The sequence below is a fragment of the Setaria italica genome, chromosome II, assembly GCF_000263155.2.
Source record: "Setaria italica strain Yugu1 chromosome II, Setaria_italica_v2.0, whole genome shotgun sequence".
Taxonomy (NCBI): domain Eukaryota; kingdom Viridiplantae; phylum Streptophyta; class Magnoliopsida; order Poales; family Poaceae; genus Setaria; species Setaria italica.
In genome coordinates this window covers 19,582,287-19,654,375 of record NC_028451.1, presented here as the reverse complement: position 1 = coordinate 19,654,375, position 72,089 = coordinate 19,582,287, and positions in this window count along the sequence as shown.

Here is a 72,089-nt window from a genome sequence, read left to right as displayed (position 1 = left end):
ATATTCTAGAACTTTCTTATGTCTACAAATGTGTTTCCATTCTAACAAAGCATATTCAGTCAAAACATTAGAGGAAATATAAATTTTTTGTTTCTCAGACAGGTCATGCTCATCAAATTCATTATCTACTTTTATCTCCCAATCAATATAAGCTTTAGGATCAACTTACCATCATATAACGACAAGTGTTGAATGATATCTTGAATATGAGGGTCTAGTTTCAACAGCTCAAAAATCTCCGTATCACCTGCCATGATTAGTAGAAAATAAGAAACACAAAAATAATATGTATCCTACTGTCAACTACTAGGATGTTTCGGTTGTAATTCTCTAAAACTCAACTTGTTTAAAACAAGCCCTTACAAGTTCTTACCAAGCCAAACAGGAGGTGACGGCAACCAACAAGTCTGCAACCGTGGAGTGAAGTGTATCGATGCCGCAGCAACAAAAGCCTATCAAGCTGTAGTCGAATATGTGGAGCTGTAGGTGGGCTTAAGCAAGGAAATATACTAGCACCACGTTAATTACAAAAAAAAGTTGAGTAATCGTTCAACTGCGGTACTGTGCTAGTCCTAGGCTAAACCATGCTAGAGACGTGAGCCTAGGCACAAAGGTAGTCACTGAAAAAGAGCAACTAGCACAGCACAAAGAAAAACAACTGATTCACAGATTCAGACCCTTCTTTCTTCTCCTTCTCTTGTCTTTTTTTTTCTTTTTTTCTTCTTTCTTCTTTTTTTCCTTATTTTTGCAGGAGCCTAACTCTTTTGTGTAGTACTATGAAAACCCAAACAATAAGGCTACCACACACATCCCCTTTGAATTTAGATTTAACAACTCTTGTTAGTACAACAGATACGAAAATCTCTAGGAAGATTGCAGAGCGCTCGGAACGAATTTTGATACAAGGTCAGATCCGTTGGAAAGAAGACAACTTCAGCTTTCTAGATTGTATTTAATCTCCCAAATCGAACATCATATGGATCCGTGGTGACAGAAATGCAGCAACGATGTATATGGTGATGGTGGATGTCGTGGTGACCAAAACGTGATAGAACTCAAAACTCTAAAGGAAAAGACACTAAGACCAGCAACTTGACACAAACTAATGCAATCGAAAACTCAACAAACCCTAACTAAGCAGTGCTAGCAAAGGCTCAAAGGGTTTATAGGATTACGGGTCAACTATTCTACTAATCTTTTTGGCCTTTTTTGGACTATGGGAAAGTAAAACAGCGAAGGATTGGAAGTCTATCACTGATAAACCTTGCTCTGATTACCAACTGATATGAACCCGCTAAGGTTCATTCCCGATCTTTTGATGAGAGGCATGGGATAACTCGATTGGTCGATGGAGACGACGTTCACGGCCCGACTACAGCCTTCCAAGCTGTGCCTTAGCAACCGATACACCACCTCCAATGGCTGCCGCGATCTTGTGGAGCGCGTCACCCAGTCACTAGGGCACTCATCCTGCAAGCAATCAAAAAACAAGTAACAACAAGTAGAACAAGCAACTCAATTGCAAATATGGATATGAAAACTAATCTGAACTCATAAAGTTGGGGTTCTGAATCAAGTAGAACGGATGGTCTAGTCGACACACGCGTCTACAAGAAAGTAGCAATGGCTAAACTTTCAACAAAATAAAATCCAATCTTTTTGTGGTGGCTCTAATCCTTATTAATACCTAGGAGGATGACTGGGGGGGTGTTGGGGTCGTGCTCCAACCCTAGGACATGTCCCTAATGGACCCAACTTGATACACGGCCCATTGGGCCAAAATAAGGCGACGTAGCACCTCAGGACAGAAAACCTCTTGGTCGCATTTCCGTAATTGCGGCCGTCTCAAAATAGATATGGATTTGAGTCTAGATCCATATGAAAATAGACATAAGGATTCCAAGAAGTGCTTGAGCGCCTAAAACGGAGTCCGGATGAGGTCGTGGCGGCCGTTGCAAGTTGGCACAGAGCTGCAGTCCGAATCCAGTTCCAAAACGTGTTGGATTGGCACTCTTTCTTTCGTTGGGCTAAAAGTGACATGGTGGCCTGGTGGAGGATGTTGGGAATACTTGGATTTGGCCCCCAATCTACTTCTTTGGTCCTCCATGCCTTCCATGTGTGTTTAACACTATTTTTGATCTATGTATGTATTTCTGAAATTGACAACGAACATACATCATGGTGCAACATCAATTCATCAAATGTATCAAATACAATCATGGTAAAGAATTATTTCACTTGTGAATCAAAAATTACTAATGTGGTTATATCCGAGCAGGTTATGTCCTCATCAATATCAACCAACAGAGTAGGTTTTGGATCTCATAGCTGAGCAAACCGACCAGGTTGATCAAACTGAGGATTGGAGAAAAGAAATAGTTGATATTTAATGAATCCGTCTCAAAAAGTTACCAAGAAGTTAAGTTACAAGGCTATTAAGTATATATTACTTGGTGAATCCTTGTATTATCGGATGATTGATGGAGTCTTACTAAAATGCTTAAGTCTAGAAGAGGCCAAATCCACGGTGGATAAAGTGCATGGAGGAATTTGTGGTTCTCATCAATTGGCTCATAAAATGCAATGGGTAATACTGGGAACTAGATATTATTGGTTGACAATGCTGGAGGATTATTTCAAATATTACAAAAGTTGCCCAGAATGTCAACAGTTCAAAAATATTCAGAGAGCACCATCATCGGCTATGAATCCAATCATCAAGCCTTGGCCATTTAGAGGATGGGAATTGATCTCATCAGCCAGATTTATCCATCATCTAGTAAAGGTCACAAGTTTATAATTGTGGCAACGGTCAACTTTAGAAAGTGGGTTGAAGCGATTCCTTTAAAGAATGCCAGTTCAAGTAACGTCATTGATTTCATTAAAGAACATATCATCGATAGGGCATTCCTTAAACCATTACAACTGATCAAGGGTCAATGTTTATGTCCGAAGAGGTTGAGGAATTTTCTGATGGTCAGGCAGAAGCACCCAGGAAGTGGCACACAACATTGAATGATGCATTATGGGCTTATCGGATAGCTTATCATAGGGCCATTAAAGTTTCGCCTTATTAGTTGGTTTATAGGCATGGAGCGGTATCACCTTGGGAAATCAAGACTGGATCAAGAAGGGTTGACAGTCAAGATCAGCTTTTAGCCGATGAATATTATGGTCTAATGAAATATGAGTTGGAAGATTTGGTTCATCGTCGGTTGATTGTGTTGGAACAAATTGAAGCTCATAAAGCTTAGTGGTACCCAAGAATTTCAAGAAGGTAATTAGTCTAGAAGACCATATTGACGATAGGGACAAAGGATAATAACTTCTGAAAATGGTCACCTAATTGGGAAGGACCCTATCAAGTCAATTGTTGTATTCCTAGAAATGCATACATTTTGGAAACTCTTGAAGCAGAAGTATTCGCAAAAGCCTTAAACAGAATATATTTAAAGATGTACTATCCTTGCATCTAGGTTGGTACATAATGTTGTTGCCAAATATTAAAAGCATGATAGATGTTTAATAGTTATGTGAAAGCCGACGTGGAGGAGGGAACAAATCAATTTTACAAAGCCTTCTGGAGGACTTCAATCGCACGCAGGCGAATCTGATCCACGTTGACTATTAGTTTCATGTCTTCTTCATCTTATCCTGAGATTTTGATGATGTTCTAGTGTTGGTGATGAGCTTCATTAACAAGGGTTGCCAACTCCTTCTTCTTCTCTTGGATGGCAAAGGGATGGTTGTCGATCCGATGCTTGGTTGTTGTAATCTCCTGATCGATTCGGTTTAGCTCCTGCAACAGCCGAAATCATTTAGTTTCCAGCTCTTTTAGACTTTGCTCTGCAGTAGAGGAAGAGGCAACTAATTTATCAAACTACTGTTTTGCTTCTTTTGCCTTTAGCCGGCTAGCTTCCAATTGAGTTTTTGCCTATTGATTAACTTGTCTGTCGGCTATGCGCTTTTTGGCTGATTGAACTTGAACGTAGTTTGCTTTGATGAAGGCTGCGGGTGTCAACACTGACGCCAGCTCTAGAGTTAGATGGTTTCTGATTTGTCTGAACAGTTTCTGTATTGGCTCTGCATCCTTCATGAGAGTCATTGTGCCTTGGTTAAGCAGTTGCAGCATAGCCGACAGTTGGTCTATAATATCTAAAGGAATTGGCTGAGCCTTGAGATTTGAGCTTATTTCTTCATTGTCCACATATTTGTTAATGCTGAAGGAGAATAAGAGTGATATTGATGGCCTATCCATCTAAAATATTGATCAATATAAGCAGATATTCATTGCAAAGGGTATCATTGTTAATCAAAGAATTGGTACCTGAACATGAGTCTGTTACTACAAATGGGCATCGGCTTTGGTGTTTCTTCGTCGGCTACGGATACTGAAGGGTTGAAAGGATTCTTTGGTGATAATGAAGCTGACAAAATAGCTTCTAGCTGGTTAAGTGGTTCTTCATGAATCAGTTCTTCCTACAAGAAAATTATTAGTTGACATATGGTGAAATTATGGATGTTGTCAGTTCAAAGTTTTATCTGAATTGATGGTAATGATTGCTATTGGTTCAAATTGTGCTGCTCTTGAAAATTTTCATTTTCTGAGTGGGGAGTTGATGCTGAATCTAGTAGTGTTTGTGGCAGAAGGAAGATTAGCAAAACGGTGTGTTGTAGGAAGTAAAGAAAGCAAAAGGAGGAGCATTGGATCCCAAGGTTGGAGTAGGAGTTGGTGGACCATAATCAATCGGTCGACTAAAGTTACTCATAGTCGGACTTTCACTATCAATTATTTCCTAGATAACACAAAGAGGCAGACAAAATAAGAGGAAGCAAGAGTAAAAATTGAAGATGGTTAGGAATGAAGGTTGTTACCTCGTTGTTTGAATCATATTCTAGAAAGATTTTCTTGGAATAATATGAAGCCAATTTTTTGGCAAGATGACTCCGCCATTCTCTCCACCACGAGACAAAGAGCTTCGATGCAAACCCCGAGAGACATTGCCATTCCAAGAGGGCTGGAAAGGGTATTGAGGCAATCAAGTTCTCTAGTATTTCAAACTAGGATCCCTAGCTCTCACTTTGTTCATAAAAAATAGGCCAATTGGGACTTGGTCGAAACCTAGCTGTCGAGCAAAGACTGATGGGTTATAGAACTCATAAGAAGGCTTTAAAAATTTTCCTTGGCCAAAGCCGACAGGCAGTACACAAGGAGAGATGCTTGCTAATGAGATTGCAGTGCTGCGATGGTCGATGCCCACTTGGTCCAAGTCTAAGTCAGTTGGGAATTCAAAGTTCTTGTTCTTCCCTGCATATGCAAACCATCAAAAAGATGGTTGAAGAAATCCAGTGTAGAAAATCATGAATAGATCAGATACTAATGATGTTGTCAATGAAGCTTTACGATAAGCCGATGCTGCTTCACCAAAAGAGGTGCATCTTCAAAGTGTGATTCTATCACCTTCAGCATAGTTGGGCGGGAAGGAGTTTGCTGTCAAAATTCTTCCAAATCTCGATGCAGTATAGAGATTAAGCCAAAGCTGGATAAACCACCATGGGCCATTGATGGGGCCGATGGGTGAACCTATTCTTAGTTTAGCTGATACTTGATGCATCAGAGAATATATAACGCCTAGAAGATATTGTCCAAGAGGTATTTCGCTACTGATGGATAAATTTTTAGCAAAACATTGTGAATCTGATGAAGGGATTGAGGTTGATCCACATAACACAAAATTCTCCAGCCACATATTTAGAAAAGCTGCATGCTCTTTGTCACTGACAATTCCTGAAGCTTTGCTGAAGGTAGTAATGTATCGGCTCTAGTTCATCATACCTTTTGTATCCCATTTGTGTTTTTTGATAGCCTTGAGTAGAAAAGGGGAAGTAGAGGAAGTGATATCAAGGCCTGTCAGCATGTAAATGTCTGGCAGACTAGGAGCCATTGGGCCATCCCCAAACATGAAGGCATTAAGAGCATCAGACCAAAAGTGTGAGGTAGTGGCAAGCATAGGTTCATCCTTTTCCATGTTAGATAAAGAAACCTCAATGCAATGGTCGATGCACAATTCATCCCATTCCACTCTCTTAGCAGCTGACATCCTATAATACCATGTCCTCCAACCTTGAGAACTGCAACACCATGAGCAAAAGGCATTTTCCCAAACAGATAAATCCATAGAGGAGGTCTTGTAAGGAATTCTTTTGGTTTCATCATTGATAAAATCAGTGCGAACCTCATCACCCATGGGGCCAAGGAAGAATGCATTATTCATGTCGCTAGATGGAATCAAAACATGGTCTCTAAGAACCTACGGATCAGGGTGAAAAAGGGGATAAATAAGAAATATGGCGGAAAATAGATCAAATCTAAAAAGCTCTTAAGCAAGGCAACAACATGAAAACACTTCAAGATAGAAGTGGAGGTCGGCATTGATTGACTTCGAAGGTTTGGTGTCTATGCGGAATCGATGAAGAAGACACCCAGTTTCAATTCATGGCGGTGGGAAACATGGTTTGCTTGAGGTAGAAGGAGAAGGGACGTAGCGGTTTTATAAAAGTATTGTTGATCAGGTGAATTTCAAAAATCGAGGGCGGGACCAGCACGAAGACTAGGAAAAGAATCATGATTGTGGCAATGACTCTTTTGGTTTGACAAGAATCAACCGCTGTGGATAAGATGCTCACAGCCGATGAAGGAGAGAGAAAAGGATTGTTGATGAAGCCACAACTAACCGCAGTTGAGCAGGACTGCAGAAGCCGATGGAAGGCCAGGCGGGCCCAGTCCGACGCAAAATCGACTCCACCAAATAAGGGAAAGCGTGGAGATTTATCTTTAGTAGTTTTTAGGAATAGTTGTAATAGTTATGTCGTAATCGACTTGATTTTAGTTTGCTCCAGGGTATAAATATAAGCCCACGATCCTTGAAATGAATAATAAATCAATCAATCAATAAAACCTTTCGGCGCCAAGCCGCCAAAAACCTAGGAGTAGGAGTAGAGTAGATTTGACGAGTTCCTTCTAGCATGCAAGGCTGCATCGGCTTCGATCTTAGACAAGCTTGGAAGTACCGTGACCCAGTCATTATTACCTCTATCATAACTTTCTAAGTTAAGTCTTATATTCTGATATTGTGTGGCTAGTTATTGAGTTATCTTAGATTGCATGTAGAACTTTCTAGGCTTTATCAATATTCTGCTTGTCTTCGATGCTCACAGTTATCGAGTTTGCTTAGATCTATCTAGGTTCTCTTTATTAGCTCCTTGGTTGTTCCGAAGCACTCACAGTTATTGAGAGGCTTAGATCTTGTTAGGTAGTCCTCATCATCTCCCTTGCCCTATTTAAAAATTCATAGTTATCAGATCGTATCGGCTAGTAGACTCTGCATGCTTTTATTGCTTTATATATGCTATATCCGATAGATCTTTACCCCTACCCCTCGTATTGCTAACCATCAGGCCCCTGATGTCAGCACACTGTTGAGAGCTGATGCTTCGGTCGGGTCTTATCCTTATCTCATGGAAGCATGATGACGTTATTGAGCCGATAGGGGCACGTATGAGGCCTTGCTACAGCGAGGTTTCGTTAGTTTAATTAGCTTGTGAGCGGTAGACAAGAAGTCCTTGTTTGCTGTGTTCTAATCTTTTAGGTTAATAGATTGATGTCAATGCCCTCTCATTCATGTTACCTTGTCTAAGTTCAATTACACTTATCAAGACATTGTCTAGATCTATTAATCTATTTGATGTGCGCATGGTTAACAAGGGCTCCCTTCATGGCTATTGTGTTACAATACTTTATCTTAGTCCATCGGCTGACATAGCTGATGGCACATGCCATTAATATTTTATTTATTTACACCACATGTTGGTGTTTTAGACTGGCAACCCGCCTAGGGTACCCCTAGGTGGCCTTTTGTGCGGTGGGTGTCATCGAGAATCAAGGAGTCGATGGTGATGCAAGGAACATGATTTAGACAGGTTCAGGCTGCTAGATCGCATAATACCCTACGTCCTATGTGTTGATTGTATTAAACTTAGATGAGTTGTTTGGAGGGGGTCCCTGCCCGCCCTTATATGATCGGGAGAGCAGGGTTTACAGGGTAGAAACCTAGTCGGGCTCGGTTACACAGTCCTACTCGGTCTAGGCATAGTAGTTTCCATACGTATGCCAACTAGTCTTCAGGAGTCCGAGTAGGCCACGCTTCCCTGCCACGTAGCCCCCGAGCCTTGATCAAGTCGAGTACGCCCCTGATTGGGCCGTAATGGCCTACTCGTGGGCCTGGGTTGTATGCCCGACAAGCCCCCGAGTACTTTGTAGTCGAGTAGAACAGTTTCGAGTACTCAGAAGTCGTTACCCGAGTAAATCCTGGTGCTTGCTAAGTGGGTGTTGATGTCTTTGAGTACTTGAGTACTGTCACGTGGCTGGAAGGTACTCTTCATCTGTCTTTGCTTCGAGTTACTTTTGCCTTGGAGATATTATATGGCAGTGCGATGACAATCTCACTCCATATGGAGTAGCCCCCGAGCCTTAGGTTGAATCAAAGAATCAGGCTAAGGGTCAATCCTGTGTTTTGGTTTTTAGCTTTAGTTTTCTCCACAAAAAAAGAAAACTTTGTCCAGCGGGTACGGTATCCGCAGCCCCCGAGCACTTAGGCGATTATTCGTAGTCGATGAAGTGGTCAAACCTCTTGGTCAGAGTATCCGTTGGGTATTATGGTGATAAATCCGATTTATATCTGACCGTTGCTTAATTGACGCTTGGAATCCGGAGGTGATGGAGATATAACAGGGCGGGCCTGGTGGTGGTTAGCGGTACGTTCTTTTTTAGAAGATCTACTTTGTGCACCTCTTTACTGTTCATCTTTGAGTCGCCGCCCTTTCCTGTGCCGCCACCGTCATTTTTGCTATCTCCTTGCCCTTGAGTGAGATCAGCTGCCGATCCTTCTCTTCTCCACTTTTCCTGAGAATGACTGAAGCGCATCAAGAAGATGGGGAAGAAACCAGAGCAGACCCAAGGACATGTTACGGCCACCAGTAAGGTGAGATCCAAATCCAAAAAGGGGAAAGAGCTTGTGCTACCAGCGCTGAAGTGTGGCCCGACAAACCAGATTGCGTTGTCGCCGCCTCGGATCACCTGGCAGCACTCTGTGATGAAGGAACCAGGGGTTCAGGCTTTGGTTGATGCTAAGCTTATTCAGTCAAAGCTTGAACTCGAGTGGAGGCCTGCTTTTGGCAATCCATGGCAGTTTGAGGAGCACCTGAAGGAGACTATCATGCTTGCACACTTCGTCGAGAGAGGACTGGCAGTGCCCACTTCCGACTTCTTCAAAGATATTCTCGGGTACTACAATCTTCAGTTAGTTCACTTGAACCCCAATGGCGTGCTCCATATGGCTATCTTCGTACATTTGTGTGAAGTATACCTAGGTGTGCCTCCTACTCTTGAGCTTTTTAGAAAGTTGTTTCATTGTAAGCTGCAGCCTAGTGCGACTAGAACAGAGGTTTTCGGAGGGCCTGGGTTTCAACTAAGGAACTCAAGTCCTTATATCGAGTATGACTTGCCTGATTCTCATGGCGACCGGAAAAAAATATGGTTTTATGTTGGGAATAATGATCCTGTTCTACTAGTGGTCACTGTTCACGCTACCAAGCACGTGGATAATTGGGTGAGCGAGCCTGAGGATACTCCTGAAATTGCTAACCTGCTATCTGAAATTGATGAGTTGAAGTCATTGGGCTTGACTGGCATCAATGTGGCCACCAATTTTCTCAAGCGGAGGGTTCAGCCTTTGCAGTAGCGGGCTCACTCAGGCTCGAAGTACTTGGGTTTTGATGACCCGTTGCGGATGTCTCCTGATGATATATTTAATGATGATGTGGAGGCATTGTTGGGGAAGTTTTTTAGGAACTATCAGGGGGTATCGGTGATTCCGGGAGTTCTCCATCAATTTGACAGTTGGTATGGGCCAACAGAGGTATGTTATTTTGCTTGACTTGTATATTTTGCGATGTGGCAATACTTTTGAGTAACAATTTTGTTTGCAGTCCGGGTTCTTTTTGGCTTCTTGCCACAGTCTGGGGGGGAGATAGTCATGGCTGACACTGATGATGGACCTTTCCCTCCTGCTAAGAAACGGCGAGTAGTTTGAAAGAAAGCTGCTGTGCAGCCTATTTCATCGTCGAGTTTGACCCTTGAGGGGTCGTAGAGTACCAAGGTACGTAGTCATTGTATTTGGTAATTTTTGGAACATTTTCTTGGAATGCTGATGATTTTAGTCGATTGGGAAGGCCGACGACTTGACTACGGGCGGCGACGAGGCTACTTCCCATGAGGATGCTGTTGTTAGTGTCGCGGCTGTTGAAGAGTTGCCGGTGGGGATGCCGCTTGTAAACTCGGGAGCAGCCTCTGAGCCTGCAGCCCCGGCGTCGTTAGTTACCGAGTTGGCAGTCCCCGAATAGGCTATCATGGGTGCATCTTCTGAGGTGACCGACGTCGTGAAGACACCGGTGGTTGCTGTTGGTGCTTTGTTATCTGATGTTATTGCCAGTGGTGAGTTTTCTGATTATTTGGTAGTCTGAAGTTTCGCAGTCTCATCCTTGACTTTTTCAGGTCTTGAGAATATCGTGCCTTCGACTGATCCTATGGCTCCGAGTACTCAACCGGTAGTCATTGAGAATATCGTGCCTTCGACTGATCCTGTGGCATACTGGGTATGTAGTTCGGAGTACGGGTGCTTTTTTGAAGTCGATGTTTTTTTAAGGGCTATTTTGGGTGGAGGTTTGGAGCCTCAGATTGCTAAGAATGCCGAGGGTCCAGTGCTCGAGCTGCCATTGGAGTCAGAGTTTCGAAGAGCTATCCAAAGCTTTCAGGTGTGTGATCTTATCGTGCTTTGACTGACTGTATTTTGACAAATCTTGACATCTTGCTTTTGAGTTGCTTGCAGAACCTGTATGATAGAGCTCAAAGGAATGCTCGGGCCCTCCAGGAGCGAAATGACACTGTGCAACGAGTGGTGCAGCTGGAGCAAGAATGTAGCCGTCTTATAGAGTCCTTGAGAGTTCATGAGGAGGCTGCAAAGTCTTTTGTGGTAGAGTGGAGGGACCATGAAGTCCTGCACAAGCGATTGGAGAATCGCTATAAATCCTTGAACAAGAAGTATCAAGGTGAGTACTCATGATCCTTGAGTATATTTGACTATAGTCGTGGGTTCTGATCTGTGGTACTTTGGCGCAGAGCTCAAGAGAAAAGAGGCTGTTGTGAGTAGCCAGTTCCTTGACTGGAGGAATGCTCATGACCGGGTAGCTGATGAGGCTGACCGTCTCTAGGCATCGCTGGCTGAGGCTCAGGCTGCATGTGAGCATCAGAGGGATAGAAAAAATCAAAACAGAGTTATGCTTGCTATGGCCATGGTGGTCTATAGAGACCATGGTAGGACCATAGGAAGGCTTCGCAGCGAGCTCCAAGAATTGACTAGTGCTGCGCAGGACGTAGTTAATGCCATCGCTCCGCTTGAAGATGATGCTGGGCCTCGTTCACTAGTCGAGCGGCTGAAGACTGCTCCGGGTAAGGTTGCTAGCTTCTACAAGGTTGTTTGCAAACAAGTCCTTGCAGTGGTCAAGTCATATTACCCGAGGGCAGATTTGACGGTGGTTGGTGACGGTGTTGCTCGAAACTGCACAGCGGATGCTTATGTGCAGTATCTTGAGGAGGCTGAGCCGATCGCTTCGAAGATGTCTGAATTTGTATCTTTGGAAGAGCCTTAGTCTTGTGTAGCTTTCGAGTTGTGACTTGCCGAGTACTTTGTTGGAGTACTCGAGACAATTTCTGAATTTTATTTGAAGTCTGATGAATGATCTTGTCTTGCCTAATCTTTGTAGTCTGGGGGAGTAAGTCTGAGTTTAGCTGAGTAGTCGTATTGTCTGCCGCGGACGTCAATTATTGTTGTTGCTGTTGAAAGTACTCTGTCCTTTTCTTCACTTTAAGAGGGGTGCACGGATGAACTGTTCACTTTTGTTTTTTGCGGTTGAATGCCTTCACGTGAGTGGGGTCAGAAAGCGTCGAGCTGACTCTTGTCAGTGCTTTAAGGCTTGTCATCACGAGCGGATAGTAACTTCCGAGTAGGTAGCGGTTGTGGCGCTTGGCTATAAATAGACCACGGGGTGGGTCGACTAAGGCCATGCTTCTCCGGAGTAGCAATGGATTGCTTCAGATTGCTGTTATTTGATTGTAGAAAACTTTCAAAGAGTGCCCCGGTGCTAGAAGATTCCTCGTAGATTAGAGCCACCTTCCCTCCACATGCTCTTGTGCTCGTAGGGATAGCCGCGATGCTAGAAGAATCCTCGTACGAGGGTTTGTCGTGTGCCTCAGCTTGCAGCTCGTGATCCAGCAAAGTTCGTGCTGGAACTCGCGACTAATGGGTGATGAGTGCCGCAGTCTTTATCCGGCTCTCTTATCAGAGGTGGAGGTGTGGCATGCAGTGTGGGACGGCGCGCCGAAGCTTGCAAGGTAGCAGTCTTGGTTCTTTTTCTACTTTATGCTGCTCCGAGGATTCATCATTGCTGCTGTCGAGGGAGCGGCGGTGAAGGAGTTCCTGGTGTAGTTTGGGAGGAGGACCAGGATATGACTACGCAGCTTCCTTGCGTGTAGGCCCTACCTTTTGATACTGTTTACACCTTGGTGTTCTAGTAGTTGCCCTGCCTTGTGATACTGTTTACCCTATGTGCGGACTATTAGTAGGCAGTTGCTTGTAGTCTTTGTTGTGCTGTTATATTGTATTTTGAGTACCCTAACTTTGTTCTGAGTAATTGCATGTAACTTCAGAAATTGTCCCATTCAAAGCAATCTTGATTTTATTTGATGATTGCGTCGGTCTTGCTTGAGTAAAAAATGACTAAATGATGCAGTCCTGGTTTTTGCGAAAAAACTGCTTGCTTCTGAAGTTGAGAACTCGTACTAGAGTTTCAGTGCCTGTGGGTACTTCTGCGGGTTGTTGATGAATCAGAGACTTGATGAAATCAAGTCGTGGGTTGAGAGTAGAGTGTGGGGGCTCGCAGAGTCAGAGAGCTCGAGTAGCTGTGAATAGCCCATAGTGACTCGTAGGGATTTTGACGAAATCAAGTCGGAGAGCGGAGCACTGGAGCTCATCGGGCTGGAGGCCCCGAGTGGCTGAGAATAGGGGTTTATATGAAAAACATGGGGCGAAGGCCCGAGTACATGCTCTGTGGTCCACTACAGGTAGTAGCGACAAAGATGTTCTATATTCCAAGAATTTGGTATTTGTTCGCCTGAGAGTTCTTGTAGTCTGTATGATCCGGGTCTTGTGACCTTGGATACGATGTAGGGACCTTCCCATGGCGAGTTGAGCTTGTGCAACCCTGATGTGTCCTGGATTCGTTTGAGGACCATGTCACCTAAGTTGAAGGATCGCTCTTTAATATTGCGGTCGTGGTAGCGTCTTAACCCGTCGAGGTATCTGGCTGATTGAATTAGGGCTGCGCATCTTGCTTCTTCCAGATTATCTAGATCTAGGTGTCTTGTTTCTTCTGCTATTCCTTCATCATATTGTTCGATTGCAGGAGACTACCACATGACACCTGCGGGGAGGATAGCCTTTAACCCATATACAAGGAAATAGGGGGAGATCCCGGTAGACTTGCATGGTTGGGTTCGTAGTCTCCACAGAACATTAGGTAGTTCTTTGAGCCATTTGCCTCCTCTTGTGTTGCCGATGTTGTGTAGCCTTTTCTTGAGTGCTTCGAGTATCATGCCGTTGGCACGCTCGACTTGTCCATTGGCCCTTGGGTGAGCAACCGAGACGTATCGTACATCAATTCCACTATTCTCGCAATATTCCCAGAAATCATGGTTGTTGAAGTTGGATCCAAGGTCGGTGATTATCCTATTCGAGAAATTGTAGCGATGTACAATTTCGTCAAGGAAGTCGAGGACTCGGTCTGCCTTGGGGCAAGTGACGGGTTTGACTTCAATCCATTTGGTGAATTTGGTTATGGCTATGAGTACTCGATTGAAACCTCTTGGCGCAGTTGGTAGTGGTCCTATCAATATCTAGCCCCCAGCAAGCGAAAGGCCATGTTGGAGGGATCGTAATGAGTTTGTAGGTAGGGACGTGGTGTTTCTTAGTGAAGAATTGGCAGCCTTGGCATTTGCGGACCAATTGTTTTGCATCGGCCAATGCCATGGGCTAGTAGAAGTGTGCTCTGAAAGCTTTGCCTACGATTGTTTGTGGAGAGGTGTGATTACCACAGATTCCTTTGTGTATTTCTTCTAAGATCTTGGCCCTCTTCTTGGGTAACACATTTCATGAGTACCCCTGATGATGCGCTTTTTCTGTAGAGCTTGTCCCCGACTAGAACGTAGTTTTTTCCTCGTCGCGAAATTTGCTCAGCTTGATTTTTGTCAGATGGTAACTCATGATCTTTGATGTAGTTGACGAAAGATGATCTTGAGTCAACTTTTATCATCATGATCTCCCGATTGGTTTTAGTAGGTTTGATGACTGATGGTGTGATTTGTTCTTGTATGGATGGTTTATGGAGCTCATGTACAAAATTTCTGCTGGAACTTCTGCATGAGTTGAGCCCATTTTTGATAATACGTCAATAGCTACGTTGTTGTCGCGGACAACATGGTGAAATTCCAGGCCTGAGAACTTGTTTTCTAACTTGCGGATTTCTTTGCAGTAAGCGTCCATGTTTTCCTTGTTTCGATCCCACTCGTCATTGACTTGGTTAATGACGACTAACGAGTCGCCGTATACTAGTAGTCGTTTGTTTCCAAGGGAGATCGTGAGACGAAGACTGTGTAGCAGTGCTTTGTACTTAGCTTCATTGTTTGAGACTTCCCAAAAGATTTGAAGGACATATTTGAGTTGTTCTCCTTCTAGGGAAATCAATAATACTCCTGCGCCGGCTCCTTCGAGCTTGACGGAACCGTCGAAGTACATAACCCAGTGCTCTGGCCTCTCGACTGGTGTTTGTACTTGATTTTCCATCCATTCAACCATGAAGTCGACCAAAGCTTGAGATTTGATAGCTGTTCTTGGTCTAAAGTCTAAGCTAGAGCTCCGAGCTCTACTGCCCATTTGGAAATTCTACCCGTTGCATCCCTATTGTGAAGGATTTCACCAAGCGAAAAGTCGGTGATGACTGATATGCTGTGTTCTTGGAAGTAATGCGCAGCTTCCGTGAAGTGAGCAGATGTGCGTAGAGCAGCTTTTGTATTGGTGGGTATCGAGTTTTGGAGTTCGGGAGTATTTCACTGACGAAGTAAACAGGTCTCTGGACTTTATAAATGTGGCCTGGTTCAGACCGTTCGACTACTACTACGGTGCTGATGATATGAGTGGTAGCTGCTATGTATAGTAGCAAGTCTTCATTTAGGGATGGAGTGATGAGGATTGGTGGTTTTGACAGAAAGTCCTTGAGTTGTGTCAAGGCTTTGTCTGCCTCTTCTATATTTGTCCTGACATTTGAGAAGCTTGAAGAAGGGTAGTCCTCGTTCTCCAAGTCTTGAGATGAATCGATTGAGGGCTGCCATGCAGCCTGTGAGTTCCTACACATCCTTGATGCCAGTTGGTACTTGCATATTTGTGATGGCAGGTATTTTCTCCGAGTTGGCCTCAATGCCACGGTGGCTAATGATGAACCCGAGTAGTTTGCTGGAAGGTACACCAAAAACGCATTTGGTGGTGTTAAGTTTCCAGCGGAAAGCTCCTAGGCTTGAGAAAGTTTCCTCCAAATCGATGATTAGATCTTCCTGGTTTCTTGTTTTGACGACAACATCGTCCATGTAAGCTTCTATGTTGCGGTGTAATTGCTTCTCGAAGCACATCTGTATAGCACGCTGATAAGTTGCGCCCGCATTTTTTAACCCAAATGACATTGTTTTGTAGTAGAATGCCCCAAACAGAGTGATGAAGGCTGTTTTGGATTGATCTTCTTCTTTGATGCAAATTTGGTGGTAACTTGAGTAGCAGTCGAGAAAGCATAGTAAATCGCACCCGGCAGTAGAATCGACTACCTCGTCGATCCAGGGTAGTCCAAAGGGTCCTTTGGGCAATGTTTGTTGAGATCCGTGTAGTCGATGCACATTCTCCATTCATTATTTTTCTTGTGAACGAGTAAAGAGTTGGCTAACCAATCAGGGTGAAAAACTTCTTTGATGAACCCTGCTGCGAGTAGTTTTGCTAGCTCTTTTTTGATTACTTCTCTTCTATCTTGAGCGAACCTTCGTAGGCGTTGTCGTTTTGGGGTAGTTTTGGGATCAACATTTAGTGAATGCTCAATCAATTTCTTGGGCACACCAGGCATGTCATCTGGCTTCCAGGCGAAGATATCGTGGTTAGCCCAAAGAAAACTGATGAGCGTGGTTTCCTATTTGGGATCTAGCTCTGTTCCAATCAGAGCTGTCTTAGAAGGGTCGCCGATCTGGAGATCAACTGTTTTGAAATCTCTCTCACTTGCCCCGATTTGTTTTCTGGGATTTCGAGTTCTGTCGGATGAAGTTTCTTTGAAGCTAAGAAAACTTGTTGCATAGGGCTAGGTGTTTGAGAAGTTGCTGCGATCTCCACGGCTTCGTTGTCGCATTCGTAAGATCGCCTTAGGTCTCCTCGTAGCGTTAATTCTCCCTTGGGTCCTGGCATCTTGCGTACCAAGTAGACGTAATGTGGTATAGCCATAAACTTAGCTAGAGCTTGTCTCCCGAGTATGGCATGGTAAGATGTTTCAAAGTTGGCGACTTCAAATACGATGTACTCAATTCCACAATCTTCCTTAGTGCCAAAAGTTACTGGTAGGATGACTTGGCCTAATGGTATGGCTACATTTCCTGGTACAATCCTATAAAATCGTGAGTCCGTTGGAGTGAGCATGTCCGTGATGTCAAGACACATTTTATTAGTATTTTGGCGAAGATGACGTTGAGTCCACTTCCACCATCGATGAGTACTTTGGTCAATCTTGAGCCTACGACAACAGGGTTGAGTACTAGGGGGAATCGGCCTAGTTCTGAGAAACTTGTCCATTGATCCCTTCTGCTAAAGGTTATGGGTACCTCAGACTATTTTAGTGGTGTTGGATCTACTGGCTCGATGGCCATAATTTCTCTGAGTGCCAGCTTGCTGGAACGTTTGGATGCGGTACCCGGAATTCCACAAAAAATGACGTTGACTGTTTTGGAGGCGGTCTGGAAGTCTCATTCGCCTTCTTCATCCTTATCGATTTTTTTTTGCCCTTATCCTTTTTCTGATTATATTCTTCGGGAGGTGGCGGTGTGGGTAAATCTTGCATACTCGGCGTATGCTGTAGCAATCTATCGCTGAATGTTTGCTATTCGGGTGCCATGGGCATTGATTCTTGAGTAGTTCGGTGAAGGTGGGTCCTTCTTCACATTTGCGGGATCCTTTCTTTCCTGAGTTGGTCATAGAAGCAACAGTGTTGTCGAGTTTGCGTTTGCAGTTTGAGTTACTCGAGTAGTTATTTCGAGTATCGGTATTTCAGTTCCTGTCTTGTTCATGACTATTATTGTCATGCCCGCGGTTGCGATGGGAGCCGAATCACTCACGCTCTTTATCTTCTTCGTTTGCCCATTGTTGTACCATGACTTTTAGATCCTTGATGGTGATCGGTCGTCATCTGCCAAAGTCTTGGTATGTTTGACGATGGTAGAGGCCATTTTGAAAGCACTCGATGATGTCTGTTTCTGAAATGTCGACTATAGTAGCATTCTTCTCGAAGAATTGATGTAGGTAGTCGCGTAGTGTCTTGCCTTCTTTTTGTTTGACTTGACTTAGGTCGATCTTGTTGCCTGGTCGGGTCATGGAGCCCGTGTAGTTATTTGTAAAAGCTTTTGTCAAATCTTCCCAATAATTAATTGTTCTAAGTTTGAGTGACTCAAGCCATGTTAGAGGCGCGGGTTCAATGCATATGGGAAAATGGATGACCTTTGTGTCGTAGTTGCTTCCGGCTGCCTGAATTGCCAGCGAGTAACACCGGAGCCATTGGATTGGGTCCTCCTTGCCATCATACTTAGTGATTCTTGTTGGTTTGAATTTTTTAGGTAACCTTGTCCTCATTACCCGCGTGGTGAAAGCAAGAAAATGGTTATAATTGTCGACTTCGCGCTCGCGTTCGCGACGACTATTGATTATTTCCTGTAGATCACTGAAATTTGATACTTCATGACTTTTTCTGCCATGGCGAGGGCTTTTTGCAGAGTTGGTGCAGCTGGCATCTCCGGCATCTTTATGTCGTATTGGGGCTCGCGTTTGCTCTGTCCGTGGCTGTGTTGCCTTGGTTGGTTGACTACTTCGTTGTTGTTTCTTTGAGCTCCGCGATTGCCATTGTTGGCTGCGGTGCCCCTGCTGCCCTCTCGATGGGCCGAGTTGTGAGGAACAGATGGGATTGGTGATTCTTTATTGAGTAGTTTGTAAGCTTGTTCTGCGAGTTGTGCGATTAGTCCATTGCCTCGCTACGCGAGTTGAGCTGTTAATTCATTATCTCTATTATGAGGCATGAGAGTTGATATGAGATTGATTCAGGCGATTGCTGCGAGTGGAGTGTTGTGTTCTTGGGCTTGTACTACGTCGAAAATGCTCTTTCAAGGTTCATGATAGGGATGTCTGTGGCTAGTAGTTGTCGACGTTCAGCCCGAGTAATATTTCGTGCCCTTCTTTGGTTTCTTTGCTCGGAAGTTTCATCTTGCGGGGCGTTAGCCAATGACTCGTCCTCTGAAACATTATCGGGCTGTGCTATCCGTCGAGGGGTTCTCTGTTGGCTAGTACCCGCATTATTGTTTTGAGTGATGATGAAAATTTCTCTGTCTGGGTAGTAGCTTCCAGAGCTTGATGTTGCAATTTTTGTAGTGGTTTCCTCACGGTTTGAAGTGAGTGGGATGCCTTCTTGATATGAGAGGTTTTCGATGTGAGCGACAACGCATGACTCATAGTCATGAGCAAGGAAAGATGGCTTCATCCCTGGCCAGTAAACGAATCTGCTGTGTGGGGTTGAAGTAACTACCTGACCTTGAGCTAGACCTGATAATGGAATTTCTTGGACATAGCCCGAGTTGAGGTCGCAGTCCTTAACTTTCCCGTGTTCGAGTTGGGTTCGAGCAAGGAGACCTTGGTAGACTTCGGCTGTGTTGCGGAGTCTGTATGGGAATTGTCTTCGAGTTGAAATCGACTTGCAAGGTGACTGGGGCTTTAGCTTGTGTCGACTAGTCCGAGTTGAAGTCAAGTCCGAACCGTAGTCGAACTCGATGTTGACTTTGAAAAGTTGGTTTTTCTAGGCGAAATCTTCCGTCTCTTGCTGAAGAAAGCTTTCGTCGAGAGGTCCCTTCCCCAGGATACTGATGATGTGGTTCTGAAACGATACAGTGCCATTGGTGATCCAAAGCCAGGATCCAAAAACAAAGGCTGCGCCTGCCTCAAAGGTGAAAGCAGGCTTGATAATGACAGATGCCATCGAACTCGCGCGGAGAAACTCAGCGACTTCCCCTACCTGGCGTGCCAGCTGTTGGTGTTTTAGATCGGCAACCCTCCTAGGGGGTACCCTAGGTGTCTTTTGTGCAGTGGGTGTCGTCGAGAATCAAGGAGTCGATGGTGACGCAAGGAACACGATTTAGAGAGGTTCGGGCCGCTAGATCGCGTAATACCCTATGTCTTGTGTGTTGATTGTATTGAACTTAGATGAGTTGTTTGGAGGGGGTCCCTGCCCACCCTTATATGATCGGGGAAGCAGGATTTACAGGGTAGAAACCTAGTCGGGTTCGGTTACAGAGTCCTACTCGGTCTAGGAAGAGTAGTTTCCTTATGTATACCAACTAGTCTTTAGGAGTCCGAGTGGGCCACACTTGCCTGCCGCGTAGCCCCCGAGCCTTGATCAAGTCGAGTAAGCCCCTGAGTGGGCCGTACAGGGCCTACTCGTGGGCCTAAAATGTATGCCTGACACCACATGCTTACATTAAGTATTTATCTATCATTGTGTTTATTCCAAGAATGCCTACCCATGAGTTCAAAAGGTTACACCGTTGATCGGCTCAGGAATTTAATGTTTACCTTGTCAATTTTTAGGTCAAATTGACTGGCACGCCTTGCACCACTCATGAGCAGATTTGGAACCTGCACTAGAGTTAAGCAGATCTCCTAGGTCCTCCATGTTGTTCAACACAGAAGCCAGAGGTCCAGATTTTGCATGAACAGATGGCGAGATCAAAATTCTTCAATTTGGTTAATGACCAGTCGGACAAGGATGAGCCGCGGATCATGGTTGTCATCAACAGCCACCTGCCCAGCAATGATTCTCTCGTTCCAATCTTGGAAAAGGGCATGGAGATGGAATCCACAGTGGATTTGGAACCTACAATGGAAGACCAGGCTCAGACAGAGACTTCTGTTGAGTCGACTGATAGCTCCGAGAGCAGCTTGCCCCCTGGTTTTGTCTACGCCGTTATAGCACCGGCCCCACCGGTCTCCGATGATGAATGGATCATCGAGGGAGAGATAGAGCAGGCTAAAGCCCAACGCATTTAGAAGAATACCAATTGTGCGACAAGGCGGTAGCATGTCCTAATGCTGATGAGAACGTCACCAACGATGGAGATCTTGCTAAGTCTCACTGAGATAGGAGAAGGAAGTCACGTGGAGGCAAACAACACACTCTCCGCCCATGCAATCTTGAGCAGGAGTTCACCATGGACTACGACAGTCACAAGGTCTACACAACTCCAAAGGAGAACCTTGTCACCGTCAACGAGGAGCTCACCACTCTCCTTCCCAACACCCCGGGATTGGCTCAAGTGCGAGCGATGGTCTAGACCACAGCAACCCTGATCAACCGCACGGACCCATCTCCGCCGGTCCAGTGGAAGAGGGCTCCAACGCCCCAATCATGGCGCTCCGATGCACGGCATGATGAAGACCTCCAAAATTGGATCAACTAAAGATGCAACGCGAGGCACATAATCTACCGTCGTGTCTCCCACCAAGAGGATGAGGAGATCCCGCACAGGGAGGAGTACGATCGAGAGGATGGACCTCCCTGTCGGGGCGGGCGTCATGGCAAGTGATCCTCCGATGGTGTTTTTTGCAATGAACATATCCAATCTACTCTATTAGACCCTAGATCATGTTTGGGATTGTTTTGGAGCATTTTGCTATTGCATGAAAAATGATGCGAAACGGGGGCGTTTCGGTACCCAAATGCCCTATTTCACGGTAGAGAACTTCCAACAGAGCTTTTCACAATGAATGCATCCAATCTACTCCATTAGACCCTAGACCATGTTTGGAAGTGTTTTGGAGCATTTCACTACTACACGAAAAAAACGATGCAAAACGGATGAGTTTCGCTACCACGATGTATTGTTTCTAGGTAGTGAACATTCGATGGAATTTCTCGCAATGAACGCATCCAATCTACTCCATTAGACCCTAGACCATGTTTGGAAGTGTTTTGGAGCATTTTGCTACTGCATGAAAGATGATGCAAAACGGGTGAGTTTCGCTACCCAGATCTATTGTTTCCAGGTAGCAAACTTCCGATGGAGTTTTTTGTGACAAACGCATCCAATCTACTCCATTAGACCTAGACCTTTTTTGGGAGTCCTTTGGAGCATTTTTCTACTGCAAGAAAAATGATGTGAAACAGAGACGTTTTGGTACCCGAATGCAATGTTTCCAAGTAGCAAACTTCCAACGTAGTTTTTTGCGACGAACGCAACCAATCTACTCAATTAGACTTGAGACCATGTTTGGTAGTGTTTTAGAGCATTACTCTTCTGCACAAAAAATGATGCCAAATGGGGGCGATTCAGTACCCGAATGCACTATTTCAGGGTAGCGAACTTCCGACGGAGTTTTTTGCAACGAACGCATCCAATCTAGTCCATTAGACCCTAGACCATGTTTGGGAGTGTTTTGGAGCATTTCTCTACGGCATGAAAAATGATGCAAAATGGGTGAGTTTCGCTACTCGAATTCACTGTTTCTAGGCAGTGAACTTCCGATGGATTTTTTGGCTACGAACGCATTCAATCTACTCCATTAAACCCTAGACCATGTTTGGGCTCCGTTTTTGGTGCCTGCTGCTCCTGGACTCCGAGGTAGATAAGAACTTTGATTTGATTTGTGCGTCCACCTTTGCAACTCCAACCGGATGAGCTTTTGGCCTCATTCTCCACTTGGACAGCCTTGTTGGTCTCCTCCATCCACATGCCATTCTCCAACCATGGTCATAGGCATAGGTGCCACGTCCTCACAGTCCAAGCATCTCTCCAAATATTGCTTTGTCTTGTGTGTATATAGCAGTCATGTCCTCATCATCGCTACTGCACAAAAAACGATGCGAAATGGGGGTGCTTTTGTACCCGAATGCACTGTTTCAGGGCAGCAAACTTCCAATGGATTTTTTCACAACGAATGCATCCAATCTACTCCATTAGACCCTAGACCATGTTTGGGAGTGTTCTCGAGTGATATGAACCCGCTAGGGTTTATTCCCGATCTTACGATGAGAGGCATGGGATAACTCGATTAGTGGATGGAGATGACATTCATGGCCTGACTATACTCTTCTAAGGATGCTGTGCCTTAGCAACCGATACACCACCTCCAATGGCTGCCACGATCTTGTGGAGTGCGTCACCCGACCGCTAGGCCACTCGTCCTGCAAGCGATCAAAGAACTAGCAAGAACAAGTATAACAAGTACTAAATTAGTAGATGTAGATGAAGGTTTCAAGCTCAATCTCAAATTAGGTGGGGTTCCGAAGACAAGAAGACGGGCGGCTGATCCAGCACATGCGCTTACAAGCAAGTAGCGAGAGCTAAACTTAATCTAAACAAAACCCAATCTATTTGTGGTAGCTCTAATCCTTATTAATACCTAGGAGGACGACTAGGGGCGGGGTCCTAGTGTCGTGCTCCAACCCTAGGACACGTACCTATTGGACCCGACTTGACACAAGGCCCATCGGACCAAAATAAGGCAACGCAGCACCTTTGAAGAATAACCTCTTGGTAGTAATTTTATCATTGCGGCTGCATCAGGAAAGATATGGGTATGAGTATGGATCCATATGAAAATAGATTTCATAATAATTCCATAGAGTACGTGAACGCCAAAAACAGAGTCTGTATGAAATCGTGGCAGCCGTCACAAATTGGCGTAGTGCTGAAGTCCAAATCCAGCCCCAAAACATGTTGGATTTGATTTGTTTCTTTCCTTGGGCCAAAAGTGACATGGTGGCCTGGTGGAGGATGTTGGGAATATTTGGACTTGGCCCCCAATCAACTTTTTTTTTCCTCCATGCCTTCCATGTGTGTTTAACACTCTTTTTGATCTACGTATGTATTTCTAAAAATGACAATGGACACACATCATGGTGCAGCATCAATTCATCAAATGTATCAAATACAATCTTGATAAAGAATTGTTTCACCTTTGAATCAAAATTTGCCAATGTGGTTGTATCTGAGCAGGTGATGTCCTCATCATTCTCCCCTTTTTGGCTGCAAGTCATCCTCGACTTGCTCCAATGGCATTCAAAGGTGCTTGCTTTGATGTTGAAACACAGAAGAACGGCTATGCTGCACGGCCACAAACAGCAATGCTCCCCTTCATCGAGCTTACCCTGTTGCATAAGGGAAAAACTAGGAAAACTATGGAAGATATTATTAGTGTTAGTGCAGCCCCCTATTTGATCATTATATTGTGGCCCAAAAGGATATTTCAGAATAGAGCAAATATAAACTTTATGCACCAAACATTCTCCTTTGCTGTCATATTTGCCAATTGCATGAAATGAACAATGATTAAAACTTGGCAAATCAGAATTAAATGTAAGTTTCTCTTTTAAACAATTTAGATTACACAGAATATCAAATTAAATATAACCCAAACTATTTAAAGAGGACATATATTTAAGTTCATCTTGTGCACAAGTAATAGGATGAGCAAGTTTTTCTTCAGCACATTTGGATGATTCCAAACAAAAAGTATCACACTTATTTGCTACTTGTGGCGTAGGAGTAAAAGAATCAACACAACACAAGTTCTCTTTATCACAACGAAAAAGCTAGTAATTCATCTTGTGACAAAGGAAAATCAGCAGTGGGTTCCACTATTTGTTGCTCTTCATTAGCATGCAGAGTGGACAAATTTTGCAGATTATGGGTCACATCATTCTTGCAAGTATTCACAGATAAAAGAATCTCCTTTTGAGCATTGAGAGCAAGACAAAACAATTAGCCAAATATATATATATATATATATATATATATATAATTTGCTAATTAACAAGGTTCGAATTTCAGAATTGAGCCTTCTCATGAACCTACTCATAACATACTCATAACATCTTCCATGCATTCATACATGATACAAATTTGAAAATCATGGAAGTATTCTTTTACATTCTTACTATCTTGCTTCAAGTTGTCTAATTTTGCAAGCAAATAATCAGCATAATATGCAGGAATAAATGCATCTCTAAAAAGAAATTTGAAGTCTTCCCAAGATTCTGGAACTTTGTTGTGCCTACGTTTCCATTCTAGCAAAGCATATTCAGTTAAAAAATTTGAGACAATATAAATCTTTTGTTTCTCGAACAAGTCATGCTCATCAAATTCATTATCTACATTTAGTTCCCAATCAATGTAAGGTTTAGGATAAAACTTACCATCATATAACGGCAAGTGTTGAATGGTATCCTGAATATGAGGGTCTAGTTTCAACAGCTCAATAATCTCCATATCACCTGCCATGATTAGTAGAAAACAAGAAATACAAAAATAATATGTATCCTCCTGTCAACTACTAGGATGTTTCGGTTGTAATTCTCTAAAACTCAACTTGTTTAAAACAAGCCCTTACAAGTTCTTACCAAGCCAAACAGGAGGTGATGGAAACAGACAAGTCTGGAAACTGTGGAGCGAAGTGTATCGGTGCCGCAGCAACAAAAACCTGTCAAGCTGTAGTCGAATATGTGGAGCTGTAGGTAGGCTTAAGCAATTTCTTACTAGCACCACATTAGTCAGAAAAGCAAGCTGAGTAATCGTTCAACAGCGGTACTGTACTGGTCCTAGGCTAGACCATGCTAGAGACGTAAGCCTGGACACAAAAAAAGTCACAAAGCACCACCAAAAGAAAAGAGGAACAAAAGGAATAGCCCCTGTTTTTTTTCTTTGTTTCGGTTTTTCCCCTATTTTTTCTTTATTTTTTTACACAATTGCAGCAGCAACAACTAGCTTGAAATTCATGACAAATTGAACCAAATTGGCACCTTGATAATATGAAACCAACAAATAGCAGTGGCAACGGTGGAAGCAACCAAAACGTGACAAGAACTCGAAACTCTAAAAGACTAGACACTAAGACCAGCAACTCGACACAACCGATGCAACCAAAGACTCAACAAGCCCTAACTAAGCAGCACTAGTAAAAGGCTCAAAGGGTCTTTACGATTATGTAAAAAAAATCTACTAATTTTTTGGCTTTTTTTTAATTGTAGGCTCTCACCGATCAACCTTGCTCTGATTACCAACTAATAGTAACCCCTAGTGTTTATTCCCGATCTCTCAATAAGAGGCGTGGGATAACTCGATTGGTGGATGGAGATGATATTCACAGCCCGACTACAGCCTTTTAAGATTGCTGCGCCTTAGAAACTAATACACCACCTCCAATGGCTGCCACGATCTTGTGGAGCGCGTCACCCGGCCACTAGGGCACTCATCTTGCAAGCAATTGAAGAACTAGCAAGAACAAGTATAACAAGTACTAAATTACTAGATGTAGATGAAGGATTCAAACTCAATCTCAAATAAGGTGGGGTTCCAAAGACAAGAAGATGGGTGCCTGATCCAGCACGCGCGCTTATAAGCAAGTAGCGAGAGCTAAACTTGATCTAAATAAAATCCAATCTTTTTGTAGCTGCTCTAATCCTTATTAATACCTAGGAGGACAGCCAGGAGGGTCCTGGTATCGTGCTTCAACCCTAGGACACATCCTTATTGGACCTAACTTGATACAAGGCCCATCAGGTCAAAATAAGGCGACGCAACACCTTTGATAGAATAACTTCTTAGTAGTAATTTGATTATTACGGCCGCCTTAGGAAAGATATGGATATGAGTCTGCATCCATATGAAAATAGATTTCATAAGGATTCCAAGGATTATCTAAATGTCAAAAACGGAGTCTGGATGAGGTCGTGGCGTCCATCGCAAGTTGGTGTAGTCCTGCAGTCCGAATCCAGCCCCAAAACGTGTTGGATTTGATCTATTTATTTCCTTAGGCCAAAAGCGATGTGGCCGGTGGAGGACATTTGGAATACTTGGACTTGGCCTCCAATCAACTTCTTTTATCCTCCATACCTTCCATGTGTGTTCAACACTCTTTTTGATCCACGTAAGTATTTCTAAAAGTGATAATGAACACACATCATGGTGCAGCGTCAATTCATCAAATGTATCAAATACAATCTTGATAAAGAATTGTTTCACCTTTAAATCAAAATTTACCAATGTGGTTGTATCTGAGCAGGTGATGTCCTCATCATTCTCCCCTTCTTAGCTGCAAGTCGTCCTCGACTTGCTCCAATGGTATTTTCCTCCAGCACAAAAAACGATGCAAAATGGGAGCGTTTCGGTACCCGAATGCATTGTTTCAGGGTAGAGAACTTTCAATGGAGTTTTTCACAACAAATGCATCCAATCTACTCCATTAGAAATGAGACCATGCTTGGGAGTATTTTGGAGCATTTCGCTACTACACGAAAAACGATGCAAAATGGGGACGTTTTGGTACCCGAATGCACTATTCTGAGCACCGAACTTCTGACGGAGTTTTTCACAATGAACACATCCAATCTACTCCATTAGACCCTAGATCATGTTTGGGAGTGTTCTGTAGCATTTCGCTGCTGCATGAAAAGCGATGACAAAAGAGTGGATTTTGCTACTCGAATGCACTGTTTCCAGGTAGCGAACTTTCGATGGAGTTTTTCACTACTAACGCATCCAGTCTACTCCATTAGACCCTATACCATATTCAGGAGTATTTTGGATCATTTCGCTACTGTATGAAAAACGATGCGAAATGGGAGCGTTTCGATACCCGAATGCACTGTTTCAGGGTAGTGAACTTTCGATGAAGTTTTTCGCAACAAAAGCATCCCATCTACTCCATTATACCCTAGACCATGTTTGGGAGTGCTATGGAGCATTTCACGGTTGCACAATAAACGATGCAAAATGGGTGAGTTTCGCTACCCGGATGTATTGTTTGCTGGTAGCGAACTTCCGATGAAGTTTTTCAAACCGAACGCATTCAATCTAGTCTATTAGACCCTAGATCATGTTTGGGAGTGTTTCGGAGCATTTTAGTACTACACGAAAAATGATGGTGTTTTGGTACCCGAATGCACTGTTTCCGGGTAGCGAACTTCCTATGGAGTTGTTCGCAACGAACGCATCTAATCTTCTCCAATAGACCCTAGACCATGTTTGGGAGTGTTTCGGCGCATTTCGCTAGTGCATGAAAAATGATGCGAAACGGGGCCGTTTTGGTACCCGAATGTACTATTTCACAGTAGAGAAGTTCTGATAGAATTTTTTGCAGCGAACGTATACAATCTAGTCCAATTGACCCTAGACCAGGTTTGGGAGAGTTCTCCAGCATTTCGCTACTGCGCAAAAAATGATGCAAAATGGGTAAAATTCACTACTTGAATACCCTGTTTCCAAGTAGTGATGTTCCGACGGGTTTTCTCACTACGAACGCATCCCATCTACTCTATTAGAACCTAGACAATATTTTAGAGTGTTTTTTGGAGCATTTCTTTACTGCATGAAAAATGATGTGAAATGGGGGCGTCTCAGTACCCAAATGCACTGTTTCGGGGCAACGAACTTCCGCTGGAGTTTTTCGCAATGAACGTATCCAATCCGCTTGTTTGGGAGTGTTCTGAAGCATTTCGCTACTGCATGAAAATTGTGCAAAATGGGTGAGTTTCGCTACACAAATGCACTGTTTTTAGGTAGCGAACTTCCGACGGAGTTTTTCACTATGAATGCATCCAATCTACTTTGTTAGACCCTACATCATGTTTGGGACTGTTTTGGAGCATTTCGCTACTACACGAAAAATGACGCAAACCGGGTGAGTTTTGGTACCCAGATGTATTGTTTCCAGGTAGCGAACTTTTGACAGAGTTTTTCGCGTTGAATGCATCCTATCTACTTGTTGGCACTGAAAATCGGCCGGCAGCCCTCAGCGTCGAACACACAACCCGGGAGAATCTGCTTAACTCCTGTTCGAGTTATCGCCCTGGTGCGGTTCGTGCGGCGTTCTAGTCAATCTAACCTGCTGATTGACAAGGAAGGAAAAGTATTAAATTCCAAGGGCCTCAATCGGCTAACGTTCTGATCTGTCTTGAAAAGCGTATCAGTGAATCGGCCGATTTACTGTAGAGATGACTGGCTACAAAACAGCCGATATCCACATAGCGATTGTGAATAATACTACTAGAGCAAGCTAAACAATACTACAAAGGCAACACTTGGGATAGATCTAATTGGCTATGTAATAATAAAGGTTAAAAAGTAGTAAAAGCTGACAGTTCGTGTCTCAAGCTGGATAACTGGTGATAAAAACTAAAATATCAGGTAAACCTATGATCCTAGTAGATATCGATAACTAGTGAAAAAATCTAAACATTTCGACAGCGATGCACCCGAAGTTAAAGCTTCGATATTACTCGATAAGTGGAACTTATAGAATCGTCCGAAGATCGTATCGATGCAGCCCTACCAACCCATACGAACTCGTGAAAGAAAAAGGTTTTGGCGAGGTTGCCAACTTGAAAGTAAGGTACGAGGAAAAAGTAGATTTGTTGTATTCATTGATGTGTTCTCTTTTTTACAAAACTCTAGAGGTGGCTATTTATAGCCTGTTACAAATCATTTCCTAACCGACTAGGATCTATCTCTAATTTTAAACGATAATAAATATTTACAAACACAACTCGTACTCGAGTTGGTTATTATCTTCCCACGGGCCTATCCCCTTTTTCTCAACAAACCCCCATTTTGGCCCATCTTAGGCCCAAATTGGCAAAGCCGCTTTGACTCCCAATCGGCCAGCCTCCTCTTCCGCCAGTCAGCCGAAACACTGTAGTTTCAATCGGCCGATTCCTAGCTATAGCTTCTAATCCGCCGCATCGGCCCCCTTTCTCCTTCTTTGACACCGATTCCAAGCACGTGTCAAAATCCGGTGTCAACACATGCCCCCCCAGTTTCGGAGTAAAACACAACTTTTTGCTTCGAAATTCCCCTCAATTTTAACTCTTTTTCCGAGGGAGCCACGGCTAAACTCATTTTTGATCCGCAGTCTTTCTCTGATGATTACAATTTTTTTGAACTAGGCGCCTAAAGCAACCGCCCCTCCGAAATTTGTTTAGACGGCACGGTAAAAATCCTGCCTTTACCATTCTCTTGAACCATCCTTAAATATTTTTGCATCCTCCGCAGCCTCTTCTCCACAAGCTTAGAAACCCTTCTTTTCCTGGCGAATCATCTTTCGTTACATTCTGGTGCCCTTTCATCTTCCATCCGCATTCCCCCAGTGACCCTTCTTTCATCTTCCAACCAACCTGCTCCATTTTCTCCAATGGCAGCTCCATCAGCAACCATGAGCTTCATCCTAGAGGTAAATATCTAAAGCTTTTGCCCATTTACTTTTCACCGTTCATGCGACCTTTAGATCTATTCTTAGTTCTCCCTTTGCATTCCTTTTAGGAACTCAGGCAGCGAATTACCATCCCCATTTCTGACGCACCCAGTCTCATCGGCCTTGGCCCCATAGGGAATCCAGATCCCACCGATTTGATCAACCTAGAAACCCACAAGATCCCTTTCAAGCAGTCACCCATGGATTTAAGCTAGTGGACAGGCACATTAAGATCCTGGCCGAATGAAACCCTTGGTTGGAAGGAGTGGTTTCAAAGAATGTCCAACTCTAAGAGAGTTCTCTGGGACGAGCTAAAAATCGGCCAATGTATAAACTTGTCTCTGTGTCAAATGGAGAAGAATGAACCCCTGGTCATGGCAGCCTCTTACTTCTGGTCTGACACTCTCAATGCGTTCCTCTTTGGACATGGGCCCATGACCCTCACTCAAGCTGATGTCCTGATGCTGACCGGCCTTGACATCTCCTCCCCTGATTCGCCCTTTGATTTCCTCATCAAACGAACCCATCGCCTGGAAACAAAGGGAATCGGCAGGTGGAAAGGCTACATTGATAAGAACATGAAGACTGGGCCCATCGGTGATAGAGAATACATGGCTTTCCTAATGATGTGGCTAGAGAAGGACTTCTTCTGTGGCAAAGCATTTGGCCCTTCTTCCAACACACAAGCTTTGGCCGAGGCCCTAACAAGAGGTTCTACTATCCCCTTAGGAAAACACTTGCTAGGATCAGCTTACCATATGATGCATCAAATTGCCGTCAAGCTATCATCCGTTGAACCAATTGGGAACCCTGGTGATCCCTGGTGGTTCATCACCCTCTGGCTCAACTTATACATGAGCAAGGTTTCCCAGGAACGAGTTGAGACCAAGACATTCCCCAACATTGAGTTAGAGGGAAACCCAACAGTACGATGACGTTGCACTTCTTTTGGTGAGGCGGCATCAGTCTTTCCTAGCAGCAAGTTCACCCCCACGAAGATAGCCAAGTATTTCAGATGCTTCTATATTGGCTTTAGTGAAGAAACCACAAGCTGGTACCCATAACAGAGAACTGAGCCACTCTTTGAAAACCCCGACTGCTTCAATTCAACCACCAATGCTTTTGACAATGAGCTCATGGACATCCTGATCAAGCCTGGGATCCTACTAGCAAACTTCTTTTTAGTGAAACACTCCCCAACCTATGAATTTTACAACCCATCGGTGGCAGCGCAGCAATTCGGCCTTGGACAGTTGCCGATTGAGATTTATTTTGCTAGCCGCGTGAAGTTTCAGGACGAGCTCACCAAAGGGCTTGAATATAACTGGCTGTGCAGCTTGACACCAGACTCCAGTACCATCAACCTAGCCGACTGGGTGGTGGCCCCCTTTGCTGTTCAACAATTCAAGCTATGGTGCGGTGAATGGAAGCAACATCTCTTCTGCTCATCTCCCGCAACGTATTCTAACGATCTGGACCCCGCCAATATTGATCCGAATGCAGAGGTACCAACCCTTTTGGCCGATTTGATATTGTACCCTTTGTGCTACTATCACTGATTTCTCTCTTCTTTTGCAGTCTGAAAGTCAACTTCCTCCAATGCACAGACGAAGCGGCAGGCCGATAGAGAATCGCCACCCGTATACTTCATTTCCAATCATCGGCTTCCACGCCACGTTGATTGAAGACACCTTCACCGGCCGATTGAGGCAGAAACTAAAAAATATCATCTTCGAAGAAAACAAGCCGGTAGGTGCGCGCCCGCATAGAACCAGCCGATTAATCGGCGGTACTTCCAGCCGAGTCTTCAACTAGACCAACTCTGCTGATCATCCAAAAAGTTGACGCCCAAGCTGCTGTGGAAGTCGGATCGGTAGCTGCATCCTTACTGGTAGAAGCTGTTCAGGTAACCCTATATGCTTCATATTTCTCCTAGTGTGTCTATCAATATTAATTCCCACCTTTTTGTTAGGCTGCGCAAATCCTTCCAGAGCAAACTCCGCAGCAATCGGCCACACTCCAGGCAGAGACCGAACCACCAGTAATCCCTTCAGCTAAGGTAGTGGATATACATCTTTTTCAAGCCTTTCAATCCTTAGTCAACACTGACCAATTTTTGGTGCAGGCCACTCTAGGTACATCAATTGTACCTTTCCAACAGTCATCGGCCGGACGACTCGTAGAGGTAGAGTAATTGGTACCCATCATCAGATCTAACTATTGCTTCATACTTACAGAGATTTCTCGCTTATTATTTTCCAGGAAGCTGGTCCAAGCACGGCACCGATCGTTGTCGAATCTTCCTCTTCTGATGAGCCAACCGTGCAGATTTCTAAGAGAAGGGTAGCAATCCTGCCAACACAAATGGAAGAAATCCGCTTTAAACAAGTAAGGGTCTTCAGCATCCAATTCAATCGACTTCCCACTGTTGTTGGCTAACCTGTTTCCCCTTTTTATCATTTTTACAGGAACAAGATACACCCAATAACAACCTCTTTTCATTTGCGGTTGCCGTTTCTGATGACGAAGAGGTAGCCTCTCGACAGGTGGCTCTAGGCTCAATCCCTAAGGAACTACGTACAAAGCTCCAAAGCATCCGAACACTCCTCCAAGATGACATCGGCCGACTGGTGGAAGACGCCTCGCTAATTCGGCAGATCTTTAATGAGATAAAAGGGCGAGTTCTGGAGGACGCAGAAGAAGCCCTTGCACCTGCGGCATACATCAAATCGATGCAAATTCCAGTGTTTAGGGCCCTGCGGCATATGGCCGATCATGCCAAGTTAGCAAAGGCATGTGAAGAAGAGGAGTCCTACAAACACCGAGCCCAAGAGGTTCATCACCGAATCGGTGTACTTGAAAATTCTCGTCCAGATATCGTTGGCACCATAGATCGCCTCAAACGGCATAGGGTAGAACTTGCCAAGGAGATGGAGCAAGTAACGAAGGCCATCACTGCTGAAGAGAATAAACTCCATGATCTTCCGACCGTCGTTGCCGAACTGAAGCAGAAGAGGCAAACCCTCACCCACGAGGGCATCCGTCATCACCGCAACATGCCAGAGGTCCTTGAATCGGCTGATGACGACCAACGGGTTCTAGACTCAGTGGACCAGATCCGCCAGCTGGCGATTACGGCCATCAATACCCTTCTTGAGTGAATGTATCAAACGTTGAATTTTCTTTTGAACATTTTTGTACAAACATTCAATGCCCTCTTTACCGTTGTTGTGTGAATGCGAATCTGAACATTTCCTTTTCACAACTTTTGGACTAATAGTCGTTTGCTTTGAATGGATGCCTTTGCTAACCATCGCCCCTTACCTTTTTCCCTCCTATAAATATGAGGTCTCTACGTTTCTCCCAGGGGCACTCACATCTCATCCAACCTTCTATACTCTGCTCGACCATTTTCCGATCCCCAGCCAGGCGCAAAGATGTCTTCTTCCTCCTCTGTCAATCAGGTATGGGATCCTTCTTACGCTCCTCGACCAACTCTTCTTGACGAATGAATTCCTTTGGTTTTTCCAGCTGACTCGGCTCAGCCCTGATCTGGAGCGAGCTATCGAAATTATGCACTCTGAGAAACCACTGACATGGGCAGATAGAGATTTGATCGCAGCCCACCGTGAGGAACTCAAAGACCATCTTCCAACCCACGTCAACAAAATCGTGGATCACATCGAAGCCAACAGCTCCAGAAAACCACCTCTGCCGCCAACCGAGAGGAGTCATCAACTACCCCGCCAGGTGGCTCTTGAAGATGCCATGGAAGATCTGGAGGAAAAGAGCACCCATCTCTTAATAGAACTAGGCTGAGTCCAAAGAGAGATCAATAAAAACAAAGCCCAGCTAAAACGTGGTTAATCATATTGTAACTCGATAAATGTATGGGTACTTTTTTGGTCTAAGGGTGACTTGTACCATGTTGGCCATGTACCCCATCGCTGTACCGAATAATAAATCGGCCTATTTGGTCAGAAGTTTCATCCTCAAGGCGATATCTCCTTGCATCGGCTATATAAACACGAGTCAATAGGAATCGGCCATAACGACTCGATATGCTATATCATCGGCTACGCGTCTACCCATATGCTGGGATAGTATGTCTTCAAATATCTTCAATTTAAGGCTCTTGTAAATTCCTCTCCTTCGACGGTTTCTAATATGTATGCATTTTCCGTAGCACACCGACTGATTTTATACGGCCCTTCCCAAGAAGGCGACCACTTGCCATATTTGGGATCTTTAGACCCTATCGGCAGTACCAGTTTCCACACCAAATCTCCTTGGGAGAACTGCTTGACCTTGACCTTCTTGTCATACCACCTGGCAACTCTTTTCTTATTCTCCTCAATATTGATCAAGGCCCTTAATCGCTGACCCACCAAATCATCGAGCTCCCCTTTCATGAGGGAATAATCATCAGCCGTCAACTAATCTTGAAGCGACGTGCATCTAGACCCTGTCCTCAGTTCCCAAGGTAACACTGCCTCATGTCCGTATACCAATTGATAATGAGATATCTTAGTAGTGTCATGGCAGGCCATCCTGTAGACCCACAAAGATTCATTCAAAGACGCGTGCCATCTCTTGGGCTGCTCCTCTATTTTCCTTTTGGTCAGCTTGATTATCCCCTTATTGGAAGATTCGGCTTGACCATTAGCTTGAGCATAATACAGAGAAGAATTTAACAACTTAATTCCCATGTCGGCGGTGAACTCCTCAAATTCTCCCAAAGTAAACATCGTCTCCTTATCAGTTGTAATGGTCTGAGGAATACCAAACCTATAGATAATGTGTTCCCTTACAAAATCGATCATGACGGCCGATGTCAATGTTTTCAAGGGGACTGCCTCCACCCATTTGGTAAAGTAGTCAATGGCTACTAATATGAACTTATGTCCCATGCTTGATGGAGGATAAATCTGTCCGATGAGGTCGATTCTCCATCCTCTAAATAGCCACGGCTTAATTATAGGGTTCATAGCCGAAACAAGTGCATGTTGCACATTGCTGAATTTCTGACAATCTTGACACCCCTTATAGTACTTAAAGCAATCCTCGAGTATTGTCGGCCAGTAATAGCTGATTGATGAGCCCCACATACGCCCTTGTGAATTTCTCCCATCAGAACCTTTGCTTCTTCTATTCCAAGGCATTTGAGTAGTACTCCATCAATCGTCCAATAAAACAAATCATGTTCAAGTAACAAATATTTTGTGCCCTGAAAACATATTCGCCAATCCACTTTCTTGGACGGGTTTTTTAAGTATTTGGCGATCTCCTTTCTCCAATCGTCGGCTGCAAGCCCCAAAGTCATGGCACCTTGAATCGGCCGATACCCGGAAGCATGTTGGGCAAGCCTATTGGCTTCCTCGTTGTAACTTCTGGGAATATGCTCAATAATCGCAGACTTGAACTCCTTCAATAATTGGAGGCAATCTTCATAGTAAATCCTCAAGATATCATCCTTGCATTCAGACCTCCCGGTTAATTGATCCACAATGAGCAAGGAATCCCCAAAAATTTCCACTGCAGCGGCCTTGATTTCCCTCAATAATTGGACACCCTTTAGGACAGCCCGATACTCCACCTGGTTATTAGTCGCGGATGCCTCAATCGGTAGAGAGAAATCATAACATGCCCCCCGAGGTGATATGAGGATGATGCCGATTCCCGATCCAGCCCCACATGAGGAACCGTCGAAGTATAGTGTCCAAGGAGCTAGCTCGACGACAGCGATGTCTGGTCCGCAATGCTAGGCTACGAAATTAGCCATTACCTAACCTTTGATAGCTTTGGCCGATTCGTACCTCAGCTCGAATTTTGAGAGAGCTAGAATCCATTTTCCAATCCTCCCTTTTAAAATCGGTAATGACAACATGTACTTGACCACATCATCTTTGCATATGACTACGCATTCTGCCGATAATAGATAGTGCCTGAGTTTGGTGCAAGAAAAATATAGACAAAGGCACAGTCGCTCCACCGGAGGATATCTAGTTTTAGCATCCAGGAGTCTTCTGCTGACATAATAGATTACTATGTCTTTTCCTTCAAACTCTTGGACTAGTGCTGATCCAATAGCCCATTCGTCGGTCGATAAGTACAGTTTAAACGGCTTGTCAGCCTGTGGCGGAACCAATACTGGTGGTGAGACCAGGTACTGTTTGATATCATGCAACGCTTTCTACTGTTCCTTACTCCACACGAACTCTTGGTCGGGTTTTAATTTTAAAAAAGGAGTGAAGGCTTGAATACGTCCGGACAAGTTAGATATGAACCTCCGGATGAAGTTAACCTTGCCGATTAAGGACTGTAGCTCAGCCTTGTTCTGTGAGGCCACGACTTTATTGATGGCAGCTATAATCTTCCGGTTGATTTCTATGCCTCGCTCGTGGACCATGAATCCTAGAAATTATCCAGCCGAAACGCCGAAGGAACATTTGTTTGGGTTCATTTTTAATCTGTGCTTCCTCGTGCACTCCAATACTTTTCACAAATCGGCCAGATGCTCCTGATGCCCCTTTGACTTGACCACGACGTCATTGATGTAGATCTCCACTAGGACGCCAATAAGTTTGTGGAAAATATAATTCATAGCCTGTTGATATGTAGCTCTGGCATTTTTCAAACCGAAAGTCATTACTACCCAGTCGAACAAACCGAGGTGGCTTGGGCACCTGAAAGTCGTTTTTGAAATATTGTCTTCGGCCATTAATATTTGATTATACCCAGCGTTACCATCCATAAAGCTGATGACTTTGTGCCCTGCGGCAGCATCTATTAAAACATCAGCCGTTGGCATCGGGTACCCATCCATTGGTGTAGCCTAATTAAGATTCCTGAAGTCAATGCATACACGCTGCTTTCCATTTTTCTTGTATACAGGCACAATATTGGAAATCCACTCGGCATAGCGACACTGTCGAATAAATCCAGCTTCGATCAATCTTGTGATCTTGACCTTAATATCAAGTAAAATTTTAGGATTACAATGCCGTGCGGGCTGCTGATACGGCCGATACCCTGGTTTATAGGCAACCGGTGTTCGACAATGGACCGGTCTAGACCAAGCATCTCATGATACTGCCAGGCAAAGCAGTCTTTAAAATCCCATAACAGATTTGTGAACTCGCGCTTATACTCAGGGTCTAAGCTAGCACTAATATACGTCGGCCTTGGCTTGCTGACGTCTCCGAGGTCCACCCAATGAATCGGTCGACGTAAACCTGTGCCCGAGCTTCCCGTCTTCTCGGACAAACTGATCCATTTTAATGTGGTTCTTCAGAGCCGACTGCTCGGATTGGATGTAGACCGAAATCAGCCACCTTCAGGAAATCGGTGTCCCAAGTCCTGCCAGATATGCATCTAACATGTTCGCAGCTCCACTGTTGAGTGTTGGCGGTGGCAACGCTGTAGGCGGAATCGGCGGTGACCACTTCGATGTTGTCACAGACCCATTGGATGAGGCATTGGTGCATTGTAGACGGGATGCAGCAGTTCGTGTGGATCCAATCTCGCCCGAGCAACATGTTATATGACCCTTTGCCATTAATAACGAAGAAAGTAGTGGGTAGGGTCTTACTGCCGATGGTGAGGTCGACGTAGAGTGCCCCCCGGGCTGGAGATATGTTGCCTTCAAAATCCTTTAGCATCATATCCATCTTGGTCGGATCTTCTTCACCTTTGGCCAATTTGCGAAACATAGCGTACGGCATGATGTTTACAGCAGTGCCTCCATCTACCAACAGTTTAGCAACTGGTCGTCCATTGACATGTCCTTTGAGGAACAGAGCCTTGAGATGCTGGCATTTTTTGTCCTCGGGTTTCTCAAAAGTAGCGGTCATTGGCTACAGAGCCAATTGTGCCATTTGCTCTTCTATTTCCGTCGCGTCATCCTGACCGGCGCGAGCCATGAATTCCATTAGCAATATGAATACCATGCTGATGTCAGCTACCGAATCGTGATTGTTATCTCCCTCGTCATTTTTTCTTCAGGGGCGCCAAAACCAAGATTTGTCTCCTTTCTTATCCATCGACTGCCTTTGTTCTTCTTCCTGCTGCTCCCATTGGCGCGCAAGCGCTGGACCCTCTGTTATTGGGACTTAGTCAGACCATCTGGGCACCATATGGGGTTTACTGGTTTGCTTGGTGGCCTTGCACGTTCCCAGTCTGGCTCTCGCCCTAGGGGGTTCTCATCTGTGACTCTGTCGTTGGCCATTTGTCCCAGCCGATCGTGTGCATTGATCCTACCCCCAGCCGATCGTGCTGGTCAACTCTGCCCCCCAGCCGATCACACAGTGAAACGCGCCAATCTTCTTGCTCGTGCCTGTTTCTGCTGATCGGCTCTAGTCCTCAATCCCTGGAACGTGATCTCTTGAACGAACGGCCGCTGCGATACTAGCCGTTGCACTCGGGGCAATTATTGTTCAATGGTGGCCTAAGATTATTCTCCCAGCAGTGAATGAAAAATGGGCACCTCCAGTGATCTTCATGTCAGTGTATCATCTCTTCACAGCGTCTAGAATCTTCCTGCTGCTGCTGATACTTCCTGAGTAAGCCTTGGGAAGTGACAGGCCGACGTGGCCTTTCTGATCCTTCTCCTTCATCTTCCATCTACCCCTTTCCTTTGACATCCCCGACCGAGGCCTGGTTTCTGGGATCTACTACACCACTCCTCCAGGTCGACTCTAATGTCAGCACTTTGGTCTGGAGTGCATTTCTTCCTGCATCGACCATGTTAGCGGGGAAGGGATGTTGATCTATCTTCATTGGCTTTGCCAGTTTTGCCGGGACTTTGAACTTGAGTCGTCCCTACTCAATGGCCAATTGTATCTGCTGTCGGAAGATCTTGCACTCATTTGTATCGTGGGACGTGGCATTGTGCCACTTGCAATACTTCATATTTTTGAGTTGTTCGGCCGACGGAATCATGTGGTAAGGCGAAAGTTTGATCTGCCCTTCCTGAAGTAGCAAGTCGAAGATTTTGTCGGCCTTTGAGGTGTTGAAGCTGAATGTTTCTCGTTCCTGTTTTCCGAATGGGCATGATATCGGCTTTTTCCCTTTTACCCATTCTGTCAGGCCGATGTCTGCCTCTTCCTCTGATTCGAGCCCTTCCACATATGTCACCTTCTTCTGGAAATTTCTTTGTGGGTCGAAGGGGCGTACTTCCTAGCCAGAAAGCCGATGAACGATCTGGCTCAAGCTCTTGAATTCTTGGGAAGCGTATTTCTCCTTGATATGTGGCAGGAGTCCTTGGAAAGCGATATCGGCCAACTGGGCATCGGTCAAGACCAGGGTGTAGCACTTGTTTCTAATTTCTCTGAACCTCTGTACATAGTTGGTCACTGATTCGTCGCTCCTTTGCTTGAGGCTGGTCAGATCTAAGAGCTTCATCTCGTGGACCCCCGCGTATAAGTACTTATGGAATTGCTTCTCCAAATCGGCCCAAGTAACAATGGAGTTGGGTGGCAGTGTAGTGAACCACTGAAAGGCCGATCTGGACAAGGATTACGAGAACAGTCGCACTCATAAAGCATCTTGCCTAGCGGCTTCCCCGCACTCGATGATGAACCTATTCATGTGTTCTACCGTTGACATGTCATCCAGGCCCGAGAACTTGGTGAAATTGTGGACTTTGTACCGATGGGGGAATGGCAACAGGTCATAGGCAGATGGGTATGGTGTCTTGTACGTGTAGGTTTGTATTTTTTGTTCCAACCCAAACTAATCTTGAATCACTTCTGCTATTCTTGCGGTCCAATCCACTTGCTGCTGATGTATGACTGGTTGAGGAATCAGTATGTGCTGCTGGATTGGCGGTGCCACAGCCGGGTGATGGATCAGAGTGTGCTGCAGATTTTGTGGCTGGGCTGTTGGCTATGTAGCCGATTGTTGATGACGTAGGGGATCTGCCACTCCATTGTATAGTATCATCGGTGCCGTAACGCTGAATGGTTCTGGAGCGCCTGCCCCCCCTCTCGCTGATTTCTGAAGTGGTTGACTGGTATTGCGGAGCTGTCAGCCGGGTGGATGATTGGAATAACGCCTGGACTGGAGACTTCCCGTAACTGGTTGATGGATCCAGACTAGCGGTTGTTGCTACTACCCCCCATGGTGCCGAGTTTGAGAGCGACGGTTGTATTGAGGAATCTAGAGCGGGATGGGGCGACATCTGCGATTGGTAGAATGATGCGCCGTTGTACCCTAGGGGCATTGAAGTGTTGTACCCTCCAGGTTGCATCTGCATCGGCTGAGGAGCCGAGTGAGACACGTCTGGCACCGCTGAGAAGCCTCTGATTGGGGCCATGATGGGAGGGGCGTAAGCTAGTCCCTGATACCCCTGAGCTGCGCCCCTGACCAAGGAACTGATGACGGTGTTGTATACAATGTTGGTCATTATCATGGACTGGTCGATCATAGCCTGATAAATAGACTGCTAAATCATCTCGGACATTTTCCCTGAGTCCTCGGCGATGGTGATATGGCGGGAAGTGGGGAGGGGAGCTTTCTTGACGATCTCCCCACCTCTAGTACGACTGAAAGATTGTAGGAAAGACTTCCTGTATCCTTCTATAGCCCGTGCCACTTCCTCCTTCTGATCGTCTTTGAGATCTACTTCAATGATTTCGATGACATTATCCTCAGAGATCTCTGTAGCTTTCGACATGTTGGATCTTGGTTGGTCCCACCGGGCATGCCAAAAGTGTGTTGGTGCTGAAAATTGGCCGGCGGCCCTCAGCGTCGAACACACGACCCGGGAGAATCTGCTTAACTCCTGTTTGGGTTATCGCTCTGGTGCGGTTCGCGTGGCGTGCCATTCAATCTGACATGCTGATTGACAAGGAAGGAAATTTATTAAATTCCAGGGGCCTCGATCGGCTAACGTTCCAATCTGTCTTGAAAAGCATATCAGCGAATTGGCCGATTTACTGTAGAGATGACCGGCTACAAAACAGTCAATAACCGCGTAGCGATTGTGAAGAATACTACTAGAGCAAACTAAACAATACTACAAAAGCAACACTTGGGATAGATCTAATCGGCTATGTAATAATAAAGGATAAAAAGTAGTAAAAGCTGACAGTTCATGTCTCAAGCTGGATAACTGGTGATAAAAACTAAAATAACAGGTAAACCTATGATTCTAATTGATATCGATAACTAGTGGATAAATCTAAACGAAATGATAGTGATGCGCCCGAAGATAAAGCTTCGATATTACTCAATAAGCGGAACTTACAGAATCGGTCGGAGATCGTATCGATGCAGCCCTGCCAACCTGTATGAACTCGTGAATGAAAAAGGTTTTGGCGAGGTCATCGACTTGAAAGTAAAGTACGAGGAAAAAGTAGATTTGTTGTATTGATTGATGTGTTCTCTTTTTTACAAACCTCTAGAGGTGGCTATTTATAGCTTGTTACAACTGATTTCCTAACCGACTAGGATCTATCTCTAATTTTAAACGATAATAAATATTTACAAACACAACTCGTACTCGAGTTGGTTATTATCTTACCACAAGCCTATCCCCTTTTTTTCAACAAACCCCCATTTTGGCCCATATTAGGCCCAAATTGGCAAAGCCGCTTTGACTCCCAATCAGCCAGCCTCCTCTTCCGCCAGTCGGCCGAAACACTATAGTTTCAATCGGCCGATTCCTAGCTATACTTCTAATTCGCCGCATCGGCCCCCTTTCTCCTTCTTTGACACCGATTCCAGGCACGTGTCAAAATCCGGTGTCAACACTACTGCATTAGAACCTAGACCTTGTTTGGGAGTGTTTTGGAGCATTTTGCTACTACAAGAAAAACAATGCGAAACATAGGCGTTTTGGTACTCAAATACAATGTTTCCAAGTAGCGAACTTCCGACGGAGTTTTTCACGATGAACGCATCCGATCTACTAAATTAGAAGCTAGACCATGTTTGGGAGTGATTTGGAGCATTTCATTAGTGCACGAAAAATGATGCAAAATGGGGGCAATTCAGTTAACGAATGCACTATTTCCGGGTAGCAAACTTCCGACGGAGTTTTTCGCAACAAACGCATCCAATCTACTCCATTAGACCCTAGACCATGTTTTGGAGTGTTTTGGAGCATTTAGCTACTGCACGAAAAATGATGGAAAACAGCATCATTTAGGTACCCGAATGCACTATTTTAGGGTAGCAAACTTCCGACAAAGTTTTTCGCAATGAATGCATCCAATCTACTCCATTATACCCTATACAATGTTTGGGAGTGTTTTGCAGCATTTCGTTATTGCATGAAAAATGATACAAAACGGGTGAGTTTCGCTACTAGAATGCACTGTTTCCCGGTAGCGAACTTCCGATGGAGTTTTTGACTACGAACGCATCTAGTCCACTCCATTAGACCCTAGACCATGTTTCGAAGTGTCTCGGAGCATTTTTCTACTGCATGAAAACGATGTGAACGGGTGCATTTTGCGACTTGAATGCACTGTTTCAAGGTAGCGAACTTCTGATGAAGTTTTTTGGAACGAATGTATCCAATCTACTCCATTAGATCCTAGACCATGTTTGGGAGTGTTCTGGACAATTTCGCTACTGCACAAAAAATGATGCAAAACGGGGGCGTTTTGGTACCCGAATACACTGTTTCCGGGTATGAAACTTCTGACCGAGTTTTTTTGCAATGGACGCATCAAATCTACTGTATTAGAACCTAGACCAGGTTTGGGAGTGTTTCGGAGCATTTCACTACTGCACGAGAAACGGTGCAAAACGGGTGAATTTTGCCACCCGAATCGTCTGTATCTAGGTAGTAAACTTTTGACGGGTTTTTTTCACAACAAACGCATCCAATCTACTCCATAGGACCCTACACCATCTTTTGGAGTGTTTTGGAGCAGTTCGCTACTGCACGAAAAATGATGCGAAATGGGGGCTTTCGGTACCCGAATGCTCTATTTTGGGATAGCGAACTTTTGACACAGTTTTTGGCAATGAACGCATCCAATCTATTCCATTAGATCCTAGACCATGTTTGGGAGTGTTCTGGAGCATTTCTCTATTGCTCAAAAAATGATGCAAAATGGGTGAGTTTTGGTACTCGAATGCACTGTTTCCAGCTAGCGAATTTCCGATGGAGTTTTTCACTACGAACGCATCCAGTCTACTCCATTAGACCCAAGATCATGTTTGGAGTCTATTAGAGCATGTCTCTACTGCATGAAAAATGATGCAAAACATGGGTATTTTGCTACCCGAATGAACTGTTTCAAGGTAGCAAACTTCCGATGGAGTTTTACACACCGAACGCATCCAATCTAGTCCATTAGACCCTAGATCATGTTTGGGAGTTGTTGACACTGGATTTTGACACGTGTTTGGAATCGGCGTCAAAAGAGAAAGAAGGCAGCTGATGTGGCGAAGTAGGAGCCACAATTGGGAATCGACCGATTGGAGCAACAGTGTTTCGGCCGATTGGTGGATGGAGTCAATGGACGCTGGCCGATTGGGAGTCGGAACAGCATGGCCAATGCGGGCTTAAAGTGGGCCAAGGTGATGATTATCCATAGAGGGAGATTGGCCCATGAAAAAAATAGTAACCAACTCTGATACGAGTTGTGTTTGTAAATATTTGTTATCTTTTAAAATTAGAGATAGATCCTAGTCGGTTAGGAAATTGGTTGTAACAGGGTATAAATAGCTACCTCAAGAGGCTTGTAAAACAACACATCAATCAATACAACAAATCTACTTTTTCCTCATACTTTACTTTCAAGTTGGCGACTTCGCTAAAACCTTTTCTTTGCATGAGTTCGTACGAGTTGGCAAGGCTGCATCGACACGATCTCTGGTCAATTTGTAAGTTCCGCTTATCGAGTAATATCTAAGCTTTAACTTCGGGCGCATTGATGTTGTTTCATTTAGATTTATTCACCAGTTATCGATATTAACTAGAATTATAGGTTTCACCTATTGTTTTAGTTTTATCACCAGTTATCCAGCTTGAGATACGAACTGTCAACTTTTTCATTATTATTTTCATTTATCACATATCCAATTAGATCTATTTCAAGTGTTGCTCTATAGCATTCTTTAGATTGCTCTAATAGTTTCTTTACAATCGCTATGTGGTCATCGGCTGCCTTATAGCCGGTCACTTACACAGTAAATCGGCCGATTCGCTAATACGCTTTTCAAGACAGATCGGAACTTTAGCTGATCGAAAGACCTGGAATTTAATACTTTTCTTTCCTTGTCAATCAACAGGTCAGATTGACTGGCACATCGCACGAACCGCACCAGGGCAGTAACCCGAACGAGAGTTAAGCAGATTCTCTCGGGTCGTGTGTCCGACACTGAGGGTCATCGGCCGATTTTCAATGCCAACTCACTTTTGGCACGCCCGGTGGGACCAAAAACAAGATCCAACATGTCAAAGGCTGCTGAGATCTCTGAAGATAACATCATCGAAGTCACTGAAGTAGATCTCAAGGACGACTACAAGGAGGAGGTGGCAAGGGCTTTAGAAGAATACAGGAAGACATGCCTACAATCATTTAGTTATACCAGAAGCGGGGAGACTGTCAAAAAGGCTCCTCTTCCAACTCCCCGCCATATCACTGTCACCGAGGACTCAGGAAAGATGTCTGAGATGATCCAGTAGTCGGTTTATCAGGCTATGATTGACAGCGCCATCGTCAGCTCCATGGTCAACAGCGCAGCTCAGGGGTATTAGGGACCAGCTTATGCCCCTCCCATCGTGGCTCCAATCAGAGGCTTCTCAACGGTACCAAATACGTCTCAGTCAGTTCTTCACCCGATGCAGATGCAAAGTGGAGGGTACAATACTTCAGTACCCCCAAGGTATATGCTCCATCAATCACAAGCGTCATTTTATCCTACACCAATTCCCCCCGCACAACCGCCATTTTCAAACTTGGTGCCGTGGGGAGCGACAGCAACACTCGCCGATCTGGACCCGTCCACTAGTTATGGGAGATCTCTAGTACAAGCATCGTTTCCATCGGCCTCTCGGCCGACAGCCCCCCCAATGCCAGCAGACTCCTTTGGAAATCGGCAGGGGGGCAGGTGCTCCAGATCCACTCAGAACTGCGGCGCCGATAACATTTTATGATGAAACGGCAAAAGCACTATGACAAGTTGACCCTATACGATAGTAGCCATCCATTCCTCAGCCAACAGTCCAGTCGCAAGATCTACAGTACGTACCAGCCTATCACCCAGTTGTGGTGCCACAGGTCCAACAGCACGTGCCGATTCCCCAACGGGTCGTGCATCAGCAACAAGTGGACTGGACCGCAAAAATAGCTGATATAATTCAAGATCAGTTCAAGCTAAAACCAAAGGTACAGACTTACACATACAAGATGTCGTACTCACCTGCTTACGACCTTTTGCCGTTCCCTCATCGGTACAACATCCCTGACTTCACCAAGTTCTCGGGCCTGGATGACACGTCGACAGTCGAGCATGTTAACAGATTCATCATCCAGTGCGGAGAGGCCGCTACGCAAGATGCTCTGAGGGTGCGCCTATTCTCGTCGTCCCTATCCGGATCAGCCTTTCAATGGTTTACTACACTTCCACCCAACTCCATTGCTACTTGGGCCAATTTGGATAAGCAATTTCATAAGTACTTCTATGCGGGGGTCCACGAGATGAAACTCTCAGATCTAACCAGCCTCAAGCAAAGAACCGATGAGTCAGTGGCCAGCTACATACAAAGGTTCAGGGAGGTCAAGAATAAGTGTTATACCCTGGTCTTGACCGATGCCCAGTTGGCCGATATCGCTTTCCAAGGACTCCCGCCACACATCAAACAAAAGTACGCTTCCCAGGAGTTCGAGAGCTTGAGCCAGATCGTTCATCGGCTGTCCGGCATGGAGATGCACCCCTTTGACCAACGAAGAAATTTTCAGAAAAAGGTGGCGTACGTAGAGGGATCCGAATCGGAAGAAGAACCAAAAATCGGCCTGGCAGAGTGGGTGAAAGGGAAAAAGCCAATATCGTGCCTGTTCGATAAAAAGGAACCGGAAACATTTGGCTTCGACAAATCAAAGGCTAACAAAATCTTTGACTTGTTGCTTTAGGAGGGACAGATCAAGCTCTCACCTTACCACACGATTCCGCCAGCCGAGCAGCTCAAAAAGATGAAATATTGCAAGTGGCACAATGCCACATCTCACGATACCAATGAGTGCAAAATCTTCCATCAACTACAGTCAGCTATCGAACAAGGGAGATTGAAATTTGAGGTCACGGTGAAGCCAGCAAAGCTGATGAAGATTGACCAGCACCCCTTCCCTGCTAACATGATCGACGTAGGAAAGAACACGCTCCAAACCAAAGTGCTGACATACGAATCAGCCAGAAGGAGCGGCGCAGTGGACCCCAGAAACCAAGCCTCGGGCGAAGATGTTAAAGGTAAAGGCCAGATTGAAACCGATGGCGAGGGCTCAGAAGGACCACGTCGGCCCGTCACATCCCGGGACTTGCTCAGCAAATACCAGAGGCAGCGGGAGGACACGAGACGCCGCGAGGAGATGAAGCGCCGAGACGAGGATCACTGGAGATGCCCTTTCTTCATTCACTGCTCGGAAATTAACCTTAGATTACCATTGGCCGATAACTGCCCTGAGTGCAACGGTCAATATCGTAGCAGCCGCCCATTCAAGTGATCACCTTCTAGAGATTGAGAACTAGAGTCGATCAGCAGAAACAGGCACGAGCAAGGAGATTGGCGTGTTTTAGTGCGTGATCGGCTGGGGGGCAAAGTAGACCAGCGTAATCGGCTGGGGGGCAGAACCAGCGCACATGATCAGCTGGGGGAGATGGCCGACGCAAGGGTCTCAGACGAAAATCCTCTGGGGCGCGAGGCATACTGGGAGCATGCAAAACTGCCTAGCAAACCAGTAAACCCTAGATGGTGCTCAGACGGCTTGACTAAATCCCAAAAAAGGAGGGCCAGCGCTTACGCCAATGGGAGCAGCAAGAAGAGGAACAAAGGCAAGCGGTGGACAAGGGAGAGAGCAGATCTTGAGTTTGGCGCCCCAGTAGGAAAGCCCACGAAGAAGACAACGATCAGAATTTGGCACCTGACATCAACATGGTGTTCATCCTGCCGATGGAATTCATGGCTCTCGTCGACCGTGATGACGCAACAGAGATAGAGGAACAGATGGCACAATTGGCTTTGGAGCCAATGATCGCCACTTTTGAGAAACCCAAAGATGAAAAGCGCCAGCATCTCAAGGCTCTATTCCTCAAAGGACACATCAACGGACGACCCATCGCCAAGCTGTTAGTGGATGGAGGCGCTGTTGTGAACATCATGTCGTATGCCATGTTCCGCAAGCTGGGCAGAGGAGAAGAAGATTTAATCAAGACGGACATGATGCTTAAAGACTTTGAAGGTAATGTATCTCCGGCCCGGGGAGCACTCTGGGTCGACCTCAGCATCGGAAGTAAGACCCTACCCACCACTTTCTTTGTTATTAATGGAAAAGGGTCCTACAATATGTTGCTCGGATGGGATTGGATCCATGCGAACTGTTGCATCCCATCTACAATGCACTAATGCCTCGTCCAGTGGGTCAGCAACACCATCGAAGTAGTCACTGCCTATTCCGCCTACAATGTTGCCGCAGCCGATGCACAACAGTGGAGCTGCGAGCACGTCAGATGCATATCTGGTAGAACTTGGGACACTGACTTCCTGAAGGTGTCCGATTTTGGTCTATAGCCGATCTAAGCAGTCGGCTCTAAAGAATCAAATTAAATGGATCAGTTCGTTGGAGAAGATGGGAAGCTTGGGCACGGGTTTACGTCGGCCGATTCGTTGGAGATGGTGGACCTTGGAGACGGCAGCAAACCAAGGCCGATGTATATTAGTGCTAGGTTAGACCTCGAGTACAAATGTGAGTTAACAAGTCTGTTAAGAGAATTTAAAGATTGTTTTGCTTAGGAGTATCATGAGATGCCTAGTCTAGACCGGTCCATTGTTGAACACCGGTTGCCTATAAAACCAGGGTATCGGCCGTACCAGCAGCCTGCACGATGTTGTAATCCTAAAATTCTACCTGATATAAAGGCCGAGATTACGAGATTGATTGAATCAAGGTTTATTCGGCAATGTCGCTATGCCGAGTGGATTTCTACGCATGTGTATTGATTTCAGGAATCTTAATCAAGCTACGTCAATGGACGGGTACCCGATGCCGACGGCCGATGTTTTAATAGATATGGCTGCGGGACACAAAGTTATCAGCTTTATGGATGGTAATGCCGGGTATAATCAAATATTAATGGCCGAAGAAGGTACCTCAAAAACGGCCTTCAAATGTCCAGGCCATCTCAGTTTGTTCAAGTGGGTGGTTATGACTTTCAGATGGAAAAACGCTGGAGCAACATATCAACGAGCCATGAATTATATATTCCATAAACTTATTGGTGCTCTAGTGGAGATCTACTTTGATGATGTCGTCGTCAAGTCCAAGGGGCATCAGGAGCATCTGGCCGATTTGCGCAAGGTATTGGAGTGCACAAGGAAGCATGGTTTGAAGATGAATCCAAATAAGTGTGCCTTCGGCATTTCGGCTAGTCAATTTCTAGGCTTCATGGTTCACGAGCGAGGCATCGAGATCAACCGAAAAATTAAAGCTGCTATCAACAAAGTCATGGCCCCACAGAACAAGACTAAGCTACAGTCCTTAATCGGCAAGGTCAACTTTATTCGGAGGTTCATATCAAATCTATCTGGGCGTATTCAAGCTTTCACCCCATTAGTGAAACTAAAGCCCGACCAAGAATTTGTTTGGGGTGTAGAGCAGCATAAAGCATTGGATGAAATCAAACTGTACCTGGTGTCCCCTCCGGTATTGGTTCCTCCGCAGGCTGATAAACCATTTAGACTGTACCTATCGGCCGACAAGCGAGCTATCGGCTCTGCATTGGTCCAGGAGTTCGAGGGAAAGGAAAGGGTGATTTATTATGTAAGTAGAAGACTCTTGGACGAGGAAACAAGATACCCTCCAGTGGAGCGGCTCTACCTTTGCCTATATTTTTCTTGTACCAAGCTCAGGCACTACTTGTTATCAGCAGAATGCATGGTCGTATGCAAGGATGACGTCGTCAAATATATGTTATCGATGCCGATCTTGAAAGGAAGAATTGGAAAGTGGATTCTGGCCCTCTTGGAATTCGACTTGAGGTACGAATCGGCCAAGGCTATCAAGGGTCAAGTAATGGCCGATTTCATAGCCCCGCACTGTGGACTGGAAATTACTATTGTCGAGCCAGCTCCGTGGACACTATACTTCGATGGGTCTTCGTGTGGGGCTGGGTCAGGAATCGGCATCATCCTCATATCACCTCGGGGGGCAAGTTATGATTTCTCTCAACCGATTCAGGCATCCGCTACTAATAATCAAGCAGAGTATTGGGCTGTTCTAAAAGGCATCCAATTGTTGAGAGAACTCAAGGCTGACGTGGTGGAAATTTTTGGGGATTCCATGCTCATTTTGGACCAATTAACAGGGAAATCTGAATGCAAGGATGATATCTTAAGGATCTATTATGAAGATTGCCTCCAGCTGCTAAGGGAGTTCAAGTCTGCAATTATTGAGCATATTCCTAGGGATTACAACGAGGAAGCTAATAGGCTTGCCCAGCATGCTTCCGGGTATCGGCCGATTCAAGGTACTATGGCCCTGGAATTGGCTGCCGACGACTGGAGGAAAGAGATCGCCAATTATTCAAAAAATCCATCCAAGAAAGTCGATCAACGAATACGTTTTCAGGCTACGAAATACGTACTGCTTGAAGATGATTTATTTTACCGGACGATTGATGGAGTGTTGCTCAGGTGCCTTGGAGTAGAGGAAGCAAAGACTCTAATGGGAGGAATTCATGAAAGCGTATGTGGGGCCCATCAATTGGCCTACAAGATGAAGTGGATGATCAGAAACAATGACTATGACTGGCCGACGGTACTCGAAGATTGCTTTAAATATTATAAGGGATGTCAGGATTGTCAGAGATTTGGCAACGTGCAGAGAGCACCAGCTTCGGCTATGCACCCAATAATAAAACCGTGGCCGTTTAGATGTTGGGGAATTGACCTCATCGGACAGATTTATCCTCCACCAAGCAAAAGGGCATAAGTTTATTTTTGTGGCTACAGATTACTTCACCAAATGGGTTGAGGCAGTTCCTCTCAAAACTGTGACGTCGGCTGTCATGATCGAATTCGTAAAGGAGCACATTATCTATCGCTTTGGTATTCCTCAGACTATTACAACTAATCAGGGAACAATGTTTACTTCATGAGAGTTTGAGGAGTTCTTTGCCGACATGGGGATCAAATTGCTAAATTCTTCTCCGTATTATGCTCAAGCTAACGGCCAGGCTGAATTGTCCAACAAGGGGATAATCAAGTTAATTAAAAGGAAGATAGAGGAACAACCAAGGCGGTGGCACACAACTTTGAGTTAGTCTTTGTGGGCCTGCAGGGTGGCTTGTCGTGGCGCTACAAAGGTGTCTCCTTATTGATTGGTGTATGGACATGAAGCAGTGCTACCTTGGGATTTGAAAACTGGGTCTAGGCGCATGTCACTTCAAGATCAGTTGACGGTCGATGACTATTCTATGCTCATGAAAGGAGAGTTGGACGATTTGGTGAGTCAGCGATTAAGGGCCTTGATCAATATTGAGGAAAATAAGAAAAGAGTCGCCAGATGGTACGACAAGAAGGTCAAGGTCAAGCAGTTTTCTCAAGGAGACCTAGTATGGAAATTGATCCTGCCGATAGGGTCTAAGGATCCTAAATACGGCAAATGATCACCTACTTGGGAAGGGCCATATAGGATTGGTCGGTGTGCACCAGGAAATGCGTACATATTGGAGAACGTTGTAGGAGAAGAATTTACAAAGGCTTTAAATGGAAGATATTTAAATAGATACTATCCCAACATATGGGTAGACGCCTAGCCGACGATATAGCGTGTCGAGTCCTTGTGGTCGATTCCTATTGACTCGTGTCTGTATAGCTGATGCAGGGGGGCATCACCTTGAGGACAAGAAAGCAAGAAAGCCTCTGATCAAATAGGCCGATTATTATTCGGTACATTGATTGGGTACATGGCCGACATGGTACAAGTCGCCCTTAGAATAAAAGTACCAATACATCCATTGAGTTAGGATATGATTAACGGCGTTTCAACTGGGCTTTGTTTGTGTTGATCTCTCTTTGAATCTGGCCTAGTTTGATCAAGAGACGGGTGCTCTTTTCCTCCATGTTTGCCATGCTGTCTTCAAGAGCAACTTGGTGGGGTAGTTGGTGGCTCCTCTCAACTGGCGGCTAGGGTGATTCCATGGAGCCGTTGGGTTCAATGTGGTCCACAATTTTCTTGATGTGGGCAGGGAGATGGTCTTTAAGTTCTTCATGATGGGCTTCGATCAGATCTTTGTCCGCCTGCGTTAGTGGTCCCTCAGAATGCATGATCTCGATAGCCCGCTCGCGACCGGAGCTGAGCCGGGTTGGCTGAAGAAACAATGGGCAGTCAGTCAACAGTAAAAGTTGGTCAAGGAGCGCGAAGGTGATTTCGTACCTGATTGACGGAGGAAGAAGAAGCCATCTCGATGCCTGGTTGGAGATCTGAAAGCGTTTAAACAGAAGGCAGAAGTATGGATGAAGTGCGAGTGCTTCTAGAATGAAACGCAGGGATCTCGTATTTATAGGAGGAAAAAGATAAGGGGCAATGGTTAGTAAAAGTGTTCAAAGCAAATGACCGTTGGGCTGCGAAGAAGAGCTGTTCAAGTTCATATTCACACAGTGACAACAAAAAGGCCATTAAATGTTTTTACAAACGCATTCAAAGGACGTTCAATGTTTGATACATTCACCCAAGGAGGGTATTAATGGCCGCAATCGCCCACTGGTGGATCTGGTCTACCGAGTCTAATACAGGCTGGTCGTTGTCGGCCGATCTGGGGACCTCTAGCATGTTGCGATGGAGTCGGATGGCCTGGTGGGCAAGAGTTTGTCTCTCCTGCTTCAAATCGGCAATGATGACCAGGAGATCATGGAGTTTCTTTTCTTCAGTGGTGATGGCCTTCACGACCTGCTCCATGTCCTTGGCGAGTTCTACCCTACGCTGTTTAAGACGGTCCATGGCGCCGATGATGCTTGGGCGAGAATTTTCAAGAGCGCCGATTCGGTGATGTATTTCTTGAGCTCGGTGCTTGTAGGATTCTTCCTCTTCACGTGCCTTTGCTAGCTTGGCACAATCAGCCATATGCCGCAGAGCTCTGGACACCGGGATCTGCATTGATTCAATATATACCGCGGGTGCAAGAGCTTATTCTGCGTCTTCTAGGACTCGGCCTTTTATTTCATTGAAGATTTGCCGAATCGGCAAGGCGTATTCCACCAATCGGCCGATGTCATCCTGAAGAAGGGTTCGAATATTCTGAAGCTTGGCACGGATTTCTTCGAGGATTGAGCCCAGAGCTACCTGACAAGAGGCTACCTCTTCATCATCAGAGACGGCAACCGCAAATGAAAAGAGGCTGTTGTTGGGTATGTCTTGTTCCTGTGAAAGCAAAAGAGAAAAAGTGCTTTAGCCGACAGAGCTAGGGAATCAGCCGATAATATATAAAAGGATCTTACCTCCTTAAAGCAGATTTCCTCTGCTTGCGTTGGTGGGAATGCTACCCTTGTCTCAGGAATTGGCATGGCTGGCTCATCAGAAGAAGAGGACTCGACGATGATTGGTGCAGTGCTCAGACCAGCGTCCTAGAAAATGATGAAGGAAAATATTATAAGTATGAAAGGATAATTGGATATGGAATTGGGTGTCGGTTATCTTACTTCTACACACCGCGCAACCGATGGCTACTAGAAAGGAACAATTGATGTGTCCAGGGTGGCCCACGCCAGAAATCAGTCAGTTCTGATTAAAGATTGGGAAACTCGAATAAAATGTATTTTCTTTACCTCAGCTGGAAGGATTGCTGGTGGTTCGGTCTCTGCCTGAGGGTTGGCTGATTGATGTGTGGTTCACTCCGGAAGGATTTGCGCAGCCTAATAAGAAGAGGAGTTTAATATTGATAGTATACTTAGAAAGATGTGCAGCGCATAAGGTTACCTGAACAACTTCTACCAGCAAGGATGCAGCCGCCGATCCGGCTTCTAAAGCTGCTTGGGGGTCAACCTCCTGAATGGCTAGCATAGTTGGTGCAGCTGAAGACTCGGCAGGCAGCATCACCAATTGATTGGCTGATTCTATGTGGGCGTGGACCCGGCGACTTGTTTTCTTCAAGGAAGACATCTTCAGTTTTTGCTTCGATGGGCCGGTGATGATATCTTCCATCGACGGGGCGTGAAAACTGATAATTGGGAATGAAGTATATGGATGGTGGTTCTCTATCGGCCTACCACTTCGGCTGCGTGTTGGAGGAGGCTGGCTTTTGGACTGCAAGAAAAAGGGGAATCAGTAAAAACCCTGTAGCACAAAGAATACAATTTGAAATCAGCTGGGGAAAATTGATACCTCTGCATTTGGATCAACATTGGCCGGGTCCAGCTCATTGCAATATATTGCAGGAGATGCGCAGAAGAGGTGTTGTTTCCACTCACCCCACCATAACTTGAATTGTTGGACAGAGAAGGGGGCTGCTAGCCATTTGGTCAAGTCGATGGTGTTGGAGTCTGGTATCAAGCTGCACAGCTGATTGTATTCGAGCCACTCCCGAAACTTCACACGGCTGACAAAGTAAATTCTAATTGGCGTCTGTCCTAGGCCAAGTTGTCGAGCTGCCACCAATGGATTGTAGAACTTGTAAGTTGGAGAGTCCATTCATGAAAATAAGTTTGCTGGTAGGATCCCTGGCTTGATCAAAATATCCATGAGCTCGTTCTCAAAAGAGCTGCTGGTTGAGTTAAAGCAGTCAGGATTTTCAAAAAGTAGCTCATCTCTCTGATATGGATACCAGGTTGTGGTTTCTTCACTAAAGCCGATGTAAAAACATCTAAAGTACTCAGCTGTTCTTGTGGGTGTAAATTTGCTACCAGGAAAGGAAGACACAGCCTCGCCAAAAGAGGTGCAACGCCGTCATGACGATGGGTCGTCCTTCAATTCAATATTGGGGAAAGTTTTGGACTCGATTCGCTGTCTAGAGATTTTGCTCAAGTACAAGTTAAGCTAGAGGGTGATAAACCACCAGGGACCGCCAGGGTTCCCGATAGGCTCTCCGGATGATAGCTTGACAGCGATCTGGTGCATCATATAATAAGCTGATCCTAGCAGGTGTTTTCCCAAAGGGACAGTAGAACCTCTTGCTAGGGCCTCAGCTAGAGCCTGTGTGTTGGAAGACGGACCAACTTCTCTGCCGTAGAAGAAGAGTTTCTCTAGCCACATCATCAGAAAAGTTGTATACTCTTTGTTGCCAATAGGCCCGATCTTCATGTTTTTCTCAATAAAGCCCTTCCACCCGCCAATTCCTTTTGTTTCCAGGCGATGAGTGGGCTTGACCAGGAAATCAAAGGGGAAATCAGGGGAGGAAACGTCAAGGCCGGTCAGCATCAGGACATCAGCCAAAATGTAGGAGTCATGGGCCAGTAGCCGAAGAGGAACGCATTGAGGGCGTCAGACTAGAAATAAGACGCCGCGATGACCAAGGAATGATTCCTCTCCATTTGAGATAGGGATAAGTTTATGTAGTGGCCGATTTTCATTTTGTCCCAAAGAACTCTCTTGGAGTTGGACATCCTCTGGAACCATTCCCTCCAGCCAGGGGTTTGATTCGGCAAGACCTAAATGCGCCTACCCAATGATTCAGATCCATGGTCGACTGCTTTGAAAGGGGTCCTGTGAGTTTCCAGGTTGATCAGTTCAGTTGGATCTGGATTCCCCATGGGGCCTATTCCAATGAGGCCAGGTGCGTCAGATATAGGAATGGTGATCCTTTGCCTAAGTTCCTGAAAGGGTGTAAAGGGAAAGCTAAGAACAGATCTAAAATGCGCAAAATGGTGAAAAGTGAAAAGGGAAAAATTTCGGGGTATTTACCTCTAGGATGAAAGCCATGGTTGCCGATGGAGTCGCCATTGGAGAAAACGGAGTAGGATGATCAGAGGATGAAGGAAGAGTCGCCGAAGGAATACAGCTGGAAGTTGAAAGGGCGTCGGAATGCGTCGGGAGGTGATCCGCCGGAGCGGGAAGACCTCTGAGCTCGCGGAGAAGAAATAGCGAAGGATGAGAGTACTTAAGGACGGTTCGAGAGAAGGGTAAAGGTAGGATTTTTACTGCGCCGTCTGCGCAAATTTTGGGAAGAGCGGTTGCTTGCGGGCACTTCGTTCGAAAAAAATTCGCAATCATCAGAGAGAAGACTGCAGAGCGAAAAGGAGCTTTTGCCGCGTTTACTGTTGCGCCTTCTTCAGAATTGAAAAAATTTTGGAGCAAAAGTTATGTTTTACTACAAAACTGGGGGGCATGTGTTGACACCGGATTTTGACATGTGTTTGGAATCGGCATCAAAAGAGAAAGAAGGCAGCTGATGTGGTGAAGTAGGAGCCACAGTTGGAAATTGGCCGATTGGAGCAACAGTGTTTCGGCCGATCGGTGGACGGAGTCAATGGATGCTGACAGATTGGGAGTCGGAACGGCGTGGCCGATGCAGAATTAAAGTGGGCCAAGGTGATGATTATCCAGAGAGGGAGATTGACCCATGGAAAAAATAGTAACCAACTCTGATATGAGTTGTGTTTGTAAATATTTGTTATCTTTTAAAATTAGAGATAGATCCTAGTCGGTTAGGAAATTGGTTGTAATAGGGTATAAATAGCTGCGTCGAGAGGCTTGTAAAACAACACATCAATCAATACAACAAATCTACTTTTTCCTCATACTTTACTTTCAAGTTGGCGACTTCGCTAAAACCTTTTCTTTTTACGAGTTCGTACGAGTTGGCAAGGCTGCATCGACACGATCTCTAGTCAATTTGTAAGTTCCTCTTATCGAGTAATATCTAAGTTTTAACTTCGGGCGCATCGTTGTTGTTTTGTTTAGATTTATTCACCAATTATCAATATTAACTAGAATCATAGGCTTCATCTATTGTTTTAGTTTTATCACCAGTTAACCAGCTTGAGATACGAACTGTCAGGTTTTTCGTTATTATTTTCATTTATCCCATAGCCGATTAGATCAATTTCAAGTGTTGCTCTATTGCGTTGTTTAGATTGCTCTAATAGTTTCTTTACAATCGCTGCGTGGTTATCAGCTGCCTTATAGCCGGTCACTTACACAGTAAATCAGCCGATTCGCTGATACGCTTTTCAAGACAGATCGGAACTTTAGCCGATCGAAACCCCTGGAGTTTAATACTTTTTTCTTTCCTTATCAATCAACATGTGAGATTGACTGGCACGCCGCACGAACTTCACCAGGGCAGTAACCCGAATAGGAGTTAAGCAAATTCTCCTATGTCATGTGTCCGACGCTGACAATCTAATCCATTACACCATAGACCATGTTTGGCTGTGTGTTGGAGTATTTCACTACTGCACCAAAAATGATGCAAAATGGGTGAGTTTTGCTACCCGAATGTATTGTTTCCACGTAGCGAACTTCTGAAGGAGTTTTTCGGAACAAATGCATCCAAACTAGTCCATTAGACCATAGATCATGTTTGGGAGTATTTTGGAACATTTTGCTACTACACGAAAATTGATGTGAAACGGGGGTGTTTTTCTACTCAAATGCACTATTTCGAGGTCGGAAGCTTTCGATGATGTTTTTCGCAAGAAACGCAACCAATCAACTCCATTAGACCTCAGGCCATGTTTGGGAGTGTTTTGGAGCATTTCGCTACTGCAGGAAAAATATTCAAAACGGGGGTGTTTCGGTACCCGAATGTATTGTTTCCATGTAACGAACCTCCGATGGAGTTTTTCGCAATGAACGCATCCATGACCATAGACCACGTTTGGGAGTGTTTTGGAGTATTTAGCTACTACACGAAAAATGATGCGAAATAGGGGTGTTTATGTACCTGAATCCACTATTTTAGGCTTGCACAATTTCGATGGAGTTTTTCGCAATGAGTGCATCCAATCTACTCCATTATACCCTAGACCATGTTTGGGAGTCTTTTGGAGGATCTCTCTATTGCATGAAAAATGATACGAAACGGGGGTGTTCTGCTACCGGAATGCACTTTTTCGAGGTAGCGAAGTTCCAATGGAGTTTTATGAACCGAACGCATCCAATCTAGTCCATTAGACCCTAGATCATGTTTGGCAGTGTTTTGGTGTATTTCTCTACGGCACAAAAAATGATGCAAAATGGGGGCATTTTGGTACCGAATGCACTGTTTCCGGGTAGCGAAGTTCCGCTGGAGTTTTTCACGATGAACGCATCCAAAGCACACGTGCACCGCGCTCCAAAGCACCGCCGCCGCATGGCGTGGCCTCACCGGCGAGCCCCGCCTTGCCCAGTCGCCAGCCGCGGTGAGATGGATCAGCGCGCCTCTTCCCTAGTAGCGCGCCGTAACACCCTGCTGGCCCTCCGCCCCGTCTCGTCCTGCCTGAGGCCTCGCCGACCGCGCCGGGCGCACTGCCCGCGGCCCCGCCGCCGCGCCGACCACTCCGCGACCGAAGACCGGCCGCTGCCGCACCGGTGCCGCCTCGCCTCCCATGTGCATCCGCCCTACCCAGATCCCTAGCCGCACGCCCCAACGCCTTTCAGCCCTCCCGTCACACTCCAGCCGTGCTGCCCATGTGCGTGCCCCGCGACGCTGCTGCCTCCGCCAACCACCACGCAGGCAGTGCCAGCTCCTCCCCCGCCCTGCCAGTAGTGTGCTCCGGTAGAGCCGCTCGTCCCGTGCACGTTCGTATTACACCACTCGCCCTGTCACCTTGCCTGCAGCGCCTGCCCATCCCTCCTGTCCGCCAATGGTGCTGCCGCCATCAATGGCCGCGACAACACGCGCCCGCCCTTCTCCGGCCCACCGGCAAGCCAGACGCCCCCGACGCCTATAAAAGCCCCGCCGGCACTACCGCGCTCCCCTTCACCTCCCTCTCCACTCCAGCTGCGCTTCCAGAGCCCTCAGCACTCACCCAAGTTCCGCTGCCGCACACTCCTCTGCTTCGCGCTCAAGCGCCGCCGCCTGAGCTCTCTGTTGAGCTCCCCCTTCTGCCCAACCCCGCGCCTTGCCGACACCCCCAGCCGCTTCGCCATCCTTTCGCGCAGCTCTAGAGCTTGCTTGTTGTCCACAAGAAGCACCACCGCTGCCGGAACGCCGCTAGTTCCCACGACGCCGACCCGAGCCGTCGTTGTTCCTCGTTCCACCTCAGCTTGTTTCTTCCCGACCCCGGGACCTCATCAGTAGGACCGGAGGTGAGCTGCCGACCCCTTTCCAGCTCTTCCCGACCCTGAATCGTCTGCGAAAGTGACCGGACCCGGTCCGCCTCGCCCGAGTGTTGTCCGCCTCGCCCGAGGGCTCGGTTGTGTCTTTTCTTTTGACCGAGGGTATTTGTGTTAAATTTTGAGGACTTCTATGTGTTAAATCTGAGGATCCCGGTACAGTTATTCCTTAAGTCTAAGGGTCAGATCGTAAGTTTTCCCGATCCGACTCTTTTAACTCGAATTAAATTGACAGAAACTTGGAAAATTACATCTTAAATTGACGAAAAATCAGAAAAATGTGAAAAGACTTTGGTTGGAATCCTCGTTTTGAGTAGAATTCAATAAAGTAGGTTTCGCACCCTTTTCCTTTAAGTTTTGCTACAGTTTTGGGTTTAAATCCTTGCAAATACTGTTGAAATCACCGTCTAAGTGTCTTATCCTTGCATTGCATCTCGTGTAGAACTGAACGCTGCTGACGGCACCTATGAGCTGCATCAAGTGCCTGACAAGGACCCTCCTGCAGAGCTACTCCAAGCTGGAGCAGAGCCCATTGCTGAACCCGCTGAAGGCCCTCAAGCTAACTTAGCGTGTGAAGGCAAGCCCCGGAGCATAAATTCCTATGTTTTAATTACTTGCAATACAATTGGTTGCCTTGTTTGTGCATTTACATTACAGGAATTGTTTGAAACCATAGATGCTTGAGATAGGTACCCCTTTTGATCTGAACACTAGTATAAGAAGTTGAGTAGTTGCAATGCTAAATAGGACTCGGTAAAAGTCGAGTGATTTCCTGTCACTCGCGAGTTATAGGAGTTGAATGATTTTCTTTTCGTTGCAACTATAAGGATGATGGATGGGGCCAGGCTTATATTTGGTACTTGGTGGTTTTCCCCGTCTGTCTACTTGAAATTGGACTAAGGTCGAGATGTGATAGTGTTCGTGACCAAGTGTTTCAGAGTACTAATCTCATACCTAGTATGGGATGGGGAAGCCTAGTACCTGATTGAACAAGGACGTGAGCGGTTCGTTCCACTGTCTCTGGAATGAAGTTCCCTTGCGGGTGCATGTGGTGACAAGTGCGGTCATAGAACGGCAGAGGCCGGGTCTGTGGAGCCTTGTACCAAGGGAAGTGGGCCCAACACGGGTTTGGAAATTGATGGGGATGACGGACAAGTGAAGCGACCCTTCGTGGTGCGCGGATGTCGTGAGATTAGGTTCGCCATGCATTGTTAAGAAATTCGAATCGATTTGTCTGCCTCTCACAGTTTGGGACTACTTGATCGCTATGCTATACTAAGTAAGAATGGAAATTGATGATGATCTTAATATTGATGCTTGTCATAAGTTGCTTGGAAACTATGCTTGTTTAGTATAGTTGCTAACTGAGACGGGTAAAAGAACTTAGGACTGGTGGCTAAAATGTGGAAAGTAAGGACCTACACTAGTTGCTTTTGGCAAACACAAACCCCTTAGCCAAAAAGCCTTGCATGTCTAAAAGTGGTGGAGTAGTTACCACCTGTCGCTTAAGTCTTGTTGAGCATAGTTGCTCAGCCTTGCTTGTGACACATCTTTTCAGGTGGTGTTGATGCCTCTGAGCTTGCTGCAAGTGGCACTTGGCCTCCCCAGCTTCCTCCTGGGTGGACGGTCGAGTGGGATCCCTCCTCGGACGGCGAGGGTCAGGATCATTGATGTCATGATTGGCTTCGTCATGATATCCGGCAACGACGTTAGCTTCCGCCTATTTATTTCTGCTGCTTAAGAACTCTGCAAACTATGTTTGAATTTCGAACCTGATATTGTAATAAATTAATGCACTTGTTTAAGTCGGATGACCTATTGTATTCTCTGGAACCACTCACCTTTGTGTGAGCTATGCTTTCTCGGTCCTGTGAAGTGGTTTATCGGACGAAATCTGATGGACTGCCGAGTTAACTTGATTAAAGCACATGTCTTCGTGTCAGGCAGCTTAATTGTGCTTTAGCTAAGTTAATTAGGGCGGTTCCACCACAGCTGGTACCAGAGCAGGTTAGCAGGATAGAGAGAACAATAGATCCTAAACACCTTTTCTAAATAAACGTTGCAAGAAATGTATTTGAAAATTTTCGTATGATCATTAAGGATGAACTTAGTGCGAGAGGCCATAGGGGAATTTTGGGTTATTTAAGGTGGCTATTAGCACTTCGCCCACGTGTATCATACGTGCGCCGAGTTCCACATCACGAGTATGCGAGGGGTGATAGGGAGTTCTATTCAAAAGAACCTATCATCGTGGTTGTTTTCACCCACGTTTATTATACGTGTGTAAGGTTCCGTATGATGATTCATGCAAAGGGTGGTATGGTTCAATTCCAACAAGCCTGTCATCACAGTTGTTCGCCCACGTTTATGATACATGCGCATGATTCCGCATCACGAGTATGCGAAGGGTTATATGGTCCTATTCAAAGGGGCCTATTTCCACGGTTGTTGCGCTGTCCATGCAGTGTTAAATGCATGGGTGCCATTTCTATAGCGAACGGTAATGAATGGGGACGCTTTCGTGAGTGCTGGTACGAAAGGTTCATGTGGTTGTGTTTTTTTTTAGGTACACTAACTATGCTCGCGTAGGAAAGCGATATTAGAAACCCAACTAGATACTATAGGGAGCGACGTAATTGTTGCCTTGCCACCGGCACTAACCACGTAAGTCCAAAACTTTTTGGCAATTGTTTTGGTTGAGAGGACGATATAGGTCATGCATGCATCATGAAATAAAATCCGTGAAACCAAAAACTTAAATCGATCTCGCTCATGTGTTTAGGGTTCTATCCCGCGTTAAGGATTTTCTAGCGGCCCTTTTCAGCCTGAGAACTTATAAAAATCTTTTGGGTTGTTTCCATGCGTTATCTCCATAAACTTCATATAAGAGATGTGTGAAAACTTTTTGTTAAGCCACTGGTAAAATTTGGTAATTTTTGCCCAAAGGTGTTGAGAGCAATGTCAAAAATTGTAACTCCTTTTTCTCGGACAACCCAGTTTGTGCATCTATTGTAATCTTGCTTTTTCGACCACCTTAAGGACTTTTTCTTCTAGGAACTGCTTAAGAAAAGTTGGAAAGCACTATTTGAAGAATCTTTTGGTAAATTTTCAGCTGGTTTAGAACTCTGGTTTGGGAGTTATGCTCAGTTTATTGCCGCAAGGTCTCTGAAAATTTCAGCATGTACCACCTGTCAAAGATCTGAGTGTATCACCCTGTTAGAATCTGTTTTCACTCTGCTTCTGAATACCAAACTTGTTGAAAATTATCAGAAGAGAATGTTGGTAAAGTTTGGGAATTTTTGGATGAGTACTTGTTAAGTTATGAGCTTTTTATCTAGCCTACCAGAATCTGTTTTTTAATCAAAGTTTCTATCTCACGTTTCTTTTATCAATCTTTGGTTCCAGATGGCTGCTCCTGGGCACGTGATTCATGGTGCGAATATCACCTCCCACTCTACGTGCTTGCACTTTGAGGGTTTTCCCGCTATCCTGTGGGACACCCTGAGGTGGTTTGGGTACCAGTCGCTGCCTCTTTATGCGGGACGCGAGTACCAGGAGCACGGAGTGCAGTGGTGCAGCGTGTGTGTGGTCGTACCTCCACCCCCAGTGCAGCCAGAGTGGCTCCAGCTTGAGGTTTCGACCTATGGTCATACCCTTGAGGATACTTGGGAGTCCGCTGCCTTGCAGGCCCTCACCTAGTTTTGCCGGCTACACCCTTTCGAGGTCCTTTTGGATCCGATTGGCTTGTTCCCCACCAAGGACAGGCTGGACACAGCTTGGCTTGATCGGGTGAGCAACATAGAGGCGTTGGTAACCTCACACCCGCTGGTCACCATCTCCACCATGACGCGGTGCATGACTGCGTTGTACTGACTGATTGAGCTCCAGGGGAGAGCTATGGCTGTCTTGGCTTGGATAGCTGTGGACACCCAGGAGCATCTCAATACCACCAAGAGAGTTTTGGTGGATCAATCGTATCACCTCATCCTGAGGGGTATACGGATCTCCAACATGGAGACCCGGATTACCGAGCTAGAGGAGGAGGTGACCAACATGGAGCATGATACGGTACTACTTGCAGAGGAAAAGCTAGAGGTTAAGATGGAGCTCGCTGTTGCTAATGCGCACTTGGATGAGCACCACGCCGAGCTCAATGCCATCCATGCACAGGAGCAGCAGGGGGAGAATGACCCCATGGAGGAGGAGGAGGAGGAAGACCACGAGGAGATAGAGGGAGTCTTGAGCATGGACTTTGAGGTGGTTCAGTCTCTGCCCCGAGTGGGTAACGCCCCTTCTCCGACGCGCAGCGCTTCCTCCGTGGGCAACCTAGATGACTTTTAGATTTTGTTGTAGTAAGCTGGTCTTTTGTTGTACTCCTCGGCGACCTAAAATTTTGGATGGTGATGTAATAGGTTAGCCTTGAGTTGAGTACTCTTCTGGTGTTAAGAAACTTGTCATGAAATGATCTTAGTGTGGTTTATCCTGGCAGATTCAGTTCCTGTTTTCCACCCCATTTTTACTCCCACTTCTGTCAACTTTTGAGATGCGGTTCGCATACCAAAGTTGTGTGACAACTTGTGTAGTAACCTCACATAAAATTTCAGCTCTTTCAGATCTGTTAAACTCCCGTTAGAGCTAGTTTTCCACTGACCAGTTGCTGAAAAACAGCCACCTAGCAACGCGCTCATCTTGCATTCGATCACGATACCCTTCCCTTCGGTTAGCACGGGTAAAACAAAAGTTGCTGAGTGCACGAGCAATCTACTTGCTAACTGAGATGGCAAAGAAGAGATATGCACCTACTCGATAAAGGGATAATACTACTATCCTTCTCACTATTGGCAAGATGGATGCTTATAATTCTGCAAATAACCTTTGTCATTATGATTGACCAAGCTTCGGATTATGTGGCTAATGGAAAAGTATACTCTTGCAGATGGTGCGCCTTACCCTCTCCAGATCGGCCCTGAGTGGCAGTGGGGATAACCAGGCACCCCCACCACCACCGCCCCTCCCACCGTCGCTCGTGGACGTCCTGGCTGCCCAAACCGAACACCTATGACACTTGGTCCAGGGGCAACAGCAGTAGAGCAACAGCCCCCGCAGGCAGGGTGAGGTCCCCCGCACCCCCAGGTCACCCGGTATGAGGATTTTCTGGGCACGCAGCCCCTGATCTTCCACAAGTCGGAGGATCCGTTGGATGCTGATGCGTGGATTCATACGATTGAATCCAAGTTTGAGCTCCTCACCGCCCCGTGCCCTGACCAGAATAAGGCCTAGTTCGCAGCACAGCTGCTGCGTGGTTCCGCTCGCCTTTGGTGGGACCACTATCATGCCATGCTGCCGGTCGATCATGTTGTCAGCTAGGATGAGTTCAAGACCACCTTCAGAGGCCATCATATCCCAGAAGGCCTACTTGATGAGGACACCACAAGTACATCTACACCAGCACCACCTCAGGCGCCTCCAGTTGCTCCTCCACCTCAGGTGCCTACAGTTGATCATCTAGTTGGGCCAATCACTCGGGCCCGTGCGAGAGAATTAAACTTCATCATGGTGTTAAGGAACGAAGGCCCATCGAAATAAGAAGATGGCCCAACAGGGCAGCCCAGGTGGGGCGCCTAGGGTTGGGCGCGCGTGACCCCTTCGGACTCCAGGGGCTGCACCCCCCTTTATTTAGTTCGAGTCCTTTTTGTTTACGACTTGAGTTTTGTTTTACATCTAGCTTTAGCTACTCTTGAACACGCGCAAATACGCGCTGTCCTTGTGTGATTCAGAACTCCACCTTCGAGTGATACTTAGATTGCTCGCCTCTTTTTCTTGTTCGTTCTTCGATTGCGGACAGGAATCGATCTTCGTGATCAGGCTGATCTCGCACCGGCGAGGTTGGTAACCATCGGGAGTTGGTTCAGCGATTGCATTGGCGCTTCGGGTTCGCTCGTCGTAGTCGGATCGTGAGGGTCTACTTCCACCAAGTCGAATTTATCTCCACTCACCGAAAGATCGGGCACTCCGACTCTATCACTACTGGAGCGTAAGCTCAATGAGTTTCTGGCTCTCACCTAGGGAAACCGCGACGTTCTGCAGTACGCGCAGGCCTTCAATGACCTGTGCTGATATGCCGGCTATCATGCGGACACAGATGAGAAGAAGCAGGATAGGTTCCGCAGGGGCTTGAGTCTCGAGCTCAAGGAAAGGTTGAACCCTATCAAGGTTGATACCTACAATGAGCTGGTAAACCTGGCCATCTCCCAAGAAGATTGCATGAAGGCCTTCAAGGCTAACCTGAAGCGGAAAGCTCCCATGGCACCACCAAGCCAGCCTGCTCGGAAGTTCAGAATGGTTCCCCCTCCAGCACCTCGCAGGCTCGTGCAGCCTGGGAGATGGGTTGCTCACCCTCCACCACCGGCAACACCTCGTTTCCCTGGTTTCCAGCCGCAGGCGCCCGGCCCAATCCACCGCCGCCACGCCCTGCGAATGGTAACCGCTGCTTCACCTGCGGCAACGTAGGGCACTTTGCCAAGGACTGCCCTAGAAACAAGAATCAGCGCCCCGGTCAGAGTAATATCGTGGCCAACAAGGGAAAGAAGCCCAAGGTGCAGGTCCGACAGGGGAGACTAAACTTCACCAGTCTGACAGAACTCCCAGAAGGTGCGCCAGTGATGACGGGTACATTCCTTGTCCATAATCAACCTGTTCTTATTTTGTTTGATTCGGGAGCATCTCATAGTTTCATTGGGATTAAGACTGGCGAGAGATGTGGGTTGAGCGTGGGTCACACCAAAGGGTCGTATATGATCTCAACCCCGGGAGGGAAAATAGCTTCAGACAAAATAATTAATCTTGTACCTATGCAGTTAGACAAAATCCTTCTTAAGGAAAACCTCATCATCCTTGACTTAGAAGAGATCGACATCATTTTGGGTATATACTGGATGACCCGACATCAGGTGATACTAGACATATCTGCTCGAGCTGTCCACATAAACTCACCCCTACACGGCGACTCTCTCATACACTTGTCTCACCCCGAGTGCGTAAATCCTTGTGCATATCCTGTGATAGAAACCCGGCTAGAAGAAATTCCCGTTGTCTGTGAGTACCCCAATGTGTTTCCGGATGACCTGCCAGGCATGCCACTAGATAGGGATATTGAGTTTGCTATTGAGCTACACCCAGGCACAGCACCTATATCAAAAAGGCCTTATCGGATGCCACCCACCGAGCTGGCAGAACTAAAACCCAACTGCATGAACTCTTGCAATAGGGATTTATTCATCCCAGTACTTCACCATGGGGTTGCCTAGCATTGTTCGTAAAGAAGAAGGATCAGAGTTTACGTATGTGTGTGGACTATCGACCTCTCAATGCGGTCACCATAAAAAATAACTACCCTCTTCCCTGCATTGATGTGTTGTTTGATCAACTAGCTGGAGCCAAAGTATTTTCGAAGATAGATCTTCGCTCTGGTTATCATCAAATCAAGATCCGACTGTTGGGGATCCTACGCCTTAGGTGGACTAAGGCTATAAACCCCCTATGTGTAAAAGAGGCCCAAAACGGGATCTAAGGACTTATTTGTAAGGGTTAGGGACTCGGTTGCAGCATCCAGGGGCATTATTGTAATATTTTAGGAATCTTGTTGTAATATTCAGCCCCACCAATGGAAAAATTATAAACAACCTCCTCCTCCTCCCTATAAAAGAAACCAAGGGGTGAGAGGAGAGGACTCTTGGCCATTTGCTTATTTTGATCACTCGGCTCACCTGGTTCTATCTCTCTCACTGTTCCGAAGCTAAGGAAGAATGTTGCTCGTTTGGTATCGTGGTCCAGCTTCTCTCGAGGACGAACCCCAACATTTGGCGCCCACCTGTTTCGGCATGAAATAAAATTCACGATCACCATGATAAGCAATCGAAGCGAAGTTCGCAGCCCAGTTTGTGTTCTGCCCGAAGCTGCCCCGATCTCCCAAAGTGCACGAAGCTACAAACCCTCCCGAAGCTACTAGGTGCCTTTACCGAACGAAGCTATTATATTAACCAGTGGCAACCGAAGTTATTTGTTACCCCAACATGCAACCGAAGCTGTTCATTACGTCAACATGCAAACGAAGCTGTTCATTACCTCAACATGCAACCGCATGGCAATATGGCATGGAAGCACCCAAACCTATTATAAGGATCAGCGGCAAACGAAGCTATTTATTATCCTGCATGCAACACGAAGTCACTGTAACCTCGCGGCCTACGACAACCTCAGCGGCGAGCCTGCCCGAGGTCAAGAGCTGGTACCCGTCAATCACACTCCCGAGGCCACAAGCATCACCGGCCGCATGCAATTACACGGCACCGCACAGGCCCTACCTTTGCATGCAACCAGGCAACATGTGCATGTAGCGGGCATACAACACCGTACTACAACTCACATGCATGTGCATCCCCGAAGCCAGCTGCTCACCAAAACTGCCGGGCTGCTCCCCCTCGCAGCAGCAGCTACCGAAGCCAAAGGAGAAAAATATATAGAGCGAAGCACAGTTTTTTCTCCCCAAGATAAATTATTTGATCACGTCACCTTCGTTCATTTCCATCTTGTATTACAAGCAAAAAAAAAACATCACTTGCTTTGGCAAGAGGAAATAAAGCTATGGTGACCGTCGCTAATTTCTGGCTAATTAATGACAACCAAAAAATCCAATCGAAGCTCACCAATTACCAGAATTGGCCTTTAGTCCCGGTTGGTAGGGTGCATATCTCTCGAAAATTCATCCGGGATAAACCAACTGGGACAAAAAGGGGGATCTTTAGTCCCGGGTCTTTTAACCGGGAGTAAAGGTCCCCCTTTAGTCCCGGTTGGTAAAAACGACCGGGACTAAAGGGTGCCCCTTTAGTCCCGGTTGGGTTTCCCAACCGGGAGTAAAGGGTTACCCTTTAGTCCCGGCTGGATTCCAACCGGGACTAAATGGCGCCTGCATGGCACTGCCTGGCGCCTGAATTTTTCATGCATGCATCACGTACGTAGTACCGCGGCCCTTTTGTTAACCTTTAGTAGTTGAGATTTTTTTAGAACGAAATCAACTAGTATTTAAACGAATGAGATTTATAATTATACAATTACTATATATATACACAATTCTTATACACAATTCAACTAGCTTAGTACAAATCGATCATAATTAGCGCGTATTATATATACAAATAAATCAAAGTATCTGTCTACAATCTTCCCGTCGTGGTGTTGCTGATCGGAGTGTCTAATTGTCGTCCATCGTAATAAAATTCTTCTTTTGGATCTACCACCTCGTCCATTATGAATCCAATGAGACCTTCACATATTGCCGCTAGTCCTTGTTGAATATTTAACATCTATAATTTGGAAATTTTTGAATGTTACACGAACAAATACATATAAGGAGCTAGAAAATAATTAACTAGTAATAGTTTTATTTTACGTACTTTAAAGTTGTGCGGCGTCATCTTCAGTCCCTTGGGTCCCATAAAACTGTGCATGTGCTCACAGATGTAGTAGCCACATAGATTATTCCCGGGTTCCTGTCTTAAGCACTTCAGTGCGGAAAAAAATAAGTTATGAAATATTCGTGTTATACAATGTAATAAATGTGCAGACTTCATACGTACTGGGAAGTCTGTGTTCCATGTAAGTTTTTCTTTGAATGGACCTTTGTGTGTCCTTATGAATTGTTTCCATGCGCTGCGGATTAGAATAATGAATGATATAGTGTAACAGGGATAAAATTTAGGAAATAAACTTTTGCATAGAGATAAAGGTCCAGAATTATTACAAGCCTAGCATGTCTTGCACTTCTTGGTACTCCACTGGATCTTTCCTCAACGAATCGAAGATAGTGACGTGGCTTCTTTCAGGCTCAATTATAATAAGGATCTAGTGGAAGCTGCGTGCGTAAAATGTTCATGCATATTAGAGCTAACTAACATGTAGAGCTAAGGAAAAAGACATCGAAAGTAGACGGTATACACACACTTACTTGAAGTTGTATAGAAGTAGTATGAAATCCTTGAATGTTTGTTTGTCTAGGAAATTGTATACTTCCACCAAGGTTTTTTCCGGCGCTAATTGTATCTGTTGTTGGTTAACTACAGATGGATCCATGAAGCCTATATGTAGGTACGCCTCTCGGCGGCATGTCTGAATTAGCATCCTACATGAAATGGAAGACGAAGTTAGTACGGTGACGCACGCCAAAATTTACATGTAGAGATAAACGGACACTTACAAAACCCAAGCGCTGATCAGAGAGACGTCCAGGGCATCATGATGGTACACTTCGTATATATCCTTGAAGTCTAGCCACAACACTTTCTCCCCTTCGCCGTGAAAATCTATCGGTTTTACCTTCAGGCCGATCATCTCCCTCGAGTCGGCGGATGCCATCATGCACCATTGATGGAATGCGTACTTCTTTGTTGATAGCTTCCGTACCAATGAAGGCTTTACTAGAGGTTTGCCTAGCTCATAAGGCCATCTCGGCTCAGGGGGCGGTGCAGTTGATCCGAGGGCATTGCTTTTACCCGTTGAGCATCTTTTTTTGATAAATGGCTGAGGTCAAGGACAGGACCGCTGGAAGATGACTTTCCTTTCCTTTTATCCTTTTCATCAGCCTTTACTAAAGCCCGTTCATAGTTTGATAAGAGTGGTATCCTTTTCTTGGCTCCTTCTTCCATCCTGATAAAAAAGTTTAAATCTCGCTGACTTACTGGCGGTGGCTCCATCTCCTTTGCTTTTTTTTCTTCGGCTTGTTTCTTGAACCACTCACTGGCCTCTCGTTGGATTTCTGCCCACTGTTCCACATGAGACATTGCCTCCCAGCGTTCCTTACGAGTCACTTCAGGCTCCTTTGTTTTCTTCTTTCTCTGTCTTTGCTTGGGAGGTGGTGCTCATGACTTCTTTAGTGGTGGTGCAGGTTCCTTCAAGGGGGCCGCTCTTGGTGCCGGCGACGGTGATCGGGGAGGGGTGTTGTTATTGTCGTCATCGCTCCCAGCACTAGGATGTGGTGGAGATGGAGACCTTGATATAGATGGAAGGGACGGTCCTGGAGCAGGAGATGACGGTCTCGAGGTATGAGGAGAAGGTCACTGCTGGGGATCTACGGGGAGCGGTCTTGAGCTCTGAGGAGATGGCTCTGTGCCGGGAATAATGATGTAGCATTTTCGCCATAGAATGATCCCATGAAGCGCATCTGCCAATGTCTTTTCCCCGTCGCCTCCCGGGAGGTCGAGCTCTAGACCTTCATACTGGCCATCAACTATTTGCTCTACGCGGACGCTGGCGTAGCCAGGTGGAATCTCCATGCCATGACTGCTCTGCCCCGCCAGGGTTGCTAACACACTCCCGTACGCTACCTGTACATATAGCAAAAGTAAACAAGTTGAACTCCGATCTCGAGGCCTGGATCAATTGACAAGATTGCATAAATATTATGTATAAGTATACCTTAATAGTAAGGTTGCCGACCGGTGCATGCAGCTCACATGAGGTCCGTTGTGTGATGGCATCCACGGGGAACCATTGCTCCTCCACGGGTAACCTGGGCGTCTGTGCATCGGGGACCCCTGTAGAAGCACAACTGCTCAAGAGGCGTTGAGAAGGGCTGGCAGTGTTAGGATTCGGCAATGCTCCAGATTGGGCCAACTCCGCAACTGCGTGGGCCACCCGCCGATTGATTTCATCCATCATTCTTTGTTCTTGTGCCTGCACTTTAGATTCTAGCATCTGCCGCCAGCTCTCCTCGATCTGTTCCTTTCTTCGCTTCCGGCTTCTGTACGAGACGCTGTCACCTTGGAAAGCAAACTTCCACAGAACCACCCTGAACCCTCGGCAACATCCTGGGTGCTCCGGATTAGCGAGGGCCAATGTGAGCTCATCATTTTCTCGGTCCACTTTCAACCTCCCAGCCTTAGAATCTTCAATGTTCTTCACAAGATGTTCGGCCTTCTCACATATTGTGTCACTAAAAATCAACATCCCATCCTCTTGGCTCAGGGAACCTCCATGAGCGTAGTACCAATTTTTTGATCGTTCGGACCATTCAATAGTTGTAGGTACCATTCCCCGTTCGATCAGATCTTGTTTCATCTTCCTCCACTTGGGAATTGCTGAGCCATACCCACCTCATCCCAGATGGTGGTAGCCCTTCTGACTAGCATTTGTTGTGTTGGTCATGATCTTTTTCACGCCGTCTTCACTCCTCTTATATTCAACAAATGCATCCCAGTGGTCCCTCAACTTTGGCCACGCATTGAAGTCTGGAGTTCGGCCCTTCTTAATGTAGTGGGTATCCAGCATCTTCTTGAATGTCTGGAATTGTGTAGCCATCTTCTTAAGCGTCCACGCTTTGATATCCTTCTCACTATATCCTTCGGGGAATGTGAAATGTCTCTTCACGTCTTCCCACAGCATATTCTTTTCTATCTCCGGGAGGGTGTACGGATTAGTGCTTCTGCCCTTCAATTCTCTGATGCTGATAGGCACGTTGTCCCGGATGATTGCCCCGATCTGACTCACGTACTTCTTTGCTACTTTCTCGGTAGCAACCGGCCTGCCCTCTTCTGTCACTTCCGTGATGACAAGCCTCCCTTCCATCACCTTTGTACGACCTCGGGTCTTCTGTCCTTGCGTCGATCCGGAGGGCTAACAGTTCAAGATTCGTTAATTAGTACGTAGTAGTAATGGTGGCGTGAAACAATACAAGAATCGTTATATATACCTCGCCGAAACCTTCCGCCACGGCAAGGTGTTGCTGCGGCTGTTGCTCTTCATTCCCATCGGCGGACATGTTGAGGAACATGTCCGCCTGGGTGCCCTCTTCATCCGTGTACGATAGTGGAACGTTGTCGCCACTACCATCACCAACGATTATCTGCTCCATGATATACCTTGCGGTCTCATCGTCTGCCATTTCAACTATTGATTGAAACATACATGGAATCATACATGACAGTCATAGAAATCGCCTTACTTATATGTATATAATGAAATCATAAAATAACATGAATCCTACAAAGTCTGGAATATTTATACAAATTTCTACAAATTAGTAGTACTTTGTGACGAATTTCTAGCAATAACATGAATTTTTACGAATTTCTAGAAATAACATGAATTTTTACGAATTTCTAGCAATAACATGAATTTTTACGAATTTCTAGCAATAACATGAATTTTTACGAATTTCTAGCAATAACATGAATTTTTACGAATTTCTAGCAATAACATGAATTTTTACGAATTTCTAGCAATAACCACATGCGGTGCCTAGGTTGTGACGGCAGCGGTCAGGGCGGCGGTACGGTGGAGGTGGGGACGGTTCCCCGGAACCACGGGTGGTGCCTACTAGGTTGTGACGGCGGCGGTACGGCGGAGGCGGGGACGGTTCCCCGGAACCACGGGCGGTACCTAGGTTGTGAGAGCGGCGGTCAGGGCGGCGGTACGGCGGAGGCGGGGACGGTTCCCCGGAACCACGGGCGGTGCCTACTAGGTTGTGACGGCGGCGGTCACGGCGGCAGGACGGCGGAGGGGACACATATACAAAAATCTAACTTAAAAAAAATCTAACTTAAAAATCTAACTTAAAAATATAACCTAAAAATCTAACTTAAAAATCTAACTTAACAATCTAACTTAAAAATATAACTTAATTTTCTAACTTAAAAAAAAGGCCCTCCCGGCGCCAGTGCCGCCGGCGCGGCAGACCTCTCTCGCGCGGTCGTCGACGGTGGCCGGGGCGACGAGGTGGCCGGGTCGGCGGGACGGCGGCGGTGGGACGGCGGCCGAGGCGACGAACGACGATAGAGCCAAGGCGCGCGGGACGGCGACGAGGCGGCGACGAGGGGCGACGAGGCGGCGACGAGGATGGAGGCAGTGACGAGGCGGTTGA